General features: G+C 39.8%; 2 protein-coding genes across 2 annotated transcripts; both read left to right on the plus strand.

Annotated features, from left to right (window-relative positions):
* The first annotated feature begins 25,403 nt into the window (after positions 1 to 25,403).
* On the plus strand, positions 25,404 to 25,952 carry LOC108993821. Its single transcript, XM_018968855.2, has one exon. The coding sequence runs from the start codon at positions 25,404 to 25,406 to the stop codon at positions 25,950 to 25,952; it is 549 nt and encodes a 182-aa protein (XP_018824400.2).
* Positions 25,953 to 27,232: 1,280 nt separating this feature from the next.
* LOC108993820 lies at positions 27,233 to 30,508 on the plus strand. The gene is made up of 4 exons (XM_035695824.1): positions 27,233 to 28,150; positions 28,319 to 29,739; positions 29,803 to 30,092; positions 30,381 to 30,508. Exons 1-4 carry the CDS (start codon positions 27,233 to 27,235, stop codon positions 30,506 to 30,508), a joined length of 2,757 nt encoding a protein of 918 aa, XP_035551717.1.
* The last annotated feature ends 41,581 nt before the right edge of the window (positions 30,509 to 72,089 follow it).

The raw sequence follows: 72,089 nt of genomic DNA on the forward strand, positions 1-72,089 counted from the left end.
TTAAAACTTTTTACTTCCATACCTAGGGTGCTAGACTCTACGTTATAAAATAAAATGTGCTTTGAGAATAAAAGAGGTTTACAACAGAAAACATAAATCTTTAAATAAAAAGGCCTCTCATAATTTTAAAACTTTATGCCTAGACTTCCATACTCTTTCCCTTGGGCCGTGTCTGTCCTGACGCGTACTGCTCATTAAGTCCTTGTGGGGGGAGGGGCATACATAAAAACTAAAGTGAGTCGATGACTCGTAAGCATTACTTCATACAGTTAAAATATAATAACATAGGTTTTCATTCATGCGTTCATCATACCATACATACTATACGTACATGCATGCATGCGTTCGTTTGAAAGCATCACTGGACGAGGTTTTTCTTTAAAAATGGGCTTTCTATTCGTAAAACGTTTCTCCCGTTAGTGCCTTCATTTCTCAAAGAATTCGATGCATTCATGCGTTCATACATTCATTCTTATCACTTTCATTGGCCAGTATACACTATTACGCCTCGTGTGTTGAGGTTAGCGGTCTTCTTTTAGACCCAGACTCCGCCCGTGGACACGGGTTGGGAATACCTTTTCAGTCTGGGGGCAGCATTGGGTGCACTACTATCACTACTTAGCCGACATTGCAATTTGCCCATTCCATTGGTACCCTTTTCATTCATTCATATGGCCGTTACGTATTTTCATACATTAAACATTCAATCATTTCTTTCAGTTTAGTCTTTTCCTTTTTACTCCTTTTCATTTAGTAGTTCTTTCATGGAAAAACCTCATTTAAAAGCAAGAGCTTAAATATCATCTTTCATGGCATCTTTTAAAGTATCAGTTTATGGCATCCTTAAAACATCAGTTCATAGGGACCTTTTAAAACAGTTTCTTCGCTTCGTTTAAAGTAAAGCACGAGGCGTAAGCCTTAACATTTCCTTTTGTAGAAAAATACATACAATAGATACTGCATATAGTCATCCATTCACAAGCATACAATTAATACTTTGGGTTACGTAAAAAGGGGCTGCCAAGAAGGGCCATACATACGTATACCTTTAAACGCTTAGCATGCTTATGTAAAACATCTTTCATGTCATTTCGTAAGGCATCGTAAAGAGAAAGCGTTTCATTTTCACTTTTGTATATTTTAGAAAACTCTAGAAGAGTATGAACATAATACTTACCTGGACTCCATGCCATACTCATTTCATGCAGTCCATTCATGTGCGTGTCTGATGACAACCTACATGCATACACATAACCTTAACGTCATTCTCTATCTAATGCATAAGCAACTTAAGCTAGAAATAGAGCTACACTTCACTTGGAACACTCTCCTTCTATCCCGTGCTCTTACGTGCCCTTTACTATGCTAAAACCTTCGGGATCTACTTACGGTTACTATCTTTTCCAAACTCAACGTTCTACTTCAAGTGCTCATTCACTAAGGTGAACCCATGATTCACCTTAGGATTAAGATACTAATGCCTTTGTCTTACTCTTCGTACTAACCACATTCCGACGGATGATTCTGACTGACAGAGTCACGCATCCCAATCCTAGACAATACATCCGTTATTGCCTTTGTGAATCTTAGCTCACACTAATCCTCATTCCCATCCATACATGCCACACAGCTCTAAGCCAACTCTAAGGCTGGAGCACCGTGTAACCATGCTTAGGACATAGTACTCATTACATATGGTGAATCTGTCTGACACATGTGTCTCACCAGATTACACATGTACCTTACCCTTTTATCACCTAAGACCAACATATAACACATTAATCACATGCTTGTAAGGACAAGCGCCATACTCCATTACCAACCTTCTCTTAACTCGGCTAGCATGACTCTTCATGCTACCCGTCCCTTTTTTTACAGTTTATCCCAACACTTAATATGACAAGACTCCATTTATCACTATGGCTTACGTCACATCATATAGCTCGAGACTACTCCCAAGCTATACTGTGACCTTGTCACGTCACCTGACATCCTGCTACGTCATTCTATGCTAACTCCTAATTCATCACGAGTATGGTCCCCCATGTACTCTTGTCACATCGTGACATCTCGTCACATTCATGCTACGTCATTTTTACACTAACTCCTCACCCATCATAAGCACAACTGCTAGTAGTCATGTCACTTCGTGACATTCCCCAGTCACACTTCCGCTGCGCACTCTTACACTTGTTCTGCCACTTCACACATACTCCCAGCCATAAGTCAAGTATGATGACACCTGTTACCTCAGACTACAGTGTACGTCTTAATTACCTTGGGATACTGTTCCATAGTTCTCGACACTATTCATCATGCTCTACTCCCATCAACCATACAACCATCCTTATCTCTACAACATGCCAGACGGTGTGTCACTTCACCTCATGGAGTACCCTTCACATGTACTTCCTTCACACACGCTACACAGAGTACACTCCACGTGTACTCTTCTCATTCCACATTACGCCAAGAGAGTATATTTTACATATACTCTCCTTATCCCACACTACGCCGTGAGAGTACACACTCTCTGCCCAATCCACACGACTCCACGCCACCATTACGACACAGTCCACAACACTACACCGCACATTTCCAAACTACTCCTAACACTTCACTACACATCACATCACAATATAGCGAACTCCACAATACTAACAGCAAAGTCTCCAACCTAACCAATCAACTAATAACATAAATAACGAGGGATAGAGAGTTATACCATCGACGGGCTAATCCATGAGTTGCTTGTTGACTATCATGGTCGATGAAGTCGGAAGGGTCGTATGTGGCAGCTAACCTACGTACAGTGGCTGTCCACCATGTATGGTGGATGTCCACCACATAAAGTGGTGGTTTGGGCTTGGGGCTAGGCTAGGGAGGCCAAGGGAGGTTGAAGGTGGTCTCATGGCGGCTGGGGTGGCGGAGCACGGCGGAGCCATGGGTTTCCAAGGGGAATCCGTGTGCTTAAGGCATGGAAATGGAAGGGGAAGCTTGGCTGGTCACGGCTGGCCATGGGGGAGCTCAGGAGGTTGCTAGTGGAGCTACGGTGGCGAATCTAAGCCAACAGGTGGAGAGGAGCTGTGGGAGAGTGAGAGGTAGATTAGCACTATGGGTGGTTGGGGTAGGTTGATGGTGGCCAGAGGAAGCTCCGGTGGTGGTGCGGCTGCTGGGGTAGCCGCACACAGCAGCGTAAGGGTGATAAACCCGTGCGTTCAGGGGAAAACACCCATGCATGTGAGGGAGGCTATGGGCCTCGGGTCAAGTGGAGGAGGAAGGGGGAGGGAAGAGGGAGCTCATGGTGGTGCTTGGTGGCCGTGGGTGGCCGCGTATGGTGGCGCAAGGAGGAGAAATGGGTTTTATGCATCGGTTTACCGTGAGAAGAGAGAGAGGGTGAGGTGGGGGTGGTGTGAAGCTTGCCGATGTGAGAGGACACCGATAGTGGAGGAGGTGAGGTTGGGCGGCGTGCGGCATCACTAGGCTGGAGGAGGAAGAACCGATTGAGAGGTAGAGGGAGGCGTGCGACGTAAGGGAGAGGGAGGAAAGAGAGAGGGGAGGGAAAAGTGAGGGAAAAGAGGGAGGGGCTTGGGTATTTAATCCAGTCCCTTCATCTTGGGATTTACAAAACGAGCCAACGGTAGAGAATTAAAATGCTGATTTGAAAATGTGTAAACATTAACTTAATTAAAAGCACTGAAAGGAATTAAGGTAGAGTATTATTTAAACTAAACTTTAGGTTATAAAATAATATTCCTTCATCATTAATAAAATGATGAAGTCTTATTTGATATCTTTAAGGGAATAAAAACCATTTAATTAATTAGAGTTTTCAACAAAATTTAAATCACATAATATTTTAAATAACCGAAATCATTTTAATAAATGATATTAAAATGATTTCCGACAATTATAATATTTTTGGAGCTCCTCAAAGATATTATAATTGTCTTATTTAAAATCAAGTTTTATTTAATAACACTAGAAATACCCCATATAAATATTTCCAGTACATTTAAAACACTGAGCGTACTTTAGAAATCACATAGTATCTTTTAAAATACGCCATCAAGGTTTGGCATGCATAACGAGGCTCGCAATCGCTAGAGAGAAGGGTAGACTATTACATAATTTCCATCCTCAGAATTTGCTTACGTCAGAAAGAAGAGGCCTTACGTTAGAAAGAAGGAGCGGGGTGTTACAGAAAGAGTGTGGGGTTTGCCTTCTATGTCAACATCCTGATCCTGAAGTATATAATACCTTTAATCCTCATGGTTTAAAATTAGAAATCAGGCATCATCTTTGTTGTTGTTTGGAAATGGGTAGTCATAATGTTGTACCTATTCGTTTCTAAGGCATGGTAAGGAATTAAAATATGTGAGGTGGATCAGTACTCCAAGTCAAGTTATTTAAATGGATGCAATTCATGTATATATTGAGGCTTTCATCAATTATTAATGCTTATTGGACAAGACGTTTGAGAATGAATTAATTATGAGACGGGACTCTTCAATCAGGCTATACAAAAGAGATCAGCTAAGAAATTCCAGATTTAATTTAGGTAAAATTTCCCTTGGGTTAACATCGACCAACCTTGGCAGTGTTCCTTTACATTTTTTCCACAAATTTCTAATATAACAATATCGACCGTCCTCCTAAATATGTGTGTTTGTAAAAGTGTTTATAATATATTTCTAATATTACGTACAAAAGGAAAGTTTTAAAGTTTTATAAAAATCTACAATATATCATTTACAATTCATTGGAGTTTTTTTTCAACCCCTATGATCTCAATCTTTTATTTGTAAAAATGGTTTTTAGGCTCTCGAATCACACACCACCATGTCGTGATTCATTAATTACTTTACAATAAACTAAATAAATAAATCCTAAAATATGAGCCCTAAACTTTTATAAATTCTAATTTTATAATAATTCTTCTTATCATTCCATACACCACACACAATATCACTTTTATTTTATTTTTTTCTATTTTTTATAAAAAGTATGTGATGTATGAATGATGAGTAGAACAACTTAATTAGTTTAATAAAAATAAAATAAAATAAAATCTAAAATATATAAAATGTACTGTGTGAGATGACTTTTAGCGTCCCTCCTAATTTTAATTTTAAGAGGCTTTGTAGTCACTATTTGATGTGTCACTTGGAGAGATCATCCAAATCTCACAGCCATTCAAGCGTATTAAAAGAAGAGCGGTGCTCGCTACAACTTACCACTAGGCCAAAATCACATTTTCATTTTGTTTCAATTTTTATTCTTATTTATTTATTTATTTTATAAATAAACACATCCTCCTAGAGATCACCATTAGGGGTGTAATCGGTCTGGTTTGATCCGATTTTGGACAAAATTTGGGACTGAACCAAAATGCACAAGTTTTGCATTTTTGCGCTAATTCCGCACCGGTTACCCCCCTAAACCGGTACTTCCGGTTTTACCGGTTTTGGTCCAATTTTTCGGTTTTAATATATTATATGATATATTATATAATATATATAATAATATAATACTATAGTGATAATATATTGTGGTAGATTATAATATATATTATAATTGTGGTATATTATTATTATTATTATTATTATTAATACTATTATTATTATTTATTTTTTATAATAGGGGATCACAATTCATTCATAGAGGACATATAAATTTGACTTAAAACAAGTCAGTTACAAACGTTAATAGCTTCCCAGCACACTTTCGTGACTGACATGGTCTAGTCTAGACGACTAATCTCTAAAGACCTAAGTCTAAGAGATCCGTCGTGCACATCACTATCCCCGACAGAGTAACAGTAATTAGGTGACAAAACCCATACCCCGACTACGCGGAGTAAAGTGCACCAAAACTCCATACCCCGACTACGCGGGGATCATGTTGTTCGGACCAAGGTCCGAAGGGACAAAAGTTTTGGATTTTTATTTTTTTATAAAGGAAAGACAGGACACGAAATAAATTACAATGGAAAAACCACTGTGAAAGCGAAAAAAAGGGCAATGCTCCAAGAGGCTGCAGTGGCACGTGCAATACAAGCACTACTCTGAGAGGAAAACCATTGACCGATCTTGGAGGTTCTGGACTCACAGACTCCAATGGCGCTGCGTGTGGCGACGACAGAGGACCTCCTGATGGTGCAAGATAGCCACTCACCGAACGTCTCAAATAACTTTAGGCCGTGCGTGCAAGCAATTCACCGCTCCATTTGGCGTCGCCTTCAGTGGTCTTGAAGTTCGGCAGCTGGGCAACGCCATGGAGGGGCGTGTGCTGGTCTATAGTCGCCAGAAGCTCCAGATCTGCGATTCTCCTTTATTTAGCCTGCAAAAACACAACAAACACAAAAACGGAGCAATACATAGAGGGGACGGGGGTGGGGAGAGAGGGAGGGGCTCCCGTTCCCCCTCCCTCCCACCCCCTCGAGTCAGATCTGTAACAAGAGTTTAGAGAGAGACGGGTTCGAGAGAGAGACGGGAGAGATGGGCGCCAACATACTCATTATAATTGTATTATAGACTATAGTAATATATTATTTTATAGACTATATTGATATATTATATTATAGACTATAATGATATATTATAATATATAATATAGTGATATATTATAACATTTTATAATATATAGTGATATAGTATTAGTAAAGCTATTAATACGCACTATATAGTATTAGTATAACTATTAATACAATAGATTATAGTGATATAAGATTTTAAAATTTAAAATTATAATAATTAGTAATTATTATATAATATAAAACTATTTTATGTATAATTATATATAAAAATTATATACAATATAAAAAATTATAATATATATATGAACTGGTCTGGTTCGGTTCTATTTTAGAAAAAGCAAAATCGGAACTAGACCGATTTTAGGAAAAATAAAATCGGTACCGAACTGAACCAAACTCGGTACAGGACCTAACCCACCAGTTCGGTCCAGTTCGGTCTGGTTTACCAGTTCATCAATTTTTTTTACACCCCAAATCACCGTGGAGAAAGACATTCTTGACATTGAGTTGGCGAATATTCCAAAGGCGAACAAGGGCAATATTGAGAAATTCGGATGGTGCCGAGCTTGATTACAGGAGAGAATGTCTATGTACAATTGATACCATCAATTTGGTGGAAGCCCTTGACATCAAGGGGAGCTTTCAACCGATCGAGAGTACCGTCGACATTGATTTTGGTCTTGAAGACCCACTTGCAACCAATAACATCCATGTGAGGGGAACGAGGCACGAGTGTCCAAATGTTGTTGTCTTAGAGAGCTTGGATCTCATCTTGCAGTGCTTTGGTCTAGCCATCATGGTTAAGGGCGGAGCGTATTGTCTTTGATTCCTTGGGAAGGTCAACAACAGTGTGATAGTGGGCGTACTTCAGGTTGGGTTTGTGGATCCAAGCTTGAGAGTGGGTTACCATGTTATGTCAAGGAGGATCCAAAATGACTAGATCAATGGGCGGGAAGGGGGCTCGACAAAGGGGGGTAGGTCATCATGTTGGGCACTAGGAGGCTTGACTTGGGGGTGAAGCCGGAGGAGACAACTGCACGGGTGTCAAAGATGGTATAGGGGTGGTGCCAATCACAGGTAATGTGGAATCAGTAGGTGGAAGAGGTACCTGCACAAAAGAGACACTAGAGACACTTGTTCGGTTAGAAAAGTGTAGAGCTTGTTGAACGCCAGTCCATAAATGTTGATAAACTTTGGTCAGAAGCGGGAGGGAGGTGGAGATTCCCAGGCTGTTTGTAAGGGAAGGTGGATTCATAAAAAAAAATATGTTAGGAGATGAAGGTCCGACAAGAGGTGGGTTGGTAGCATTTATACTCTTGGTGTTTGTCACTATAGGCCATAAAAATACATGGGAGAGTTTTTGGGTCAAATTTGTTGTGCATAATGTCCCAAGTATCTGGGTAGCATTTAGACCCCAAAGACCTGAAGAGATGTGTAGTCGGGATAATGACCATGAAGAATGGAAAATGGTGAGTTAAGATCTAATGTAGTGGATGGAAGAAAATTTATTAAGAAAACATCAGTTGAAAAAATTTTGACCCAAAAACGTTTTGGAACACCACTTTGAAAAAGTAAGGTCATACCTAATTCACGAATTGTTCAATGCCGTTGTTCCACTGAGCCATTCTGTTCGGGGGTATGAGGGCATGAGTATTGATGGAGAGATCAATACCTTGTTGTTGAAGGTGAATATTGAGTTGGGAGGTGGTGAACTCACCACCACCATCGGCTTGAAAGATTTTGATATTTTTGTTGAATTGACGTTCAACAAATTTCTCAAATAAAATAAAGACATTAAAAATCAGATTTTGTTTATAAAGGAATAAACCACATATATTTAGAAAAAGCATCAACAGGACATGCATAATACTGAAACTTTCCAACAGATAAAACTAGGGCGGGTCCCCATAAATCACAATATATTTTATCAAATACATTTAAACCAATAGTAGAAGAGGGTGAAAACAACAGTTTGCTAATTTTTCCTAGCTAACAACTCTCACAAAGAGAATTGTTTTAATTTTTGTTCAAAACATAAATAAAGTCTTGAGAATGAAGAACACTAAGTGTAGATGCTTGGGGATGTCTCAATCGTTGATGCCACACTTCTTCAGAAACAGTTCAAAATCGAGTGGAGAAGTGTTCTTTAAGTGGTAGGGACAGTGCATATAAGTTACCCTTCCGTCGTCTGTTCAACAATGTGCGATTAGTCGCCCTTTCCTTAATAGAGAAACCAACACCGTAAAATTCACAATTGTAAGGATGATCAGTTGTTAATTGGCTAATTGATAAAGAAAAAAAAATTCCAAATCAAGAACAAGTAAAATGTCTTTTAATTTAGAGCATCCACATCTGATTTCCCTATAAAATTCTCTAAATTTTAACTAAAATACACAATTCCTTAAATATTATCCTAAATTTCACCTATCTTTAAAAACCCACCTACATCTCATCCCCTATTATTTTTCCTATTCTATTAAAATAAGTTTTTCCTATTATTTCTTTATTACTTTTTTCTCTCACTTCCATTTCCATTCTTAACTACTAACTCTTTTGTTTTTTTTCTCTTGTTTTAAAAAATCACATTATACTGTATTTAGTAAACAGTTTATACGGTTTTTACTCGGATACAACAATACTTTTTAATTAATATAGTATTACAAACAATAATTTTTTCTTAAATATGTGCGATTTCCAATGCAATGATATTTTTTAATATATTTTTGTCCGCATATATAACTGTAAGATTTTATTTGTATTGTGCAATGGTAACAATTTTTGTGCTTCATCCAACATTTCATTCTTTTCAGCCTTCCGCCAACGGTAATATTTGTTGTACTTTCTCCAACGGCAACATTTGTTATCCTTTCTCTGACGATAACATTTTGTTGGTCATTTCCCCAACGGGAACATTTTGTCTTCTCTCTAGTGGTAACTAAAGTAAGGCATGAATTTAATATTCTTGTTAAATTGCATGAATTTAAGTAAGGCATAACTAAAGTAAGTCATATCCATTCACATTCGGTGCTGCAATCGTCCTTTTGTCTTATAATTTGGGAAAAAGTTTAGGGTTTTCACCACAAACCATCAATTGTAATTTACAGCACAGAGCAATGAAAAAATATAGAATATTGGAACAATACAAAACAATGGAACAACACAAAGCAATGAAACTGCACAGAGTAATGAAACAACATGGTCCCAGTGGAACATCACAGAGCAACAAAAGAGCATAGAGCATTGAAACAACACAAAGCAATGGAACAACACAGACCAATGAAATTGCACAAAACAATGAAACAATATGGTCTCAATGGAACAACACAGACCAATGAAACAACACTGAGCAATTAAACATCACAGCACAATGAAACTACACAGACCAATGAAACTACACAGAGTAATGAAACAACACATAGCAATGAAGCAACATAGAGCAATAAAAAAGCATAGAGCAATGAAACTGCACAGAGCAATAAAACTACATAGAGCAATGAAACAACGTGGTCGCAATCTAACAACACAGAGCAATGAAACAATACATACCAATCCGACATCACAGAGAAATTGAACAACACAGATCAATCCAACAACAGGCAAAAATATCTAGGTTTTTTTTTTCATAATTTGCAATACATAGTAGTGGAAAATAGCCCCAAATCTAAGCATAGAAAATGGAAATCTCAGCACATGGAGGAACAAATTGCTCAGAAAAATCTAGTTTTTTTTTTGCTAAATTACAATTCACAACACAGAGCTAAATTACAATTGCTAAATTAAAATTTCTCTCCCTCTTCCTGCGAATACCATCCTTATCCCGACCTAACAACCTACATTGCCTTACACGCACTCTGGCAAAACGAGACTTACCAAGGTACTTGACAGACAATAAGGGGATAGACCAGACAAAGTAAGAACTCAGGGTGGGGGTTGTGAACCAACAGAACAAATGAAATGTAAGAACTAATAGCAACAATTAGATACCAGATTGGCTCTGATACCAAACTAGCGGAATAGAGAGAAGACTGAAGAAGAAGAGAAGGAGAAGCACAAGATATATAATTTTTTTTTCCAATCTATTATAACACAGGATGATACGTGAACAAAAATTGCACAAACTATGTAGATTTTTTTCCAAACTCATGCACGCACAGACAATACTCCATGGTAAGCTTTACAACAAGTACTCCATGTTCCTAATTTGGAATCAAAATTGACATTGAGCTATGATTGATTTCATATACAAAAACACATGGTAAGCTTTACAACAAGTACTCCATGTTCTTGAGTTGGAATCAAAATCTATACATCTCCATTGTTAAAGGTCTCCACAACCTAAAATACACACCCAATTGTCACATTTGTCACACTCTCATCTACATCTCTTTTTGTCCTAAATGTCTTCACACCAAAACCTGTTTGCTTGGCATATTGTTTGTAATATGCCATAAGCTCTTTCTTATTGGCAAACTCCATACCACATCTCGGTACTTCAACTCGTTCATCGTCATTTGAGACTTTCTTACTCCCCTCTGCCTCCGTCTCTTTAATTACCTCAGATGAAGGTTCTGAAAATGAAAAATTATGTTTTTTATATAATACAAACAAGATGTTAATGTTAACGATCAAAATGTCATAACGTTAGTCATTTCAAAGTCAACACTATTAGCCATAGTTGATGACTGACTTGCGCGTTGGGGGGTCTTTTCAATCGAATGCTGCAAGTAGGCATGGTGTTAGAAACACTGAAATGGAATATTTTTAAAAATAAATTATATCAACTTGGCCAGTTTCTTGAAATCTTCTCAATTCCTCCTGATTACTTGAGGGAGGGTATGGCATACTCGGTCGAACAAGTGGGATCGAGGGATGCTGGCATTAGGCACATTGTTAGAAAGCCTAAAAGTTTTTTAAAAATAAATAAAAAGGACATGTACCTGGCTACTCTCTTGAAATCTTCTCAACTCCTTTGGATTACTCAAAGGAGGGTATGGCATCGCGGGATGCTGCAATTAGACCTTATGTTAGAAAGCTTCAAATGCACATACGAAAAATTGAAAACACAAATTAAAAAGGACATCTACCTGGCTGGTCTCTTGAAATCTTCTCAACTCTTCCGGATTACTCAACAGAGGGTATGGCACAGTCGGTGCAATAGCTGGCATCGATGGATGCTGCAATGTGGCCTTGTGTTAGAAAGCATCAAATTCACTTGCAAAATTTTAAAATATAAAATAAAAGAAAGCATCTTCCTGGCTACCCCAATGGTACGTATATTGATTTGAATATGTATTTGGTGTCATAAAAAATGTTGGGTAGTATGGATTTACGGGACCATGATAGCCCTATAATACAACAATAAAAAATACGTTAATTAAATAGAAATATCGGACATTTCGAGATATTGAAATGAAGAATGTGTACCATACTTGGGTCGGTGAAATGATGTAGAAGGCTTGGATGACCTATCATCTTCCTCTTTGCCCATCAGGCTATTACATTTAAGAATGACACATACAAAAATTCAAGATCTCTTAATTGTAAGTAGCATGTGAGAAATATGGATACAAAATAAGACCAAGAGGATTTCTTACCTGAAAGATGAAAAATTTAAGATGAAAAACATTAAATTTGTCTATTTTTTTTTTCGAGTTCTAGATATATGACAAAATCATCATTGCCTGCATTTGTGTAGAATTAATTAATCCAAATGTGGCACTATTTATATAAATAATGCAAAAACACAGTTTTGTTAAACAAATTGTTATTCAAACTTTATTTCTTAAAATTTATTATCCAAGTTTTACATATTTATTTTCTCTCCCTCTTGCTAAAAAATAGATATCCTTTCACGACTTAATAAAAAACAAATATTCATTCATTAAAGTCTAAAGATATCATTTTAATGTAATAGAAGAAAATTAAGGGAAGGAACAAGAGAGTCTATATTTTCATTTAACACCTCCAATTCATTTACACAAAAATTCAGGAAAGTAATAGATGGGCAATAGAGACACAGACAACAGAGAGGATAGAAATTGGAGGTGGCAACATCTCAAGCTCCAGCTAGAAACTTTTGAGGAAAGTCCACTTTCAATTGGTTCCAACTAGTTATTGTAGATGAAAATTGTGTACTTGCTATAGTAAAAAATAACTTCTAGATTTGTGCAAAAAAAGAAACTCTGTAGCTTATCAATACAGTTTCCATTTCACAAACAACTTCAATTCATTACAAAAATCATATTACACTCAACACAATTCATTCCAATCCTTCCATTTAATTCACTATTTTATTAGTAACGCCCCGGTCCCGGATGGGTCAGAGAGTTACCTCTTAACACTTAAAATCATATCTCATTGTACAAATGTAAACTCCAATTCCTCATTTACTCATATACCTCATTGTTTTAAACCATCTACTCCAAAATAAATAACTAAGATTACGAAGAAATCTCAAAATAAAAAGTCAACTTTCCAAAGTACTGAGTCAACAGAACGAAACTATTCCATAAAATTCTCCAATATCAAATACCCTCTTTGTATATATAATAGACTATGCCCACAAAGCCTTACCCATGCTTCCTATTCTTGAACCTCCGCTGAAGTATCCAAAATATCTGAAAAATATTATGGATATAAGGGGTGAGTTATCAACAACTCAGTAAGCATAAATCATATGCTAGCGTGCAAACATGAACATTTACAAAGTAGAGCATGCAGAACAAAATATTTCCCAGAGTTAACATGCAGAACAGAACATATTTTCAAAAGTAACAGAGCGATGGTTTTAAGACAAGTAAAACCCTTAGTGCTTTGGCATAACATAAACTGAGTATCATCATCAGATCAAAACAGAGCATCAAACAGAGCAGAGACCATGTTTCACCCCCGTGGTAGGGTTGTGCTAACCCCGGTGGCCAAACCAGGCAGAGAAAGAGGTGAAATCTTTCCTTTATTCTTCTCGGAGCCCCGAGTGTGCACACAGGAAAGACCACAATAAAACCACTTTGTTTCCAAAGTGGGTGCACTCAGAGACAGAGAAGTTGGTACCAACCCAAACAGAGCAGAGCATAACAGAGCGGAGCAGAGACAGAATCAGATACGAAAACCAGTACACCATGCCAAAGGTTTTCAGATGTTATATCAAAATAATACAGAATACCGAAACAGAAACAGACAGTTTACACCCGCTGTACACAAAAGCCAGAACATCTTTTTAAATAAATGCACAACTTTTCATATTCTCAATATCGCTATTTTTCCAGATTTCAGAAACCACATGACAGAATTTAGCTCATGTCTACAATGCATGTCAGAACATATTTTTCTCTTTTTTCGTACAGATTTCATGAGTATGCAAATAAACGACCGATGTTGGTTTTGTTTTTCCCAAGTTCTCATTTCACCACAAAAATATGCAAAGTTTTCAGAAATCAACCTCAGTCTCAAATAATTCGTGTAAGGCCTAGCATAGGAACCCCGCTTACCTGGACTTCTTAGCCCTTTCAGAATTTTCCTCAAATATGTCGAACAATTAACAATCGTCACCTATAAAATAATCAAGTAATTCCTGTAAATTTCCAATCAACCACTTATTTCGATATTTAAACCTAAAAATACTAAAAGAACCTATTTTAAATCCACAAAACCTAAAATTCCCATAATTCCTAAAATATCATCCTTTCTAAAACCATCAATATTTACTTAATCCCCCTCACTATTATACTCTAAGTCATTTCTAAATTGCATAATAATATTTTGCACATATTATGTACTTCTTAAAAATTTATACAATATCACAAATAAAATCTCAAATCTTTCTCTATTACTTTATAAAAATAATGTATTTTAAAACAAAACCTACTAATATATATAAACCGAATCATGCTAAACTATAACTAGTCTGATATAAGGGTATTATAGGGATTAAACAAAACACAAAAGGGACCCCTTTCGGAAACAGAAAGGTTCATAAATCACAGATTAATTTCGTATGGAGCCATACTCACCGAGCGATGGAGGGCACAAAGGCGGCGAGCTGGGCGGTTGCTTACGGTGGTGGGGGTGGCGGCAGCACACTGGTTAGAGAGAGAGAGACCAGCTAGAGAGAGAGAGAGAGAAACCTTACGTAGAAAAGAGAGAGAGAGGCGGAGAGAGAGCTCGGCGCAAGAGAGAGAATGAAGCTCACCGTGAGCCTGAGGTGGCGCGCGGCAGACCAAAAGGGCTAGGCGGAGGTTGACAGAGGTGAGCTCGATGGCTGGGCAGTGGGCATGGTGGTTTTCGACGTGAAAGATGGCAGTTCGCAGTGGCTCACGGTAAAATAACACCGAGAGAGAGAGAGAGAGTTGTACGCATCATGCGGCGTGCATGAGGCTTCGGACGGTGGCGCTGGACATCACTGGGCGGTGGAGGCTTAATCTCTGGCGTTATCTGTTGCCGTTGACTGAGGCTAGACATGGCTCTCGGTTTGGACGAGGATGCTCTGTCTCCATGGCTTCAAAACAGAGCAACAGCAGTTTCCGCTTCCCACGGAAGTCGGTGATGGTGGCAACTGTTTGGGATATTTCCGAGGGTGGAGAGGAAGGCTACGGTTACTTCAGGTGCTGCGTCAAGGGTCTTCGTGGGGCTGGGTTGCGTAGGTAGTTTGGGGTGGCCGAGGTTCTGTTTCAGGGAGCAAAAACAGGGGAATATCGTGGTTTGCAACAGAGGCTATGGGAGGCGTTGGGCGGCGGCTTCGTGTGGCTGGGCACGGTGGCTTATGGTTTCACAAGGGGCTGGGCCAAGGCCAGAGGCTTCCGTCGTGCAGGGGAAACTCACACGGGGGTGGTTTCCGTTCGGTTGAGCGCATACGGGCGTGGGCTTTTGTGATGGTGAGGTCGTGTAACTGGGCAGCAAACGAGGTCTAACGCCGTGGGTGTGGAGGTGTAGCGACAGAGACGGTACTGCATGGAGGTTGTGGAGGGTGGCGGCTTGTGGTGGATGATGCTTTGTGGATGGAGCTGCTTCTGTGCGTGCGTGGGGTGGAGATTGCCGTGGGAGTTTTAGCGGTAGTTATAGGCTTGGTAGACTAACATGCAGGTACGTATAAATATATATTGGCGATGGAAAAACCCTAGAGAAAAGAGGGAGACGTGTGTGGGAGTGAAAGCTGAAAAATAGAGTCGTGAGTATGTGCAAGTCGTGGACGAAAGGAACACTACGGTGAAAAAAAGAAATATAGACGGAAAGAAAGAAAGAAAAAAAATAAACATGCGGGGAGAAAAATAAAATAAACAAAAATAAATAAATAACAAAATAAATAAATAATAATAAAAAAAGAGTTTGGTTGGATCCGGGTGTTACATTCTCCCCCCCTTAAAAAATTTCGTCCTCGAAATTTGCTAATACCACAAGCAAGGCCTAAATATTTATCCGCTACAACAATTCCATGCGTATCCCAAACGTCAATCATATTGTCGAACTTAATTAATATTCCAGAATTGTTGAACCTAATATTCCAAATTCTACCCCTCCAATATTGTCGATCGTATTCTCCCATATTTTCCTAGCCATACACGTTCGCGCACACTACCATTTCAAGTCTAAAATATAAACCCCAATCATGCTATTGACGACCAAATAATAAATTCGAAAATCTCCACCTAATGGAAAACCTTAATAAATAACGAAATAACTCTCAAAAATATCACTCACCAAAACCACGCTTCCGCTGCTCACTCAAACAACTTATTGTCCTAAAAACATTGAATCTCATACATCGGAAAAGAACTAACCCCCACATTTAACCAATCTATATATTTTTTTAACTCACCAGTCAAATTCATAAATTATACCAATATGATTGTAGCCTCTAAAACATCAATATCACAAGTCTAAAACTCAAGTTCCTAGCCAAAACTATTTCCATGAAGTCAACCTAAAATGTAAACCTTAAAACCTGTCAGAATTATTTCCTACAGTCTACAGAATATACCTACCGAAATTAAAGTCTCAAATGTCATAAGAATTGTTTCCTTCATTTTTGCAAAATCTAAAACCTCAAATTATGTGGAACTCATTCCATAGGTCCGTAAGTGTTAAAAGCTTACATATCATCAAAAATCATATTCTGAAACCCGCAGAATTCTACGACCTTAAATCTCCTAAAATCATTTTTTAAAGTATGTACAATCTCTAAACCTCAAAGTGCTCAAACCTCCCAATATTCAGTCCATAAAATCTGAAGAATCTCAAATCTCCAAAGTTTCGAACTCGACGACGAGTAGACATCCTGAGATCTTAAACTCAATTAAACGTTCTAGGGAAGAAAACAAAATATGTATAAACAAAATATAAATATCAGCTAAAATATTTAAAAAAAAACAAGAAAGTAAATAAATAAATGTATCCCTGAAACCTTGAACTTGTTTTACCCATTCTTAGCCATTTCTTTAACCAACACATATAGTCATTCCTACCATCTATAATTGTAAATCCAACATCACTCTAAACTCCCGTACATCTTTAGAATCTAAACCACAAAACTCTAAACCTTAAATCTTATAAATATTATCTCCTATAGTCCCCCAAAATAGCTTGTCGGATCCGAAATCCCTAAACCTCAAAATCCCAAAACTTAATCATAAACGCTGCAAAATCTAAAATTTTAAATATCCACATAATCATATCTTATTCTTTAAAATTCTACACCTCAAATCTGAAGTTTCTTCCTAAACCCACAGATATCTAAACCTTAAATATTGATAGTCTGCAAAACCTCAAACCTGAAATATCCCTATGATCATGTCTTAGTTCTCAAATTTCTATATATCAAAATATGAAATTACTTCCTAAACCGATAGATATCTAAAACCTAATATGTTATAGTCTGTAGAACCTCAAACTTGTCTTACAATTTAACTTATGTGCACCTTCAAAAATCTAAACCTTACATCTTATAAAATATCCTTACCTATATTCAACAAAGTACGCCTACATGAACTAAAACCCCAAGTGTAAAGAAAGCCATTTCTTAAAATCTGAAAAATCCAAAGCCTTAGATCTCTTCAAAATCTTCTTTTTAAAACCCACACAATCTAAGACCTCAAACGTCCTAGAATATATTCTAAAAGGTTGCCGGATTCTAAAAGTTTAAATACAAATAAAATCATCTCTTATAGTCTACAAATTTTCATACCTTCAATCTGAATCAACTTCCTAGCCCACAGATATTCAAAACCTCAGACTTCGTAGGCCACCCACCATGAGTATGCAAAAGCTCAAACCAAATATCTTTAAAATCATATCCTAGTGCTTTCAAAATTCTAAAACCTTAAATGTCATCAAACACCTTATTATAGTATGCAAAACCTCAAACCTGGCTTTCGCTCAAACTTATGTAAACATCGAAATCTAGACCTCCAAGCCATGCCCTACAACCTTCAAAATAAGCCAATCAAATCTAAAACCTTAAATTCCCAAAACTCAACAAATAAAGTATGCAGAATCTCAAACCTCAAAGTTACGAATTCAATAACATCTGCCAAATCAAAAACTTCATATCCCATCAAAATCAATCATAAGGTTTTTAGAAGCTCAAACTTAAATATGCACATGACCATCCTTATAGTCCTCAAGTTCCTATACCGAAATTTTTTTCTTTTTTTTTTACATCATATGAACCCACAGATTTCTAAACCTCCAAGGTCTATAGTATGCAGAATTCAAACCTGGCTCTGATACCAACTGTAACGCCCCGGTCCCGGATGGGTCAGAGAGTTACCTCTTAACACTTAAAATCATATCTCATTGTACAAATGTAAACTCCAATTCCTCATTTACTCATATACCTCATTGTTTTAAACCATCTACTCCAAAATAAATAACTAAAATTACGAAGAAATCTCAAAATAAAAAGTCAACTTCCCAAAGTACTGAGTCAACAGAACGAAACTATTCCATAAAATTCTCCAATATCAAATACCCTCTTTGTATATATAATAGACTATGCCCACAAAGCCTTACCCATGCTTCCTATTCTTGAACCTCCGCTGAAATATCCAAAATATCTGAAAAATATTATGGATATAAGGGGTGAGTTATCAACAACTCAGTAAGCAGAAATCATATGCTAGCGTGCAAACATGAGCATTTACAAAGTAGAGCATGCAGAACAAAATATTTCCCAGAGTTAACATGCAGAACAGAACATATTTTCAAAAGTAACAGAGCGATGGTTTTAAGACAAGTAAAACCCTTAGTGCTTTGGCATAACATAAACTGAGTATCAGCATCAGATCAAAACAGAGCATCAAACAGAGCAGAGACCATGTTTCACCCCCGTGGTAGGGTTGTGCTAACCCCGGTGGCCAAACCAGGCAGAGACAGAGGTGAAATCTTTCCTTTATCCTTCTCGGAGCCCCGAGTGTGCACACAGGAAAGACTACAATAAAACCACTTTGTTTCCAAAGTGGGTGCACTCAGAGACAGAGAAGTTGGTACCAACCCAAACAGAGCAGAGCATAACAGAGCAGAGCAGAGACAGAATCAGATACGAAAACCAGTACACCATGCCAAAGGTTTTCAGATGTTATATCAAAATAATACAGAATACCAAAACAGAAACAGACAGTTTACACCCGCTGAACACAAAAGCCAGAACATCTTTTTAAATAAATGCACAACTTTTCATATTCTCAATATCGCTATTTTTCCATATTTCAGAAACCACATGACAGAATTTAGCTCATGTCTACACAATGCATGTCAGAACATATTTTTCTCTTTTTCGTACAGATTTCATGAGTATGCAAATAAACGACTGAGGTTGGTTTTGTTTTTCCCAAGTTCTCATTTCACCACAAAAATATGCAAAGTTTTCAAAAATCAACCTCAGTCTCAAATAATTCGTGTAAGGCCTAGCATAGGAACCCCGCTTACCTGGACTTCTTAGCCCTTTTAGAATTTTTCTCAAATATGTCGAACAATTAACAATCGTCACCTATAAAATAATCAAGTAATTCCTGTAAATTTCCAATCAACCACTTATTTCGATATTTAAACCTAAAAATACTAAAAGAACCTATTTTAAATCCACAAAACCTAAAATTCCCATAATTCCTAAAATATCATCCTTTCTAAAACCATCAATATTTACTTAATCCCCCTCACTATTATACTCTAAGTCATTTCTAAATTGCATAATAATATTTTGCTCATATTATGTACTTCTTAAAAATTTATACAATATCACTAATAAAATCTCAAATCTTTCTCTATTCCTTTATAAAAATAATGTATTTTAAAACAAAACCTACTAATATATATAAACCGAATCATGCTAAACTATAACTAGTCTGATATAAGGGTATTATAGGGATTAAACAAAACACAAAAGGGACCCCTTTCGGAAACAGAAAGGTTCATAAATCACAGATTAATTTCGTATGGAGCCATACTCACCGAGCGATGGAGGGCACAAAGGCGGCGAGCTGGGCGGTTGCTTACGGTGGTGGGGGCGGCGGCAGCACACTGGTTAGAGAGAGAGAGACCAGCTAGAGAGAGAGAGAGAGAAACCTTACGTAGAAAAGAGAGAGAGAGGCGGAGAGAGAGCTCGGCGCGAGAGAGAGAATGAAGCTCACCGTGAGCCTGAGGTGGCGCGCGGCAGACCAAAAGGGCTAGGCGGAGGTCGACAGAGGTGAGCTCGATGGCTGGGCAGTGGGCACGGTGGTTTCCGACGTGAAAGATGGCAGTTCGCAGTGGCTCACGGTAAAATAACACCGAGAGAGAGAGAGAGTTGTACGCATCATGCGGCGTGCATGGGGCTTCGGACGGTGGCGCTGGACATCACTGGGCAGTGGAGGCTTAATCTCCGGCGTTATCTGTTGCCGTTGACTGTGACGTCGCTGCCCAACTGAGGCTAGACATGGCTCTCGGTTTGGACGAGGATGCTCTGTCTCCATGGCTTCAAAACAGAGCAACAGCAGTTTCCGCTTCCCACGGAAGTCGGTGATGGTGGCAACTGTTTGGGATATTTCTGAGGGTGGAGAGGAAGGCTACGGCTACTTCAGGTGCTGCGTCAAGGGTCTTCGTGGGGCTGGGTTGCGTAGGTAGTTTGGGGTGGCCGAGGTTCTGTTTCAGGGAGCAAAAATAGGGGAATATCGTGGTTTGCAACAGAGGCTACGGGAGGCGTTGGGCGGCGGCTTCGTGTGGCTGGGCACGGTGGCTTATGGTTTCACAAGGGGCTGGGCCAAGGCCAGAGGCTTCCGTCGTGCAGGGGAAACTCACACGGGGGTGGTTTCCGTTCGGTTGAGCGCATACGGGCGTGGGCTTTTGTGATGGTGAGGTTGTGTAACTGGGCTGCAAACGAGGTCTAACGCCGTGGGTGTGGAGGTGTAGCGACAGCGACGGTACTACATGGAGGTTGTGGAGGGTGGTGGCTTGTGGTGGATGATGCTTTGTGGATGGAGCTGCTTCTGTGCGTGCGTGGGGTGGAGATTGCCGTGGGAGTTTTAGCGGCAGTTATAGGCTTGGTAAACTAACATGTAGGTACGTATAAATATATATTGGCGATGGAAAAACCCTAGAGAAAAGAGGGAGACGTGTGTGGGAGTGAAAGCTGAAAAATAGAGTCGTGAGTATGTGCAAGTCGTGGACGAAAGGAACACTACGGTGAAAAAAAGAAATATAGACGGAAAGAAAGAAAGAAAAAAATAAACATGCGGGGAGAAAAATAAAATAAACAAAAATAAATAAATAACAAAATAAATAAATAATAAAAAAAAAAGAGTTTGGTTGGATCTGGGTGTTACATTATTACATTGCGATCATCTAAATAACATACTCATGTATGGGAAATTTTACAATGAAAAGCCACAACAATGGTTCTAGCTTTAAAAAAATCTAGAACCTTTCCCCCACCCTAAAAGAACAACAACCAATCCTAATGTTCCAAAATAACACCTCGTGACACAAAAAAACCTCATAAGCTTCAACTGTGGAGAAATATTTCAAGCTTCGATATTCAAAAAAACTACATCAACACTCATAACTACCCTAATCTTGGTCGTGTCCCATACTGTATGCAACAACACACACAACAAAGACATGCGATCAACTGGAAGGGTATCATGATGGAGCAAAGGACATAATCGGTTGGTTGATGGTCCTTTCCTTTAGAGGTGAGGTTTTTCTCTCTAGTTCCTTAGTGAACTTAGAGTTTAGTGTCTTGGACACCATGTCTATAGAGGGAAGAGGTAGAGATGATGAGATTTCCAAGCTGTGTGAAGGTCTAATTCTCACTGAGGAGGAAAGGCAAGAAGTGTGTGTAGCTGAGGAAGACATGTTTCTATCGACGGAGAGAGTTAAGAGATGCTTAGTGGCTCTAGTGGTTTCTGATAGAGAGATTAACAAAGCAGCTTTGCGTGCCACCATGTTGAAACTGTGGCATGCAGTGGGACGTATACTACTCAGAGAGATTGGCTGGAACATATTTTTAGTTGAGTTTCAGTCGAAGGAAGACAAGGATTCTGTTTTGTAGGGTAGACCTTGGCTCTTGGCTGAGGGTGAACGAACCCTCCATCCAAAAATACCTCATTCAAACGTGCCATGGAAGGGTTTGGTCCATCTCCAAGCTCTAAGGGGGGGAAGCAGGGTGGTGCAAGAACAGACTAGCAGGACATTACCATAAGAGGAAAACAACCAATAGTTGGAGTAGACATGAATATAGGCAGGCAATCCGCTAATCCAAGGTTTTAAAGAACCACGTGAATACTAATCTCCCTTTAAAATGTGCTGGGAAACGAGTTATTGGTGACATAGAGGATCACTTGGAATCAAATATGATAACCAAAATACAAAAAATTGCTGGTAAAGCTAGTAAGAAACGATTGGTAGAGGCTGCTGTGTAGCCCTACCATACTCAATGACTATTCTGTGCTGGAACTGTTGAGGGCTTGTGAACTCTCGAACAATTCGTGAACTTTATCTTTTGGTGAAAGATAAGTTACCCACTGCAGTTGTTCTTATTGAAACTAAATGTAGAAGAAAAAAAAAATTGAAGCTATTTGCAATAAATTAAGTTTTACTCACAGTTTTGTAATTGACAGTTTGGGGAGAAGTGGTGGTCTAGATATTATGTGGGCATATGTCATTACAGCACAACTAGTCAATTATTCCCAATGCCATATATCTTTGGAGTTGCAAATGCAGGATTGAGATCATAGGTGGCTCTTGACTAGCTTTTATGGAAATCCATTGGTTGCTAAGAGGGTGGAAAGCTGGAATTTATTATGGTAGATTACTCCAGATGAACAAGTGCCCTAGCTTTGCATGGGAGACTTTAATGAGATCATTTCTCAGGATGAAAAAGTAGGTGTTGCTCACAAACCTTATAGACAGATGGAACTCTTCAAGGAAACTCTTGAGGACTGTGAATTGAGTGACATAGGCTATGAGGGCTCTAAATTCACTTGGTGTAAAATGGTATAGAAGGCAATGCATTCACTAAGGAAAGGTTAGATAGAGTGGTTGGGAATTGAGCTTGGATTTCTCATCATGATAGCACTAAGGTCTCTATCCTCCTAGTTCAATGCTCTGACCACAAACCCTTGCTCACCCACTACTCCATCCCTTGTAGTCTCTTTAGGCACAAGAAAAGAATCTTCAGATACGAGGCCTGATGGTCTAGGAAGGAAGAGTGTTTAGGAATTATTAAACATACATGGTTTGGCACTCCTAGCCTCCCTTACAGTTCTGCCTTCATAAAGAAGGGATCGATTAGGTGGCAACAACACCTAACTAAATGGTGTAGATCCGTCATTTGGGATTCTAGAAAGGTTATTGCTGAGAAGAGGGAGAAGATCAAAGCGTTGCAAGACCTGAACCAAGGAGACCTTTCAGAGGAAATTAAAGGCCTGCAGAAGGAAGTGAATGACATTTTTGAAGATGAGGATATCAAATGGCGCCAAAGGGCTAAGCAAAGATGGAGACAGGAACACTAAATTCTACCACTCATGTGCTAACCAAAGGAAGAAGTCCAACTCTATTCAGAGTATTTCAAATGAAGAAGGTGTTTTTGCATCACATCCAAAAACAGTAAGTGATCTATTTCAGGCCTTCTACGCGTGGCTCTTCTCCACTTCCCAGCCTCAAGGTATCCAAGATAGCCTTATCCACATGAAGAAAGTTGTCAATACTGATATGAATAACCAGCTACTCTCTGAATTCACAACTGAAGAGATAAAGGAGATAGTTTTTGAGATGGATCCTCTTAGCTCTCCAGGGCCTGATGGATTCCTAGCTATTTTCTATCAAGACCATTGGGATAATGTTGGCAGTGATCTAGTCATTGCAGTGAAGGATGGTCTATCTTCCAAGTTAGGAATTGAAGTACTTAATGAACCTATATTACCCTCATTCTAAATAAACAGAACCCTACACTAGTTACTGAATACCGCCCCATTAGTCTTTGCAATGTGTCTTATAAGGTTGTTGCTAAAGTCGTAGCTAACAGGCTAAAAATAATCCTACCTGTGATAATTTCACTTACTCAAAGTGTCTTCATTCCTGGTAGACTCATCTCGAATAATATCATTGTTGCCTATGAGGCTTTACATACCATGAAAACTAGAATGCAAGGGAGGAAGGATGGTTATATGGCTCTTACACTAGACATGAGCAATGCCTATGATCGAGTTGAGTGGGACTTTGTGGAAGCTTTCCTGCAGTAGATGGGTCTCTCTGATAAGGTAGTGTATTTCCTCAGTGAGCTATGCAATACTCATAAATGGTGTCTCTCAAAATAAGTTCCAACCCTCTAGAGGATAACAAAAATATCAGAGCGACAATTCAGAAATATTCATATTCAAAAATACTTTAGCATAACATAATTGAACATTATTATAACAAAACGAAGGCATCATATCATAATAGAGACTATGTTTAACCCCCGTGGTAGAGTTGTCCTATCCTTAGTGGCCAAACCCGATGGAAACAAAAGTGAATCTTCCCTTTATCATTCTTGGAGCCCCAAGTGTACACACAGGAAAAACCACACAGAAAAATCATTTTATTTCCAAAATGGGTGCACTTAGAAACAGAAATGTTTGTACCAACACAATAACATAATTAGAAATCTCGGATTAGAACCAAAAACAAAATCAAAATATCATGCCAGAAGTTTTTCATATGTGACAATTCATATGACAGTCAGAGTGCTGAACAAATATAGATCACAAAATCATATACAAAACTTCACAAATTTCATATTTGCTCTTTTTGCACAGTTGAGAAATAAAATGTCAAAAATTTGCTCATGTCTACACCAATCATGATAAAAATATATTTTATTTTTCTTATTCAGAAACAATGAATAATGCAGAACAAAATGACCAAGGTTGTTTCCAATGTTCCATAACAAAAACATGCACGTTTGTCATAAAATCAACATCGGTCTATTCTTTGTATGCAAAGTCTAGTATAGGAACACTGCTTACCTAGATATTTTTTTTTTACTATTCTGAATTTCCTCATAACTGTGCCAAGGAAATATCAATCATCTCTTATAAAGAAGCATGTAACTTACATCAATTTCCAAACATACATAAATTACTACTTAAGCAGCTCTTGCAATTCAAACCTGAAATACTAATGAACTAGTTTTTCTTAATTTTAAAATTGTCATACACATAAGTTCACATTAACACTAAAATTTCATCGTTCCCCAAACTATTAACATCCACATAGTTTTTCCTAAAATTACAGAGTGCCTTCCCTTTCTCTGGGAAGTGTGAGGCTCTAGTGCCTTTGTTGCTTCAACAAAGATTTAAGTCTTACTTCGGTGAATTGTTTTTGTTTGGTTGATAGTATTGTTTAGTTGAAAGAAGCGATGGAGGCGGAGGACCTGGTATCACGTTGGGAAAGATTACACCTTTCCAAAGAAGAAAGTGCATGCTTCCATGTCCAGCAGAAGGGTTACAATGGTGAAAAAAAAGGAAAGTATTGTATTGTTGGGAAGGCTATGACAGAGAAGGGAGTGAATAGTGAAGGATTCAGAACCACAATGTCTCAAATATGGAGGTTGGATGGGTGGGTGACCTTTAAGGAGCTTGGTGATCAGTGCTTCTTGATCGAATTTCAAAAAATGGAAGACAAAGAAAAGGTGTTGAGTGGACGTCCATGGTTTTTTGAAAGACACCTCCTCACCATGATGGAGGTGGATGAGAAAGAGTCCATTGATGGGCTGAAGTTCTGTTTTGAGCCATTTTGGATACAACTACACAATCTTCCACTAACAGTCATGACAGAAGGCTTCGATGAGCAGTTTGCAGAGGCTATAGGCCCGGTCATTAGAGTAGAAGCAGAAGCAGATGGACGTGCATGGGGAAGATGCCTTAGAGTAAGGGTGGCTGTGGACCTCAACAAACCGTTACTATGAGGGAGATGGTTAAGGCTGGATGACAAACCACACTGGATCTCATTCAAATACGAGAGGCTGCAAAACTTTTGTTTTCAGTGTGGAATTCTCAATCACAAAGGCAAAGGCTGCTCAACAGCTCGTAATACTCAGCAAGGAGAAACATTGCCCCCACCCCAGTATGGTCCTTGGCTTTGAGGACAGTCCAGGAATACAAACATCTTCGATAGCTGTAGATACGGTGGATCAAAGGGAGGAAACAACCAACAGACGAGTCAGAAAGGGGGAGAGGGTACTATGGTCCAAGACGTGTTGGTGCAATGTACTTCAGACGTCCATTCAAAAGAGGCAGTAGAGAAAATGGAGAAGATGTCAGCGGGAAAGAAGGAAAGAGGGTCACCTACAGAAGAGAACGCAGGAGGAGGAGCTACTAAGGATGAATGCATCGGGAATATGGCTAGGAGTCAGGGTGTAAGTCAATCCTCTGTCCAGAAAAAGGCTATGTTTGGACAGGAGGATGCTAGGTGTTTAGATCCTGGTGGCCCTCAGGAGATCCAGGGTTTCCACGTGGGAAAGGATTTGGCAGCTAATCTTTTGTCGGGGTCACATAACCCCCATGACCCTATGAGGAGTACATGGCTTCAAAGGGGTACGAAGGAAAGTTCCAATAATGACAGCATGGGTGCAACCACTATTGGTGTAGCTTTTTCTCTCCAACAGGATGAGAGAAGGATGGACCTGGATATATCACCTGGTGAAGATTTTATAATGCCAATGGCAAAGGGTGAGGGTCTGAAGACGTTGAGGAAATGGAAAAGGAAGGCCCGGGAGAGTGGAACTAATACAAAAGGCAGTAGTAAATCAAAAATAGATGACAGCCCAAAATTCAATGCAAGAAACATGTATGCAAGGGGGTGTAAAAGGAGTTCAACATTGCAGGAGGCTGTTCCAAAAAAGAATAAGAGAAGGCATATTACCACAGACATTCCAATGGTTAAGGCAGAGGCTGGTTCCCAGCCCTGCCATGACAAATGAGTATTCTAGTGTGGAACTGCCGAGGGCTTGGGAACCCTTAGACAGTTAAGGTCCTTAGGAATTTATCTAAGGAAAAGTATCCCAATTTAGTGTTCCTAGTAGAAACTAAATGTAGAAGGAATAAAATGGAGGCAGTTAGGAGGTTATTGCAAATGGATGGGTGCTTTACAGTAGATTGTATGGGGCTTAGTGGGGGCATTGCCCTCCTCTAGAGAGATGAATGGTGTGTTAACATCATAAATTATACTAAATGGCATGTTAGTGCTATGATCCAGGAGAAAGGAAATGGACCAACATGGCAATTCATGGGCTTCTATGGACATCCTGACACAGGGAAGAGAGGCAGTAGTTGGCAACTACTTAAGATGCTAAAACCCACCACTCCCATAGCATGGTTATGTGCTGGAGACTTCAACGAGATTCTTCATCAGAGTGATAAGATGGGTGGTGCCAACAGACCATATAAACAGATTGAGGACTTTAGACAAGCAGTGGAATACTGTGGTCTCCCTGCCATTCATTCATATGGGCAAAGGTTTACTTGGTCAAATAATAGAAGTGGTAATGACTTTACAAAGGAAAAAATTGATAGAGTTTTTGGCAATAAAGAATTGAATGATTTATATAGTCATGGTGTCTGTAATGTTCTTCCTGCCATTAGATCTGATCACTCCCCCTTGTCAGTTAGTTTACACAATACTTCTAATGGGAGGAAGAAAAGAAGATGGTGCTTTAGATATGAGATGGCCTGGGAAGTAAAGGAAGAATGTCTGAAGGTGGTGGGTGAGGCTTGGCAAAATGCTGGTATAACAAATTGTCAGGCTAAATCCTTAAGAACACAGCTTGAACTATGCCAAAAGGGTCTCATGACATGGAGGCAAACTCTTAAGCAACAAGAGGATCAAATTATAAAAAATGCGACTCTAAATATTGGGCATCTTCAGAATTATGGTACAGGCGAGCACGTGGCAGCTATGAAACAAATTCAAGAGGAGGTGGTTACTGCCATTACAGCTAATGATATGAAATGGAAGCAAAGGGCAAAGCAACACTGGCTGAAACATGGGGACAGAAACACTCAGTACTTCCACATGCAAGCAAGCCAGAGAAAGAAGATCAATGCAGTCAAAAGCATAGTGGATTCACAAGGCAGGGTTGTCACTGACCAGTCTGAAATTGGTGAGGTATTCACATGTTTTTTCTCCTCTCTATTCACTACTTCCCAACCTCTATCTATTGACCAATGTCTGCAAGAAATGGACACCAAATTAGACATGGACATGAAGGCCTGGCTTTTAAAGCCCTTTACTAGGGAGGAAATCACTGCAGCTGTTTTTAAAATGAATCCCTAGGGGTCGCTAGGCCCTGATGGTTTTCCTGCCCAATTCTACCAAAAAAACTGGGAGGTAGTGGGGGACCAAGTCTGTAATTTTGCTCTTGAATTCCTCAATCATGGTGGATCTCTCAGTGAGGTTAATGACACGTTTATTACTCTTATTCCCAAAGTTCAAAGCCCCACGAGAGTAGTGGATTACAGACCCATAAGCCTTTGTAATGTTTTATACAAGGTTGTGTCAAAAAGTATGGCTAATAGACTGAAACACATACTGCCTCAAATCATTGCCCCTAATCAGAGTGCCTTTGTGCCTGGAAGGCTCATCTCTGATAACACCTTGGTAGCCTATGAGGTCCTCCACTCTATGAACTCTAGAATGAAAGGGAAGAAAGGATTCATGGCTTTAAAATTGGACATGAGTAAAGCTTATGACAAGGTTGAGTGGAATTTCATTGAAGCAATCATGATCAAAATGGACTTTCCTGGTCACTGGATCCATATCACAAAAGCTTGCCTCTCTTCTGTTTCCTATTCAATACTTGTCAATGGAGAACCTCAGAAAAATTTTGTACCTTCGAGAGGCCTTAGACAAGGAGACCCCTTGTCCCCCTACTTGTTTATCCTTTGTGCTGAAGCCCTCTTTTCTCTCCTTAGACATGCTGAGGCCTGTGGCAGTTTAACCCCTGTGGCTATTGGCAGAGGTCCTGTTAAAGTAAACCACCTCTTCTTTGCTGATGATAGCCTTTTATTCTGCCAAGCCAAGTATGAGGAAATTAATTGTGTCCTCAAGATCCTTGAGCTATATGAGAAAGGATCAGGACAGGTTATAAACAAGGACAAGTCTGCTATCTATTTTAGCAAGAACACTGCACTGATGACCCAACAGCAGATCATGCATCTAGCAGGGGTCCAATCCACCTCCAATTTTGAGAAATACTTGGGTTTACCTTCTTTGGTGGGTAGGAAGAAGATTGCCTCTTTCCACTCTTTAATTGATGGAACCTGGTCTTGGGTCTCTAATTGGAGGACCAAATTTCTCTCTGCAGCAGGAAAGGAAATTTTGCTCAAAGCTGTGCTTCAAGCCATTCCCACCTATGCAATGGGGATGTTCCTTCTACCAGCTTCTATAACAAGGAAACTAAACCAGATACTAAGGAGGTTTTGGTGGGGTTTCAATGAAGACTCTTCAAAAATTCAAAGGGTCAAGTGGGAGCAACTTAGTGGCAGGAAGGATATGGGAGGGCTTGGATTTCGAGATCTAAGATGTTTTAACATTGCCTTACTCTCCAAACAGGGATGGAGGATCCTCCAAAATCCTACATCCCTAGTGGCACAAATTCTAAAGCAAAAATACTTCAAACAAGGAAATTTGCTTGATGCAAGGCTTGGAACTGGGCCTTCCTTTGCATGGAGAGGAATACATGCTGGATTATCTCTGTTAAAAAAAGGCCTCAGTTGGAGGGTTGGAAATGGACAGTAGATTAACATCTGGCATGACAGATGGATACCCTCTTTACCTGAACAAAAAATTGTGACTCCTCGAGATGCTGACTGCTGGTGTAACAAAGTCAGTGACATTATTGATCCTCAATTGAAGATATGGCAGGAGTCTCTCATATCTGAACTATTTTCTATTCAGGAAATAGAGGGCATAAAAGCTATACCCATTAGCTTAGGAGGAAGAGAAGACAAACTTATTTGGCAATTCACTCCTAATGGCAACTACACTGTTAAAAGTGGATACTATCTTGGCAAAGAATTGGAAAGAGAGCAAATAGGAGAGTCTTCAGGCAAAACAATGGACTGCCTAGTATGGAGGTCCATTTGGAAGCTCAAGGTACCCCCTGCCACCAGAATGTTTGTTTGGAGGGAATGTAGTGAAGTATTACCCACTATGGCAAACCTGAAAAGAAGAAAGGTGGTAAAGGACAGCATCTGTTTAATCTGAAAGAAAGAACATGAGACTTCTGGGCATGCATTATGGGGATGTAGTGGTGCTCAAGATGTTTGGTGTCAAGGTCCAATAAAAGTGCAGAAATCCTCTTCTCATAGTGATTTGTTCTTTAATATCTGGGCAGAATTGATTGGCAAGCTTGATTCAGAGGAGTTAAATGAGGTAGCTGTTACAATGAGGCTAATATGGGCGAGAAGAAATGATGTATTACATGGGAAAGCCTTCAAACACCCTCAAGAAATCACTGCATAGGCTAGGACAGAACTGTCTCTTCATAATGAGGCTATGCAGAAGAATGTTGGTGCAAACTCTGAGAATAAGACAAGGAGATTGGGATGGACTAAGCCTGCAGCAGGATGTCTGAAAGTGAATTGGGATGCAGCTGTACAAACGAGAATGGGAAGGATTGGCATCGGGGTAATTATCAGAGATCATCAAGGTCTAGTGATAGGTGCCCTTCGTCCTAACAGACCTTTGAAGGGCAGTGTTTTTGATGCTGAAGCATATGGGTTACTTTTGGCTTGTGTTTTTTGTAAGGAGATTGGAGTAAGACACATCTGTTTGGAGGGGGACTCAAAGCAGGTAGTGGACCAAATGAACCAATACAGTCCTAACTGGAGCTTAGGTGGCTGTCTCATATCAGATGCCAAAGAGATTCTAACCTCAGCTGCTGTTTGGTCCATCTCACATGCATACCGGGAGGCTAACATGGCAGCTCACAAGCTTGCTCAAGCGGCTTTCGAGTGTACTGAAGACATGTATGACATTGAGATGTGCCCATCTTGTATTTTTCAAGTGGTTTCTAAGGAAATGAGGCATTGAGATCAGCATTTGTATCCTGGTTTCTTTGTAATACTGGTTTGAATTGTATGAGTTTGGAGTTGATTAATGAGATCAGTTTATTCAAAAAAAAAAAAAAAGATCCAAGAAATTAGGGATCACTTTGACTTATTAGTCGAGATGGAGAGCTACAAGATAAGATTACACTTTTATAAATGAGTAATGTTAGATATAATTATGAGTAGTGCAACGGTTACGTATTCTTTTTTTAAAAAAAGTGAAGGATTTACTACTAAAAAATTATTATTTTTATACGGATATCATATTTATTTAATTTTTTCAAAAGGAATATGCGGTACTTACACATTTTATGACTGTAAATATAATTTTTCATAAATTATTGTGGAAAGTCTCAAAAAGCTAGTTTTCTTTAATGCAGATAGATGAGTATGTTAACTCCTATATTAGTAATGCTAGATATAGTCTTAGGGTGTACAAACTACATGCACTCTAAAAAAAATGTGTGATCCACCATTAAAAAAAATAAAATTTTTATGTAAATTCAAAATTTGTCCACTTTTTTTTTTTTTTTTTTAAATAAGTACAAGATTTGCATGTCCTAAAATTATAAATATCATTTCTCATATTCATATAGAGGAAACATATAGGCTTGGTGAGGCAAATTGAAGAGTTTTCAATCACCTACAGGTGGACAAGAAACTATTTAGGTGGGTTTTGAATGGTGAAATGAGATGATTTTAGATGAAAATTGAAAGTTGAAATTGTTAGAATATTATTTTTTAATATTATTATTGTTTTGATATTTGAAAAAGTTGAATTGCTTATTATATTTTGTGTGAGAATTTGAAAAAATTATAATGATAAAATGAGATGAGATGAGATGAGATGAGATATAATGATTCTTGAATCCAAATTGGGTAGACATTTGAGATTACATCGCCAATAATAGGGAGAGGTAGGTGGTAATGTCATGAGATCTAAAGCCATAAAATCAATTGGCATGGAGTGCAAGGGTTTGTTTCGACACACTAAATTCTTAAAATATTTTATAATTTTATTCTCAAATATTATTCAAATATAAGATATTTTTTAATTTAAGACTTTTAATTTTTTACCTAATCATTACTTAATAATTATTCAAACACAAAAATCAATATAATTTTTACAAACTTAAAAACAAAACACAAAAATCAATACTACCTTTACAAACTTTAAAATAAAAATAATATTAAAAAACTATATTAAAATAATCTTTTAACTTTATAATATTTTTATTCTCTTTGTTCTCTTTGGTCATTTATCAAAATCCAATAAAACATTATCATTCAAATTATTATTCATAAAATTCTAAAATATGTCAAAACATGTGTAATGAGCCCATACAATGACTGCTTTGAGATGGTCAATCTCCAAGAAATGAGAAAGAGTCGAGATGATGAAGAGAAATAAGAATCAGAAAGAGAGAAGAGAATGAAATGGTTGATAAACTTCTGCATGATTCCTCCTTCATTTGAGACTATTTTTTGGACTACAACGACGTCGTTTAACACCCACCCTTTAAGTCCCTTACTTACAAGACAAAACGACACCGTCCAAGTTAAACCCACCCAACGACAACCGTATGACACTTTAACTAACTAACTGTATTAGCTTTTGTCGTTTAAAACAAACTACTCTTGCACTGCATCTTCTTCAATGCATTCTCTTCACACACGACTCCATAACAACTCATTACGCACTCCTCCCCTTCAAAGCACATTGCCCACAAGGTGGGAAAATTTTCCCTGAGTTTCTAGTAAGATTCCCACATGGCTTCCTCTGGTGTAGCACCTAGCCATTGGACCAGAACCTCTGCCAAAACTTTGTTGTTCACCTTCCTACTCCTTCTCTGTAGAATCTGCTGTGGTTTAGGTTCAATTTCTCCATCTGCATCAACTAGTGGCGAAGTTGATAATGGGAAAATATTTTGGCCTAACTTTGTCTTTAAAGAGAAGACATGAAAAGCAGGATGCAAACGAGATTGAGGTGGCAAACCCAATCTATAAGCAATCTGTCCAATTCTGCTTCTATTTGAAATGGGCCAAAAAATTTTGGTGCTAATTTCATATTTCTTCTAACTGCTGGAGAGCTTTGTCTATAAGGCTAAAGCCTTAAATATACCCAATCTCCCACCATAAACTCCCTTTCAGTGTGCCTTTTGTCAAAAAACAATTTCATCCTTTCCTAAGCCAACACCAGGTTGTTCCCCAAAACTGCCAAAACCTCCTCCCTGGTTCTGAGTAGTTCCTCCACAACTTGATTTTGAGATAATCTAGGTATATTTGTTGCAACTTGACAAGAGGGACACCATACACTGCTTCATATGGTGTCATCCTTGTGGAAGCATGACAGGTGGTATTATACCACCATTCTGCAAGTGGTAGCCAATCAAACCAACCTCTTGGTTTATCACTTGAGAAACATCTTAAAAAATATTCCAATCACTTGTTGATTGCCTCAATTTGACCATCAGTTTGAGGATGGTAAGCTAAGGAATAAGATAAGTTTACCCCTGCAATTTGAAGAATTCCTTCCAAATGGAACTTGTAAAAGTAGCCCCTCGATCAGAAACAATATTGCTGGGCATCCCATGTAGTTTGAAGATGTTATTAAAAAATAATACAGCAACTGTGGCCTTTGTGAAGGGGTGTTTTAAGGCTAAAAAATATGCATAGTTTGATAGCCTATCCACCACCACCACCACCACAAAAAATCATTTTGACACAGGCAATCGCTCAACAAAATCCATAGATACATCAGTCCATATTTGTTGAGGAATGGGCAAAGGCTGTAATAAGCCAGCTGGTAAAATATTTTCACCCTTATTTCTTTGGCACACCTCACATTCTCGAATAAATTTCTTCACTTCCACTTTTAAACCAGGCCAATAAAAATCTGTTCTGGCCCTATGCAAGGATTTATGAAATCCTGAGTGTCCAGTTAATGGACTTGCATGAACATAGTGCAAAATTTTCAGCTTCAATTCTAAACAATTGGGGATGTAAATCCTTCCCTTCTTTAAAATGTTGCCTTGCTTAAAAGTCAATTTTGAGGAAGATTGACCTTGTTGTAATTCTTCTATTTGCTGCTTAATAACTGGATCATTGTCATAAGCTTTTCGAATTTCCTCAAGCCATGTTGGATTAGGGACATTAATAGCTCTCAAGGACACAGAATCATCAAGCTCATTCCTCTTGGACAACGCATTTGCCATTTTATTGTCCACTCCCTTTTTGTACTCAATGGTAAACTCATAGCCTAAAAGCTTAGAGAGTCACCTTTGTTGAGTTGCTATACCCACTTTCTGCTCAAGCAGATACTTCAAATTGGGGTGGTCAGTCACCTTTGTTGAGCTTCTGTACCAACTTTCTGCTCAAGCAGATACTTCAAACTGGGGTGGTCTATTCTCACCACAAATGCACCACCAAGAAGGTAAGGTCTCTATATCTTTACTGCAAGCACCAAGGCCAAAAATTCCTTCTCGTATGTTGACAACAGTAGATTCTAGCCTTTCAAAGCCTGGCTTAAGAAAGCCAAAGGTCTTTGATCTTGCATCAGTACAGCTCTAATCCCATTTGCACAAGCATCACACTCGATAATGAAAGCCTTCGTGAAGTCTGGTAATGCCAAAACTAGTGGACTGGTAACAACTGTTTTCAATTCTTCAAATGCTTTTGTTGCTTCCAAGCTCCACACAAAAGCATCTTTCTTTAATAAAGCTATCAATGGTGCAGCTATAAGTCCATATCACTTAATGAACTTTCTGTAATAACCTGTTAAACCAAGAAAGCCCCTTAAACCCTTCACATTCTTTGGCACAAGCCAACTAATCATAGCCTCCAACTTCTTTGGATCTGCTTTAACTACCCATTTTGAAATCAGATGACCAAGGTACTCGATCTCCTAACAAGCAAAATGACACTTTGATCTCTTGGCATACATTATCTTCTTCTCTAAAGTCTCTAACACAGCAGCTAGATGTTGACAATGAGATTATATATCCTTACTATACACAAGGATATCATAAAAAAAAAAAAACAATAACACATTCTCTTAAGAGAAGCCTAAATTCATCATTCATGAGGCCTTGAAATGTTGAAGGTGCATTTGTGAGATCAAAAGGCATTATATGAAACTCATAATGTCTTTCATGTGTTCTAAATGCAATTTTAGGAATGTTATCATCCTTCATTCTAATTTGATGATAGCTTGATCTAGCTTAGAAAAGATTGCTGCCCCAAACAATGCATTAATTAATTCATCTACAACAGGTATAAGGTACTTATCTTTTATTGTAATTTCATTTAGCACCTTGTAATCGATGCATATCCTCTAAGAGCCATCTGCTTTCTTCACCAATAGCATAGGAGATGAAAAAGGAGACTGACTTAATCTTTTCAATTTCAGTTTTCTAGTAGTAAGGGTATCTGTATGGTCTCACATTTACAAGCACAGTTCCTTCAAATTAATTTGATGATCATGTGATCTTTGAGAAGGTAGGCCACTTGGTTCCTCAAAGACCTTGTTGAACCTACTCAGCAATTCTGTTATCCTCTTAGATTCCTTAGCAGAACCTTCTTGAGGTTGCACTGAAATCATGTGCAAGAACATACTTCGGTGCTCTAATTCATTTAAACTGGAGATTTCTCCATCTTTAATCACAGGACTACAAGGAGAAGATAATCCTTGTAAGGAAACAGATTTCCCTTCAATGTCAAACTGCATTTGCAGCATCTGGAAGTCCCAAAGAATAGGCCCTAGGGACAATAGCCATTGTACACCTAAGACAACATCACATCCCCCTACTCCAAAGTACAAAAATCTGAGACAAATATTGTACCTTGAATTTGAATTCTCACTGCACTACACACTCCTTCACTGCTAACCACATCTTCATTAGCAATTTTAACTTGCATAGGATTGGACTTTTGTAAACACAAACCAGAATTAACTGTTACCATAGTATCCACAAAATTGTGGGTATTGCCACTATCAATGATTATCAACACTCTTTTCTTCTTTAACTACCCAATAACCCTCATGGTCTTAGGACTTGGTGTTCCCATCATAGCTTGAATCAAGATTGAGGCAATGTGATTGAGCCTGATCATCTTCTAGCATTTGATCTGGTTCTAATTCTGCATAACCATTACCATCCTCCATAAAGTCCATACCCTCCATCACATACAACTTGGGTCTAGCACATTTGTGGCCTTGATGCAACTCGTCATCACAGAAATAACAGAGGTCTTTCTTTCTCCGATCTTGCATCTGGGCCTCATATATCTTCTGTTATAGCATTCTTGAAATAGGTTGTCCCTTAGGAACACCCAAGATTAAGTTGGATGGACTAGGCTTATTGGCATTCCCACCCAATATCTGTTAATTAGCCTCAAAAGAATTACTCTTCCTAGACTTTTTAGTGCTCCACACATACTTTTCTTGAATTTTTGCTAGACCAAAAGCATCATTCAAGTTGGTTGGCTTCAACATTCTTACTAGCAGCCGTATCTCGTCCCTCAATCCACTAAGAAAAAAACTCAGTTTGTTTCTCTCAGAGATGCCTCTTATTCTATTGGAAATCAATTCAAACTCAGTTTTAAGTTGTGACTAAACTTACTTGCTTCAATCTTGTTAAAGATTCCATCGGATCATCATAAGGAGATGACCCAAACGATGACCCAAACCTCACTTGCAAGGCTTGAACAAATTCATCCCAAGAATGGAAAACGCCTGCTTCACTTGCATCCTGGAACCAAATTAAAGCTTCATCATCCAAATGAAAAGAAGCTATAAAGATCCTTTGACCTGGTAGGACTTGGTGATAGAGGAAATATTGATTTACTCTATACACCCAAGCCGAAGGATTATGCCCAAAAAACCTTGGAAATTCCAATTTGATTCCTTTGGGTAATCCCTATCGCCCATCTCCCTATGATGAATCTCCCCAATTCCTTCAAGATTCGCATCACGCCCATTTGCATTTCCACCAAGATCACCATTGCCCATCGAATTACTCACTCAGATGCTTGAAATCTACTGCAACACTTCTGTAATTCTTTTGTCTTGAGTCTCCCTATCGATTCTTGCTATTTCTTGTTATTGTATCAAATTAGAAATAGTATCTTCAATTTGTTTCTGCTGTTGCCTCAAATGAACCATTGTTTCCTACAACTGAGCAAAAGAGCGAGTCCTTTTTACCATGGCTATGGATACAAACTGTAATGGGCCTTTACAATGACTACTTCGAGATGTTCAATCTCCAAGAAATGAGAAAGAGTCCAGAGGAAGAAGAGAAAGAAGAATAAAAAAGAGAGATGAGAATGAAATGGTTGATAAATTCGGCATGACTCCTCTTTCATCCGAGACTATTTTTATAGTTGAAATGGACCCACCCTTTAAGTCCCTTACTTACAAGACAAAACGACACCATCCTACTTAAACCCACCCAACGACAACTGTATGACACTTTAACTAACTAATTGTATTAGCTTCTGCCGTTTAACACAGACTGCTCGTACACTGCATCTTCTTCGTTGCATTCTCTTCACACACGACTCCATAACAGCTCATTACAATATGCCTTAAGGCTCACGGTCTTGAACACCAAGTTTCCTATCTAGACATGAGAAAAGTAAGAAAAAGATTTCTTTAAAATTATTGTTCAAACTCTTAAAAGTGAGGGGAAAAATATATATATAATGTGAATCTTACAATATTTATTATTATTTTTATAAATGTTATAGGACAAAATAAATTTTGTAGGATCAACTTGATGAATTTTGCTTTATTTCATTTAAGACTCAAATTTAAACAAGAAATCGAGGCCTTCAAATTTAGTTAAGAACTTGAGATGACTTTAATTAAAAAAATTGAGACATCCGAGAGTTAGAGAGATTTTCCATGAGAGAGAGAAATGCAACCTAGGATCCTAGAGTGGCACGACTTTTTACCTACAAACACAGACAAGAAAAGTAGGTCTATTGGAGGAGATCCTAACCAATAAATTAAATTATCATATTCCAAAAATTTTAACTTATTTTTTAAAAACAAAAGATGAACTTTTTTATTTGATGTGAAATGAACTTAATGAGTTAACTATTTATGTGGTACCCTTTCGTCGGGAAGGTGTAACAATGAAATATATCAAGTGACGCAAAACTATATCAAAATACAAGTGAATTTAATTTTTAAAAAAACCTACTTACATATGAGAAAGAGAAATGATATCTCTAGTTATTGAGAATGTAAGTTGTAAAGGATGTGTTTTCACACCATCAACCGCACGGATGACCTGCAACAATCAAGTGGCGGCACTGGTTGCCTTGGAGAGTCTCTGATACTTAAGTCAGTAACATGGTATGAGAATAAGTGTATATAAAGATGAAGTGAAGTGTTTGTTACCTCTTATAAGTTATTTACAGAAGGACGTAGATGTGGCGTGATGGTAACTGACTCTAATCATCATCCCCGTATGTATATCCTTCAAGATCCCTTACTTATCGGTAGGGGGGATAACTCCTGTTTTGTACGGGTTATCTTCCTTAGGATAATTGCATCCAACTGCGGATCAATACTTCGATCTCTTGAGAGTAATCTGCTATAGGGTTATGATTATGGGCTCTTCAGATATGGCCCTCTTGACCCTAGGCTAAAGCTTCGGGCTTGTTTCTTGGTCATGGGCTTGGCCAGCTAGGGGATCCAAATATTCCTTCCAGTTACTCTATTAATTTTTTTTGTGCTGGCACATGGGAAATTAAACGTTTGATTATTTGTATCCATTGCCTACCCCGCTGGTTCGTGGGCATTCATTAAACTTTTGATTTTTTATACCCATTGCTTACCTCGCTAGTTCGTGGGCGTACATCTTTACTTTTCCTCCATCTGGTTGAGGCCTATGTTAGTTGGTGTGCTCGAGCCCATACCCTTTCTTTTTTGAAAGGATGTGGCCTACGCCAGCTATAACTGTTTCCACTAATTAAATGGTTTTCAAAATAAATGGTAATCGTCGGTGCAGCCAACCTTTTAGATTCCAAAGAAGCCTCATGATTACTTTCCCAGATTTTGCCTAATACGTTCACTTATGTCTGCGGTTCCTCTTTTCGCCTTTCCTTCTTCTTCTTCTTCACTCATACTTCCTCTCTTTGTCTTCCTCGCATTTTTTTGTACACACTTCATTCATATTTTCTTCTCTTCTTTCATTCGTGTCATTCTAAAGAACTTCTCAATGGCTAGCCATGGTTTTGCAAAAGCCACCCCCCAGTCGAAAGGCAAGTCATCCCTCACTCAGAGCCCCGCTTTCTTTGACGGATATTCATAGTGTTCAGTTCTAAACGTGGTGGACCTCGTTGATTTAAGGGAATCTTTCCGTATCTTTGAATTGGTGGACATGACCGTCCCAGAAGCAGGATGCATCGACAGAGAGGGCTATGCCGGAAATGTGGCTCTCATGGTATGTGCCCTAACTAATGGGTTATGCCTCCCCTTCATTCGCCCAATTTGTGTGGTTTTTCGCCAGGTGCTGGAGCCTCTCAAGGAGAAGTATCCAGACTTAACAGCGAAGGAATTCCTTTCCTTTTATAGTGTGGTGTCTATGTCGAGGAACAGCTGTAGTTTTCGTGTCTACGCTTGGCGGTCTTCAAAAGGCGTTATTCCAATGCCAAACAATGGACTAGTAAGTTCTTATTTATCTTTGGTCGCGATTGAAAATTCTCCACCAATGAAATGCATGTGAAAGATTACCCTGTGAGGGCCAATTGGGAGCGTATCCCTGATGATAAAAGTCTGTTGTTGGAGCTAACTGATAGTCAGCGCTCTTGTAGTGACCTTGTCCATGAATGGGCTAAGGAACACGACCGTGATGGTCTGTGGTTAGATGACCTCCTTTCCCTCGCTAGCATAGATAGGTTTCTAATGGTGCCTAGTCGCGCCCACGTTAGGGGGCCAAACTCAAATTATTTCCACCCCGGCAAAAAGGAGTGCCCCCGGACTGGTGGGCCAAAAGTGAAGTGTCCCTGTGGTGAGAGCGTAAAGTCTGGTGGTGTTTCTGACTCTACTGTGAAGGTGGCACATGACTGCTTTCGGGGAGGCTATGCCGATTGCTTCCCCTGTTAGGACATCCCCTCTGGCGAGCCCAGGTCTTGATGACTTGGGAACCTTGATGAAGCAGGCCATTGAAGACCTTTCGATGGACTATGACTTTGAGCTGCCCTTTGGGGGTGATTCTGTGGACACCTCTTCTTTGGAATTTCTAGTATTCCTGTTGTTTCCATGCCTTGCGGCGAGAGTGACTTGAGCGACACATATGCCGCTTTTCCCTTGGGCGTGTCCAGGGGAAGGGTGCCTGACGTTTCTGCCCCTACTGCAATTGATGTTGTGGTTGAAACTGAAGGTGGTGGCATTGTCCATTGTGGGGGTAGGACTCTTCCCCACACTCTCTTCCTATGACTATCTCGGGCTGTGAGACCCCACCTACGGACCTAGACAGGGTGTCCATTCCCTCACCAAATCCTTCTTCGTTTGGTAGGGATGGGAGCACCACCCCTTGCAAGGGCGAGATTTTGTTGGACACCCGAGGCACTATTGGCAGCAGTGCCTTGGAGGAGTGTGTGGATGAGGAGGTCGGCACCCAGCAAGATGAGGCAGCAGGTGAGCAGGTTAGCGCCCATTATGATGAGCTGATGGATGAGTAGGTTGGCGCCCAATGTGATGGTGCTTCTTCTAGGGGAGCGTATGCGCCTGAGCTTGGATGCGCCATGGCCACGACCTAAGCCTAGGGTGACTAGCATGGGTTGACACTGATGTATCGAGAGATGCTAGTTGGGTGGAAGATGTGGGCCCTCGCTACTCTCCGCCTCCTTCGGCGCCAGTTGTGGAGATGGCCAAGCGCTTGAGGAAAATATTGTCTTTGGTAAGGCTTTTACCTGTGCCATTTTTCTTGTGTGGTACCTTTTGCTTATACAACTTTTCGTTAATCCTTCATGCTTGTGTGGAATGTGGATGCGTTGGCATCTTGGATAGTGGACGACAAGGCCCACTTGGAGGAAGAAGTTCGCAAGCGGCGAAAGTTCTCTTATTTCACCAAGTAAGAGAACGATTGCCTTAAAGCTGAGAGGGACTATTTGTGATGCTGGCTGGAGCAATTAGACGACTATGTTCATTCCCTGAAGGCAGATCTTGACTCTCTTCGTGAGGAGTCGTGCAGCCTGTGCTGTGAGCTCTTCCATGTCCAAAGTCTCCATGCCCGCGACAGTTTTACCTTGAATATGGCGGAGATGGAGAAAGCCACAACCAAGGCAGAAGTGCTACGCCTAAGGGGGACGTTGGATTCCTCAAAGCGATCTCGAGCTGATGTTGATAGAAAATGTAAGGAGGCAGTTGTAGCCTTGGCTTCCTCTGAAGAGAAGAGTGAGAAAATGGCCAAGGAGTTGGCCCAAAGAAAGGAGGCATTTTGGAAGGAGCGCCACAAGAAGGACGCGAAGATAGCCGAGCTGCAAGTGAACTTGTCTCACATATAGGCTAGATATGATAAATATAAAAAGGAGCATGAGGCTATAGACGCCCACCAAGACTAGACACTGGGGGAATGTGGTCAAGTTGGTCGCGCTGGTGAAGGAGCTGCAGGAGGCGCGGGGAAGGTTGGAGTGCTAGTTGGTTGCTGCGAACAATGAGATTGTTTGATTGTACCCTCAAAAGTCTGCCACCAAGGTCAATCAAGACCGGGCTTTTGGATATGGGTACAACGTGGGGTTGGCTCGTTTGTAGGCGCATCTATTGGCCAGATGCCCATGCCCACCATCCTGCCGCACACCAGCAAGGTTAGTGGCATGCCTCACGGCATGCCATCCAGCGCACGGCTCCAGCCCGTGCCTTGCAGAGCAGGCCAGTGGCATGCCCACCAGGCATGCCATCCAGCGCATGGCTCTAGCCCATGCCTTGCAGCCAGCGCCTAGGCCACCACCATGGCCTAGGCCACACAGCGCACCACCATGGGTCACCATAAGCAAGCCATGCCGCACCACTTGATCATGGACCAGCCCGAGACCACCATGCACCATCCTAGCCCATCATGGGTCATGCATGCCACGGCTAGACTTGGTCCATGACCACTATCATGTTATTTATTTTATTCATTTCAAGGGACCTATTGGGGGTTTCCAAATTGTTTTACTTATAAATAGAACCTTATGCATTTGCCTTAGGATCTTTTGGCAAAACTCTTATCGAGAGAACTTGTAACAACCCGGTCCTAAGATTAGGCCATAAGATAAGTTTTAGATATTTTTTCTTATAACTAAAATATTTTATTATTATTATTATTTTATCAGATTTTACTAGAATTTTAGTTTGAATTTAAATCTTATTTCTTCCTATCTCGTAAGCCTCATCCTTATCTACTAATTTATAAATCCAAATCCTTTTAGGAGACTAACTCATATCAGAAAACCCTACCGTATATGTTCCTTTTTCCCTTTATAAAAGCTCATGAAGCCTCTTATTAATTATAACACAAAACATGGACAAACCTTCCCCCGTGCATGCACGTTTCAGCTCTGTTTTACACCCTCAACAGAGCACTGACGACAACAACCACTGTGAAGATACTTCCACCACCGTGACCTCACTTCGCACCACAAGCCGAAGCACCACGTCGACACATCAACAGACCCCTTGCACGACAGTTCGTGAAAGCCGAAGCTAGGATAGCCACCACCCAATGCACAAAATCAACCGCCGACCACCCCAGGACGTCGGAGCACCACCCACGGTGCCAGAAACAGCCGACCAGCTCTCCCCCATGGCACCTACTCCTTTTTCGACAGCCCACGACCGTCGCCACCCTCCTCTCTCTCTCGGCAGCGTTTCAGCATGACAGAGCACCCTCTCTCCGACTCATGTTCTCTCTCTCTCTCTCGGCGTCTCACCACCATGCTCAGAGGAGCCTCCAGTCTGCCACTGTGATCCCGTTTGCAGCCCAGGGCCGCCGATTCACGCCACTTTCCTCGGTGAGTCCCCTACCATCGCACAGTTTCCCTTCAAACCGTGTTGCCGTGTGTTGCCTGAAGGGTAGTCACCCTTCATTTCATGATGAGCCGTGGGCCTTAAAGCCCATCTGGCCGAAAGCCCTGGTTCCTAGTGGACTTCTTCACGCGGGCCTCAAGCCTTCCTATTTTATGAGAAGGGGCTAATTTTATAAACTGGTATATGGTTTTAATTGGGCTTGACTCTTGTGGGATTGATTATTTTGCAGTTGGGTTATGCTTAAGAAAATGTTTTAAGGAATTTAAAACGTGTTTAAAGGTATATTATGGAGCTTATAGTTTATTTAATATTCATTTATCTATTTAGTCAGATTTTAATAAAATTTTTATGTTATATTTTAAAAAGAATTAAGGAATATGTTATGAGTTTTGAATAATATTATGATTAAGTCTACTTTTATTAATCAAATGCTTTCACCAATTATTTTAGATTTATATATATATATATATATATATATATAGTTAAATTATATTGAAAGATTAGATATCATATTTCAGCAGTAAAAGTTGTTAAATTATTTTGAACGATTTATTAAACGAGATTCTACTGTCTACTTTAATAGATGTTATTATAATTATGCTATTAAAGTTGTAGGTTGAAAATAAAGAAATATGTAAATAATATTTAAATGATATTAATATTTATTAGAATTCTTATAAGATTTAATAATTATGTTAAGAAAGGAAACTTATTTTTTTTGAAGTTTTATGACGTATTGAAAATAGCTCAAGTATTCTACTAAGTTTTATTATGTTATTTGTATTTAAGTAATTTAAAATATCAGGATTTATTGAGTATGTTATTAAACAAAATATTTATTTGATTGTCTTTTAGATTCTGAATTTAGTTAAGTAAGATATTAGTACGTGTTTGTTTCCAAACAAATTTAGTGATAGTTATTATTGTATATAGGTCTCAAGTTACGAATTGTTATTCAAGAAGAAACACAGCAAGGTAAGTAATTTGATCATAAATTAGGATAATCACAGTTAGCTTATATGTATGTATTATTCAAGCCAGTTCATTGACAGCCATTATTTATGAACCACTCATGTCATGTGCAAACATGTCATCCAGCATAGCATACGATCATGTCATTCCGCATCATGTTCAGATTCAGAAATTATAATTATGTATGTAATATGTCATGCATCTCATGTGTATAAGACACGTAAGCCATCTTAAATTCGAGTGTAAGATAAGATAAGATCAGTTAATAAGATTGTCATTCAGATGCATGGTACCAATGCAGTTTAGTTTAGGGTGGATGTGCAAGCCACGAACTTAGTCGTGGTCCACCATAGTAAATACTATCAGCGATTCCCCTTGCTGCAGCGGGATGTGCAGCCCGTGCACAACCTCGCACACAGGGTTAAGTATGTTGGCCAGTCAGATAAATCAGTTAAATCAGATAAATCAGTTAGACCAGTAAGTTAATTCAATTAAATCAGTCATACATAGCATAAGCATCAGTATGAACAGTCATGAATTTTAAGCTCAGCATGAAAGTTCTTATGAAAATCTTATATTTGTTACGTTTACGTTGTGATAGATTTCTTACTGAGTCATTGACTCATTTTAGTTTATTTTCATATTTTTAACCACTCAGGTGAAGATGATGATTATGAGTAGGCAGGCTAGGAGTAGAAGGAGCATTTATTTTTAGTTCAGACTTTCTAAAATAAAACATGTTTTTATGACATGAATTTATTCAGTTTATTCATTTAATGTTTTTGGAAGACAATTTTATTAGACCTTTTATTTCATAATAAATTTCAGTTTATTTTTCAATTATGAGATTAGAGAATCTCTTGTCGGGTTTATTTTCATGAAAAATACGTGACACTCCTAGTCTACGGGAAGGGGGTGTTATAGAACTATTGTGTGAGAGATCATTTTCGGTACCTTTGCACTTGGGTTTTTTGGGTGAAATTCGTGAACCCCAAAGAGAGGATTACGCCTTGCAATTCATTGAATAGGTGTAATCTATTTATCTTGTTTATTTACAACTTGGTGAAATTCGTGGATCCAAGTTGTGTTTATTAATACATGAGGTTTATTCAATTCTTGTGCAATTCATGAATCAAGTATTGGATTGTTATTGTTTATGCTCTTGATCATTCAAGTGCATTAGTGTTTTGAGCTTTGTTCTTGAGTGTCCATCATTGTTCTTGAGTTTCTTCACATTTTGCTCTTCCAAATCCATTTTGCCCTAGAATTCGACCAACATAGGTGTTAGTCAACTTTCCATAAGTTGATTGACATCTCTTGTTGCCCTAGCCGAACACCACAATCTTGCCAAGCCAAGTCCAATTCGGCAACCACTTGCCTTATTGGGACTTGCTTTAGCTGCCCACTCCACTTACCATAATTGGAGTTCCTACATTTGAGGAACCTTAATTGAGCCCCTCCTTTCTATAGCCGGCCACATACACTCCCATTTGAGTTTCAAGAATTTAGGAAACTTTCCTAAATTCACTCAACTACCCCATTCGGCCAACCCTAGCTGCACAACACATCAACCAAATTCCAAACCCTAGCCGTCCATCACACTTTCCCAAACCCTAAACCCAAGTTCCAAGTGGTGCCAACCATAGCTCCACACTAGTGCCGTGAGCCCCTACCACCATCCTAGCCATATACTTCCTTGACCAATTCCCATCATTCCAACATCCATTCTAGCATAGACACTTAACCTCACCATCCCATATTGGCCATTGTGACCATCATTGATCGTGGACCAAACAAGAGAGGGACAAGGTTTCGGTCATTTTAAGACTACCATTGGCGTGGCGAACCTAGTGTTTAGGGACTTGATCGAGGCCCCTAACATTAATTGGTGCTTTCTTTGAGAGGATTCTTGTTTGGTGAATTTTGAGAAGTTCTCATTTGGTGAATTTTGAGAAGTTCTCACTTATCCACGAGGTAAACGATATGTTAACTCAAAACTTTGTGAATTGGTTGGGGGAGACCCTGGTTGGATCCCATTTATTTTGTTGTTTGTGAAATTGAAGTTTGGGGGTTGAGGTAGAGGAAGGCGTAGTGTTCTTGAAGGGATAGGCCACCCTTGAAGGTGGAGGATCCAAGGTTGGACCATGTGTGTGCAAGAGGGGTTGCCCACCCATGAAGGTGGACAACTCAAGGTTGGACTTGGTGAAGCATTCTACCGTCCAAGAAGAGTGCACATTGCTGTCCAAGCTATACCAACCAGAATTTTTCAGTTTGCAAGCTAGTTTGCAAGAGGTTAGTTTGCAAGCATCATGGCCATAAGCAACCAAGAGACCGAAGTGAACAAGAGTTCCAACCAGGAACAGATTGAGAAGCTAGAAGAGCACAACACAAGAGTCTTGGACATTTTGAGTGAGGTCAACACTACCATGGCCGAACTTAGGATGGCCTTGAATATCACCACCTGTGATAGTGAGGAGCATAGAAGAACCATGGAAGCTTTGATGAGAGAAACTCACGAGAATATTGAGAGAATAGAAAGAAGAATTGTTGAAGGTCAAGCTTCACGACATGAAATGAATGGACAAAGGCATGATGCTTTTGTGGATGGAGTTGAAACAAGTGTGTCCGAATCTATGCATGATCCTATGCATGAACCACCAAGAGCGGAGATGAGAGGAGGAGGATGTGTGGAGCAAGGTAATGTGGCGGTGGAAAGATGGATTCATGGTGGGTGCCACCATGGGAGTCCAAGCTTGAGGGGAAGACCACAAGATGTGAGGTACGAGGTACCTAGATATGAAGAGGGCCATGAGGCCGAGCATGCTTATGAAGAAGAGAGGCCTTTTGGCCATGATAACCGTGTGGATAGAAGGCACAACCACTATGATAGAAATGGTGGCCATCATGGAAGAAGGTTTGATGATGAATTCCATGAGGAGAGAAGGGGAAACTTGGCTAATGACCGGGGGCCCAAGAGACCCAAAGTGGACTTCCCTAAGTTCAATGGGGGAGATCCTTATGAATGGCTTGACAAGGTTGATCATTATTTCCATACCTATGAGGTGCCGAGAAGAGAGAGGGTATCAATGGTATGTTTCTACTTGGAGGGTAAAGCTAGCAAGTGGTGGAGATGGATTAGAGATCAATATGAGAAAGATGAGAAAAGATTGGGATGGACCGCATTTGAGAAGGAATTTTTGCTACAATTTGGCCCTTCGCCCACCATTAATCATCATGGGCAATTGGCTAAATTAAAACAAGAGGGAAAGGTCCACCACTACATAGAAGAATTTCGGCAACTACAAACCCTTGTGAGAGGATGGTCCGAAGAAGCACTTGTTGGCACATTCATTGATGGTTTGAAGCCTTGGTTAGCCAAGGAAATCAAATTGAAGCAACCAACTAGAATTCAAGAAGTAATGAGGATGGCCGAAATCCTTGAAGAAACTAGTACCATGGAGAAAATATTTTCCAAGGATGTGGGGAGTAAAGCCTCAAAAACTTTACAAACCAAAGCACCTTGGAAAACTAAGGTGGAGATGGAGGTTTCTAAACCTAAGCCATATGAGGTTAAGAAACTCTCTAAAGAGGAAGTTCAAGAAAAAATCAAGAAAGGATTGTGCTTCAAATGTGGAGATAAATGGAGCAAAGAGCATTCTTGCAAATCGGGTAAGGCTTATGTGATGATTGAAGATGATGAAAATGAAGAGTCTTCAAATGGTGAATCCGAACAAGAGGAAGCCGAACCTAGTGAGGAAGAAGAAGATGCCGAGTTGTCACTCAATGCTATGTCCGGAGTCCAAAGGCCCACTTCTATGAGGGTCATGGCATGGATAGGGAAATTTGAAGTTACTTTGTTGGTGGATAGTGGCTCAACACACAACTTCATCAATTCCAACATTGTCACCAAGGTTGGATTGAAGCCGAGCACCATTGAACCATTTGAGGTTAAAGTGGCCAATGGAGACAAGTTAAGGTGTGAAGGCCTTGTGAGAGAGGTAAAAATGAATGTCCAAGGAGTAAGAATTGTGGCGGACTTGCATGTTTTGTCACTAGTGGGACTTGATGTCGTCTTGGGCAATGCTTGGCTTAAAGGCATTGGCAAAATGGTGAATGATTATGAGAAGATGACTATGGAGTTTCAGATTGGGTCTAAAAAGAAATTATGGACAACTTTGATATCCAAGGAGGTGAAGTCTTGTGAGGCTATGATGTTCGAAAAATTGTGTAAAGGTGGAGCTAGTTGCTTTGCCATTATTCTAACAAAACAAGAGGCACTATTTGAGGTTGAGAAAAGTGAAGAGGGAAGCAAGGAGGATGACTTGTCCTTGCTGCCCGTGGAGGTCCAAGAGGTCTTGAGAGACCATAAGGGAGTTCTAGAGGTGCCAACTACCTTGCCACCTTTTAGAGTTTTTTTATCATACTATTGCCTTGGGAGATGAGAGCAAACCGGTGAATGTTCCTCCATACCGGTATGCTCATTTTCAAAAAGAAGAAATAGAGAGGCAAGTTGAAGAGATGTTGAAAGAAGGCTTGATAAGGCCTATCAATAGTCCTTTTTCTTCACCGGTCTTGTTGGTGAGAAAGAAGGATGGCACTTGGAGGTTTTGCACCGATTATAGGGCTTTGAATGAAGCCACCATCAAGGATAGGTTTCCCATACCTACCGTTGATGAGATGTTGGATGAGTTGCATGGGGCTAGCATCTTTTCTAAACTTGATTTGAGGGCGGGTTATCACCAAATCCATATGAAGGAAAGAGATGTGCACAAGACGACCTTTAGAACTCATAATGGCCACTATGAGTACCTTGTGATGCCGTTTGGATTGTGTAATGCACCTTCCACATTCCAAGCCGCCATGAATACTATTTTTAAGCCTTTGTTAAGAAAATTTGTATTGGTTTTCTTTGATGATATATTGGTGTACTCTAAGAACGTGGAAGACCACAAGCTACATTTGAAGGTGGTGATGAAGATCCTTGAAGAACACTAGTTTTTCATTAAAGCATATAAATGTGCTTTCATTGAAAAAGAGCTTGAATATTTGGGGCACTTCATTTCGGATGAAGGAGTCAAGGTGGATCAAAGGAAGATTGAGGCCATGGTTGATTGGCCATTGCGAAGTGATGTTTCGGCCTTGAGAGGTTTCTTGGGGTTGACCGACTACTATAGGCGGTTTGTGAAGAACTATGGGCTTATTGCTAAGCCACTTACTTCCTTGTTGAAGAAGGACAATTTTGCATGGACCCAAGAAGCAAGGGAGGCTTTTGATGAATCGAAGAGAGCAATGACCACCACTCCTGTATTAGTATTGCCGAACTTAGAGAGGAATTTTGAAGTGTACACTGATGCAAGTGGTGAGCGAATAGGGGCTGTTTTGGTCCAAGAAAAAAGACCAATAGCTTTTATTTCCAAAGCACTAGGGCCTATGAAGAAAGCATGGAGTACTTATGCAAGGGAGATGCTTGCGGTTGTTCATGCCGTGAAGGTATGGAGACCATAGTTGTTGGGAAGGAAGTTCACTATAGTCACAGATTAACAAGCCTTGAGACACTTGTTGCAACAAAAGATAGTAACTCCGGAACAACAAAAGTTTCTTGTCAAGTTATTGGGCTTTGAGTATGACATTGTGTATCAACCGGGAAAAGAGAACAAGGTTGCGGATGCACTTATTAGAAAAGAAGGAAGCTCATTATTGTGGCAAGTACATGGAGAGAATGAAGCTAGTTTGATGGCCCTGAGTGGGGCCGAATGGAGGATATGGGACAAGATAAGGGAAGCAACAAAGCTCGATGCAAGAGCACTTGATGGGAACCAAGATGGGCATAGTCTTAAAGATCATTTGCAACTTTCAGATGGGCCAAGAAGATCAAGGAGACAATGCAAAGATTGATGCAATCCAATTGAGACAAGTTTAGCAAGAGCCCAACTTTCAAGATGGGGCTTGAAGGATGAAGATCCAGTTTTAATTCATTTGATCAGCTACGGAAGAGGGCAACGACAAGACTTAAAGGCTTTGGGCTCTTGAAGGGTTTCAACTTATTTAATTCATTTAAAGAACTTATTTTATTAGTTTAGAATAATTGAGTTTATTATGAGAAGCACTTAAGGGGGCCTATGCAAGGGCATGTTGGGAAAATTATTATTTTATTGAACTAGGGTCAGGGTTACTGTAGCCGAGTTACTGTAGCGCGGCACTGTTCATCCAGGGGCACTTTTGGAAGATGGGGGTTTATTTTGGCTAGAGTTTCATTAGGTTTTGCTTTAAATACTCTATGTAGCCTCATTCTAATTAGTTTATGAAGTTTATGAAATTTGATGAATTTATTCATTGTGAGTTGAGTTTTACTCCTCTTGTTCTTAATTGAACTTTTGAACTTATCAAAGGTAAATCACAACCTTTGTGGCGTTCCTCCTTTGTAATCTGGGTTCTTGAGACGGGTTCTTCAACGGGTCTAGATTTTAATATAATCTAGGTTCTTGAAACGAGTTCTCATCGGGTCTAGGTTCTCCATCCATTGACTTGATTTTGGCTTTCTTGGGAGTTTTCAAATTGATTGTGGGTTCAAGGGATTTCTTTCCCGCGGGTTCATATCATTTGGTATTCAGAGCAAGGTTTCCAATCAGGTCTGATTCTATCTTTTAATTCTAGCATCCTTAAATTTAATTCTAGAGTTCATTGTTCTAGGGTTGCCAAAAAAAAAAAATAGAAACAAAAAGTAGGCTGCCGAAATTCTTAGGGTTTTGGGTTTGGCTAAAATTTGCATCACCTAGGGTTTCAAAATTCTAGGGTTTCCTGCATCTCTAAGTTTGTCAATTGCTTGGAGTATCGTTCCATTGATTCTCTTCTACTTCATTGTCCATGCTTGTGTGTTTGAATTCAATTGGTTGGTTTTCACAACTGAATATTGCTGTTTGTGGATGAATTAGAGAAAAGAAAAGAAAGGAAAAGAAAAGAAAAGAAAAGAAAGGAAAAGAAAAGAAAAGAAAATTCAAAAAAAAAAAAAGAAAAAAGAAAAGAAGAAGATGAAGAAAAGAGAAGGTAGCATATTCAAAGTTGCTACATAGTTACAACAAAGAGAAAGAAAGAAATTTATTGATTAAACCTTATGATCAAAGGGGCTGCTGCATACATCACTAAAGTTGGTATCTTGTCTTATTGTTACTCTTTCATCCGTATAACTTCCTTGATTCTCGTGTCATTTTTATTCCTTCCATGTTTCTCTTGTTCTTGTTTCCTGGATCTAATTACTAGTTGGGATAAAACAAGGTTGCTTTCTATTGATTGTGTTCAATTAGTTCTTAAAGAACTTGAGTGGAAAAACTCTTGAGGTAAAAAGCAAGAGAGTGTGAGACTATTATTGAGAAAAAGCCACTAAGAGTGAAACACGAGTAGAGTGCCATTATTCGAGTGTAAACACGTAAGGGTGTGTGAGGTTTTCCACTAACATTCTTTTTGTGCAGCACATTATAATGTCTCATCGGAGTAGCTCATCACTAAGGGGGAGAGAAGATAACTCATCCATTGTGTTGCAAGCCATGCAACAACAGTTTGAGCAGTTGAACTTGGTGTTGGGTGAAGTGAGGGATAGTATGGATAATTAAGAAGCAGTGATTAGAAATCTGCAAGGTGAGAGAGATAGAAGGCGACGTGAGCCTAGAATTGAGAATAGGTATAAGAATGGAGAGTTTGGTGAGGATGAGGAAGACTTAACATCTGAAGTTGGATTGGGTGGACATAGAGGAGTTAGGCATGGAAAAGGCCTTAGGGCAAACTCTGGGGGTCGAGATGGAGTAGATAAGAACCTTGGGAGCATCAAAATGAAAATACCATCATTCCAAAGTAGAACTGACCCTGAAATTTATTTAGAGTGGGAGAAAAGAATAGAGTTGGTGTTTGATTGTTATAATTACTCTGAGGAGAAGAAGGTGAAGTTAGTTGTAATTGAGTTCACTGATTATGCGATTGTTTGGTGGGATCAATTAGTGACCAATAGGAGGAGGAATCTTGAGAGGCCTGTAGAAACATGGAGAGAGTTGAAAGCTATCATGAGGCGGAGATTTGTACCTAGCTACTACTATAGAGACCTCCACCAAAAATTACAAAATCTTATACAAGGGTGTAGGGGTGTAGGAGTGTAGAGGACTACCATAAGGAGATGGAGGTGGCTATGATTCGGGCTAATGTAGTGGAGGATCAGAAGGCTACTATGACAAGATTTTTGAAGGGGTTGAATAGGGAGATAGCCAATGTAATTGAATTGAAACATTATGAGGAGGTAGAGGACATGGTGCACATGGCAATGAAGGTGGAGAGACGGCTAAAAGGAAAGGGCACATCAAGGTATACTTCAGTTTCTAGTACTCCTTGGAAACCAAAGTGGGAAAAAAATGATCAAGTTGTAGCAAAGAGGAAGACCGAACCACCAAAGGGAAAATATTCGGGTGAGGCTGAAACCATAAGAAAAAGAGAGAATGAGTTGAAAAATAATTGTGAGGCCGAGAGTTCAAAAAAAGAGGAAACTGAAAGAAAAACAGAGAGTGAAAAGAACAAAGAGAGTGAGAGGAAAAAAGAGAATGAAGCCGAAACATCAAAAGAAAGAGAGAGAAAAAAAGAAAATAGAGAGGTGGTTGAGAGTCAAGAAAAAAGAGTGGAGCCACAAGAGGAAAAAGAAAGAGAGATTGTAGAGAGAAATAAAAAGACAAAAGTGAGTTTTTATGCTAAGGCAAACTTTTATGCTAACAAATTTAACGACTCTTTGCCTAGTGTTGTTGTCTCTGTGTTGCAGGGATATGAGATCCTGTTTCCTAGTGGTGTATTTTGTGGACTGCCACCTATTAGGGAGATAAAGCACTACATTGATTTTGTGTCAAGTGCAACAATTCCTAACAAACCTTTCTTGGTAGAACATGAGTCCTTGATACACTTAAAGGGACAAGGTAAATTGTTGACTATAATGTGTGCTAAGCGGGAGGATTGTATTGAGACTTTTCCTCATGTATTCAAATACACACAAGGTATGAAAAATTTTGTCGTTGATGTTTTAGCAAGAAGGTATGTCCTTGTCTTCATTTTAGATGCAAAATTGTTGAGACTTGAATATGATAAGGAATTGCATGCTAATGATGATGACTTTGCTAGTGTGTATGGAACATGTGAGAAAGCATCATTTGGTAAGTTCTATAAACTAGATTGGTACTTGTTTAGAAAGAATAGATTTTGTGTGCCTACTAGTTTTATGCGTAAGTTGCTTGTGTGTGATGGACATGGTGGTTTGTTGGGTAACCTTGGTGTAAGGAAGACTTTTGTTGTGTTGCATGAATGTTTGTGGGAATATCATTTGTCATTCAAAGACTTGTTGCATGAACGTTTGTGGAAGTATCATTTGTCATTCATTGATGTATTGCGCGAACATTTGTGGGAGTATCATTTGCCATACATTGACGTGTTGCATGAACGTTTGTGGAAGTATCATTTTTCATTCATTGATGTGTTGCATGAACGTTTGTGGGAGTACCATTTGCCATTCATTGACGTATCACTTGAACGTTTGTGGAAGCATCATTTGTCATTCATTAACGTGTTGCATGAACATTTGTGGAAGTATTACTTGCCATTCATTGAGTTTGCATATAATTGGAGTGGTCATTTTAATATAAAGAAAGATTTAGGTTTGTTTCATGAACATTTGTGGGAGTATCATTTGCCATTCATTGAGTTTGCATATTGGAGTGGTAATTTTGGTTCGAGGAAGACTTTAGATGTGCTTTATGAACATTTGTGGGAGTATTGTTTACCATTTATTGAGTTTACATATTATTGGAGTGTTCATGCTACTACTAAATTTTCACCATTTGAAATTGTTTATGGACATAATCCATTTACTCCTTTAGATTTAACACCTTTACCTGTTGATGACAGGAGTAGCTTGGATGGTCTTTTCCAAATTCTTGAACAAATTAATGAAAATGCATATCTAATGGATCTTCCAGGTAACTATCTTGTTTCTATTATTTTCAATGTTACTAACCATTTTCCCTTTGATCCAGGTGGAGATTTGAGGTCGAATCCTTTTGAGGAGAGGGGGAATGATGGGAACCAAGATGGGCTTAGTCTTAAAGATCATTTGCAACTTCCAGATGGGCCAAGAAGATTAAGGAGACAATGCAAGGATTGATGCAATCCAATTGAGACAAGTTTAGCAAGAGCCCAACATTCAAGATGGGGCTTGAAGGATGAAGATCCAGTTTTAATTCATTTGATCAGCTACAGAAGAGGGCAACGACAAGACTTAAAGGTTTTGGGCTCTTGAAGGGTTTCAACTTATTTAATTTATTTAAAGAACTTATTTTATTAGTTTAGAATAATTGAGTTTATTATAGGAAGCACTTAAGGGGGCCTATGCAAGTGTATGTTGGGAAAATTATTATTTTATTGAACTAGGGTCAGGGTTACTGTAGCCGAGTTACTGTAGCGCGGCACTGTAGCCGCGCACTGTTCATTCAGGGGCACTTTTGGAAGATGGGGGTTTATTTTGGCTAGGGTTTCATTAGGTTTTACTTTAAATACTCTATGTAGCCTCATTCTAATTAGTTATGAAGTTTATGAAATTTGATGAATTTATTCATTGTGAGTTGAGTTTTACTCCTCTTGTTCTTAATTGAACTTTTGAACTTATCAAAGGTAAATCACAACCTTTGTGGCGTTCCTCCTTTGTAATCTGGGTTCTTGAGACGGGTTCTTCAACGGGTCTAGATTTTAATATAATCTAGGTTCTTGAAACGAGTTCTCATCGGGTCTAGGTTCTCCATCCATTGACTTGATTTTGGCTTTCTTGGGAGTTTTCAAATTGATTGTGGGTTCAAGAGATTTCTTTCCCGCGGGTTCATATCATTCACTAGAAATTGTGGAGCTTTTAGAAGCTCAAAAGGATGGAGTCATCGGGTTCAAGATAAAAGATGGCCTTATTTACTGCAAGGAGTGTGTGTATGTTCCTAATGTGTCTAATTTGAGAAAGGAGATCCTTGATCATTTCCATCATAGCAAAGAAGGTGGACATTCGGGGTGGTTAAGAACATACATACGTGTAAAACATTTTTTTCTCTTGGGAAGGCATAAAGAAGGCCGTCAAGAAGCTTGTAACCGAGTGTGATGTGTGCCAAAAGTCCAAGTATGAGACAAGACCTCCATCCGGGTTGTTACAACCATTACCTATTCCTAATTTGATTTGGGAAGACTTGAGCATGGACTTTGTTGAAGGGCTACCTATTAGTGGCGGGTTTGAGGTGATACTTGTGGTGGTTGATAGATTGAGCAAGTATGGGCACTTCATTCCACTTACTCACCCATACACGGCCAAGAGTGTGGCCAAGGCTTTCATTGATCATGTGGTGAAGCTCCATGGTTTCCTAAAGAGCATTGTCACGGATCGAGATAGGGTATTCATGAGCTCCTTTTGGAAGGAGTTATTTGAGCTCCAAGGGAGCAAATTGAAGGCAAGTTCATCTTATCACCCACAAACCGATGGGCAAACGGAAGTGGTTAATAGAACACTTGAGCAATACTTGAGGTGTTTTTGCCATGAAGAACAAAAGAAGTGGGGGGAGTACTTGTCTTGGGCCGAATATTGGTATAACACATCATTCCATGCTTCCATACAACGAAGCCCATTTGAAGTGGTTTATGGAAGAGCACCACCAATTTTGGTGAATTATGAGAGGGGCACGGCAAAGAATGATGAAGTTGAGAGAGAATTGATCACTAGAGATGAGATCCTAGTGAAGGTAAAAAAAGGAGCTTGCTAAAGCTCAACAAAGAATGAAGAAGTACTATGATGAGGGTAGAAGGATGGTTGCATTTGAAGTGGGAAATTATGTGTATTTAAAATTGCAACCGTTTGGCCAAATGACTTTGAGAAAGAAACTTAACTTGAAGTTGGCCAAGAAATATTATGGACCTTTCAAGGTACTTGAGAGGTTGGGTGAAGTGGCATATAGGTTGGAACTTCCTCCAACCTCCAAACTACATCCGTTCTTTCATGTAACCGTACTCAAGAAGAGGATTGGTGACCCTAATCTTATTGTGGAAGAGCTACCCAAGTTTGATGATGAAGGGCGCATGCTCTTGCAACCAAAAGAGGCTCTTAATTATAGGGTTATTCCAAGAGGGAGAAAAAGGCAAAGTGTGTGGCAAGTTTTGATCAAGTAGAGTAAAGCTCCAAGAGAAGAGGCTACTTGGGAAGATTATGATGACATAAGGGTGAGATTTCCTGAATTTATCCTTGAGGGCAAGGATATACTTGAAGAGAGGGGGATTGTTAGACCCCGACGTCGCGTTGCCTCTAGAGATGCCGCACATGCCCTAGTCATGGTGGGGACATACACCTTGGCTAGCCCATAACCATGCCTTGGCTTGTGGGAGGCCATGCACGGGGTGCCTAGCATGCATGCATGCCTTGGCCTGCGCGATGGTACTCACGGGGCGCCTAGCATGCGGGCTAGTGAGGCTATTGAGGGCCTTCCCAGGCGCACAGCCAAGTGCCGCACTCTCATGCGTGCGGCAATGCTCGCGGCACAGCCCGCGCAAGCAGCCATGCGCACAGCATAGCCCATGCTCTTGGCATGGGGCGCAGCAGCGCGCCGCACGCCCACGCACATTCCAATGTGCAGGCTCGCTAATGGGCCGCGTGGCCCTGCATGCTCCCAAGTGCCGCAAGGCCATGCGCACATCCTTGTGCCGCACGGCCAGCCCAGCCAGTGCGTGCGCGCACGCCCAAGCCACCAGCCTGCAGCACGCTAGCACATGCCCATGCTCACCATCCTGCCGCACACCAGCGAGGTTAGTGGCATGCCATCCAGCGCACGGCTCCAGCCCATGCCTTGCAGAGCAGGCCAGTGGCATGCCCACCAGGCATGCCATCCAGCGCATGGCTCCAGCCCAAGCCTTGCAGCCAGCGCCTAGGCCACCAGCCTAGGCCATGCAGCGCACCACCATGGCTCACCATCAGCAAGCCATGCCGCACCACTTGATTATGGACCAGCCCGAGACCACCATGCACAATCCTAGCCCATCATAGGCCATGCATGCCATGACTAGACTTGGTCCATGACCACTATCATGTTATTTATTTTATTTTATTTATTTAATTCATTTGAAGGGACCTATTTGGGGTTTCCAAATTGTTTTGCTTATAAATAGAACCTAATGCATTTGCCTTAGGATCTTTTGGCAAAACTCTTAGTGAGAGAACTATTGTGTGAGAGATCATTTTCGGTGCCTTTGCACTTGGGCTTTTTGGGTGAAATTCGTGAACCCCAAAGAGAGGATTACACCTTGTAATTCATTGAATATGTGTAATCTATTTATCTTGTTTCTTTACAACTTGGTGAAATTCGTGGATCCAAGTTGTCTTTATCAATACATGAGATTTATTCAATTCTTGTGCAATTCATGAATCAAGTATTAGATTGTTATTGTTTATGCTCTTGATCATTCAAGTGCATTAGTGTTTTGAGCTTTGTTCTTGAGTGTTCATCATTGTTCTTGAGGTTCTTCACATTTTGCACTTCCAAATCCTTTTTGCCCTAGAATTTGACAAATATAGGTGTTAGTCAACTTTCCATAAGTTGATTGACATCTCTTGTTGCACTAGCCGAACACCACAATCTTGCCAAGCCAAGTCCAATTCGGCAACCACTTGCCTTATTGGGACTTGCTTTAGCCGCCCACTCCACTTACCATAATTAGAGTTCCTACTTTTGAGGAACCCTAATTGAGCCCCTCCTTTCTATAGCCAGCCACATACACTCCCATTTGAGTTCCAAGAATTTAGGAAACTTTTCTAAATTCACTCAACTACCTCATTCGGCCAACCCTAGCTGCCCAACACATCAACCAAATTCCAAACCCTAGCCGTCCATCACACTTTCCCAAACCCTAAACCCAAGTTCCAAGTGGCGCCAACCCTAGCTCCACACTAGTGCCGTGCGCCCCTACCACCATCCTAGCCATACACTTCCTTGACCAATTCCCATCATTCCAACATCCATTCTAGCGTAGACACTTAACCTCACCATCCCATATTGGCCATTGTGACCATCATTGATCATGGACCAAGCAAGAGAGGGACAAGGTTTCGGTCATTTCAAGACTACCATTGGCGTGGTGAACATAGTGTTTTGGGACTTGACTGAGGTCCCTAACACACTTTCCCACGTCCCCCGCCGCTGCAATGAATCTTCTCTTTGTTTGTGATGACTGTTGGGCCCCTGTGTTGGGCTTTATGTAAGTATTGCCCTCTTTTAGGGTTCCTTGTATTATTTGGGTGTTGTCTCTGAACAATTTTCTTTTTTGACCCTCGAATTGGTCTTCTATTTTTGGCGGGTATTTTGTTATTTTTGGCCCTCGAATTGGCATCTTACCTTTGTATGAGATTTGTGTCATGGATAATGTTTGTGTCCTAGATAACGTTCCACTTTGCTACTTTGTGTGCTTTTGTTCTTTTTTTCTCCTCGAGGATGTTCCCTTTGCTAGTCCGCTAATAGGGTCCTGGGGTCGCTTGACCACCACGCCCGCTTTGGTTGCACCACGAGTGTGTAACTTAAACTTTGGTGGCTAACTGCTGGGTGGGCCATCGGGTCTTCTGACCTCCAAGCCTGTTTTGGTTGTGTCGCGAGTACGTAACTCAGTGTCTAGTGGCTATCTGTTGAATGCATCTCGAGTGTGTAACTCGACCTTTGGTGGCTAACTTGATGAGAGTTCGTGGGGTCTTCTGACTTCCGCGCCCTCTTTGGTTGCACCGCGAGTGTCTAACTCGACCTTTGGTGGCTAACTGTTAAGTACACCGCTAGTGTGTAACTCCCTTTGATGGCTATCTGTTGAATGCACCGCGAGTGTGTAACTTGACTTTTGGCGGCTAACTGTTGAGAGGGTCGTGGGGTATTCTGACCTCCACGCCCACTTTGGTTGCATTGCGAGTGTGTAACTCTACTTTTGGTGGCTAACTGTTGAGTGCACTGTGAGTAGTAACTCGACCTTTGGTGGCTAACTTTCTGAGAGGGTTGTGGGGTCTTTTGACCTCCGCGCCTGCTTTGGTTGCACCGCGAGTGTGTAACTCAATCTTTGGTGGCTATCTATAGAATACAATGTGAGTTTGTAACTCGACCTTTGGTGGCTAACTGTTTAGAGGGTCGTGGGGTCTTCTGACCTCCACACCGGCTTTGGTTGCACTGCGAGTGTGCAACTCGGCCTTTGGTAGCTAACTGTTGAGAGGGTCGTGGGGTCTTCTGACCTTCACGCCTAATTTGATTGCAATGGACTGAATGTTCACCTACTTTCATTGCCTTGAGTTTCATCAAAATATATATTTTGACAACCAAAATTGTTCTTAAAATAAATGCATAAGAAAATAAAATATTTAAGGGTAAAACCTTTATAGGTGTTCAGCTTTCCATGGGTGTTATAGCTCCCTTCCTTAGCTGTCTTTGAGCCGGTATGACCCTAGAAGGTTGCTGGCGACTACTACGCAGGGCCCTTCCTACCGTGGGCCGAACTTCCCTTCATCTTGAGTCGTGAGCCCTATTTCCCTCATAACCAGGTCGCCCACCTTGAATGATTTAGGTTTAACCCGTTTTTTGAAGTATTGCTCGGCTATTCTCTTGCTGAGGATGTTTTGGACCTCTGCCTTTTCTCTTATCTCTTCAAGCAAGTCTAGTTGCTCACTGAGAGCCCGGTCGTTCTCGGCTTGGTTAAAGTGGCTGGTCCGGTATGTAGGCAGGCCAACTGACTACTTCACTTCTAAATGCCAAAGTGAAAGGCATCTCACTTGTTGGGGTCTTCACTGAAGTTCTGTAGGCCCACAAGATTCCTGGAAGATCTTCTGCCCACTCGCCTTTCTGGTCGCCCAGTTTCTTTTTCAAGATTATGAGTAGGGACTTATTTCTTGATTCTGCTTGCCTGTTTACTTGAGGGTGCACGGGAGATGAGTACCTCACCTTTATCCCGAGTTCCTGGCACCATGCCCTATAATGCTCTGAATGAACTGCCTCCCGTTGTCAGAGATTATAGTGTTGGGGATTCCAAATCTACATATGACGGTTTTCCATAAGAACCTGGTGACAACTTTGGTTGTTATGGTGGCTAGAGCTTCTGCTTCAGCCCACTTCATAAAGTAGTCTATTGCTACTATCATGTGCTTCACCCCGCCATTTCCTAGTGGGAATGGTCCAACTAGGTTGACCCCCCACTGGGCAAAGGGCCATTGGGAGGCGATGGAGGATATTTTTTCTGGTGGGCAGTGTGGGACTGGGGCGTATGCTTGGCACATGGTGCATCTTTTGGTGTCTCTGAGGACATTGGGCCAATAGTACCCCATCCTGAACGCTTTCCTCACTAAGGCTTTCTCGCTCGAATGGCTACCTTAGACGCCCTCGTGTATTTCTGCGAGGACATACTGCGCTTTTTTGAGTGAGATGCACCTTAGTAAAGGGGTTGTGAAACCCTTTTTGTAGAAGACGCAGTCGATTTTAACAAACCGCGCCACCTTTTTTCTAATCTTTCTCGTCGCCTCCTTTCCTTTAGGGAGCTTTCCTGTTTTTAAGTAGTTTGCTATTTCTTTGGCCCATTCTGGAGTCTCGGGGCCCACGTGTGTTACTGGGATCCCAACGGCTGGTACCTCGATCAGCCACCTCCGTACCTCACATGGTAGTTCTGCGTCGTCCTTTGCTGATGCCGCCCTCCCCAACCTGTCTGCCACCGAATTTTTTGCCTTTAGAATCTGTACTATGGAAAAGTACTCGAACTGGTCGTGGAGTTCAAGTACCTGCTCGAGATACTTTTTCAGCTTCTTCCCTTTGGTGACGTAGGCCCATATTATCTGGTTCACAGCTATCTGAGAATTAGCTTTTACCTCGACCTATATGGCGCCCAGCGCGTGGGCAGCAAATAGTCTCGCTATCAAGGCCTCTTACTCTGCCTCATTATTAGTGGTCCTGAAGGTGAGTGTTGCCATATAGTGATGCTCCCGACCCGCTTTTGTAATAATGTGGATCTCGATGCCGCCCTCCACTCGACAGACAGACCCATCGACAAAGACTGTCCAAGGTCGGCCGGGGGGTGGTGCTGCGATATCTACTAGGAAACCATTAAACTCGGGTACAAAGTCTGCTAGGGCTTGGCCGTTGATTGCGTTTTTGGGTGCATAACTGATTTCGAACTCACTGAGATTAATTGACCACGTGACTAGCCTTCTTGAGGAATCTGGCTTTTATAGCACTCTCCCAAGAGAATATTCTGTTAATACTTTTATTGGGTGAGCTTGGAAGTATGGTCACAGCCTCTTGGCGACTATCACTAGCGCAAATGCCAGCATCTCCATCTGTGGGTATCTGACTTTGGCGCCCCTTAGGGCGCGACTCGTGTAGTACACTAGTGCCTGGTTTCCTTCTTCTTCCTTCACTAGGGTGGTGGACATAGCTTGGGGGGATATTGCCAAGTAAACATAAAATATGTCCACTTGATTAGGCTGCCTCAATAGGGGTGGATTGGTCAGGTATCGCTTTAGTTCTTGGAAGGCTTGGTCATGCTCTTCATTCCAAGGGTGTACTTTCCTTAGAACTCAGAAAAAGGGGAGTCATTTATCCATAGACCTTGACCCAAACTTGTTCAAGGCTGCCACCTTTCTTGTTAGTAATTGGGCGTCGCTAATAGTTCATGGTGCTGCCATGTTCAAGATTGCTTCTATCTTCTCAGTGTTGGCTTCAATTCCTCTCTCCGAGACTATGGACCCCAAGAATTTGCCTGAGTTCACTTCGAACACGCATTTAGCTGGATTCAGCTTCATCTTGTATTTGAGTAATATTGCGAAGGACACTATGAGGTCTATTAAGTGTTGGGTGGTTTCCATACTCTTCACTAGTAAGTCGTTTACGTACACCTCCATGGTTTTCCCAATTTGGCGCTTGAACATTAGATTGACCAACCTTTAGTATGTCGCCTTGGCATTCTTTAACCTGAAGGGAATTACTCGGTAACAGTAGAGTCCTCTGTCGGTTATGAATTACATCTTCTCCTCATCTGCCTTATTCATCCTGATTTGATTGTACTCGGAGTAGGCATCCATAAAGCTTAAAAAGTTGTGCCCGACTGTGGCGTCCATAACAATGTCAATCCGGGGTAGTGGGAAACTATCCTTGGGACAAACTTTGTTGAGGTCAGTGAAGTCCACACACATCCTCCATTTACCATTGGCTTTTTTGACGAGCACTACATTGGAGAGCCAATAGTAGTGCACCTCCCGTATGAATCTCACCGCTGAGAGCCTATCGATCCCCTCAGCTATGGCCGTGCACTTTTCTGTACTGAACGACCTTCTCTTCTACCATACTTTCTTGGCCTCTAGATTGACGCCGAGGCTATGCTCTATGACCCTATTGTAATTCCCCGGCATGTCTTCATGGCTCCAGGCGAATACGTCTTTGTGTTTGACTAGCAACTACTTTAGGGCCTCTTGGTATTCCAGCGAGAGCTTTGTACCAACCCTTGTGGTGGCGGTTGGGCGTTCTGGATTTAGGTTTACTATCTCTAAGGGCTCGCTGGCCTCGGCTTGTAGCATATTGCTTTCATCCCTGGCTTCTATGTCTTGTTCTTCTTCTACCCAAGGCGGTGGTGACAACTGCTCCCCTGAGTTGCCTACTGAGCATACTGCCAACGCCCTTCAACTCTGGACGTGACACTCTCGTGCCAGTATCTGTTCACCTCGGACTTCCCCGACTCTTGCTTCTGTTGGGAACTTCATTTTAAGGTAGTAAGCGAAGGTTACCACCCTTAAGTTCCAATATGGCGTTATAGGATGATGAGACATTGACCACTAGAAAGTCCGTCATGCTAGTGATTGTGTGGGTGCCTTATCCTGCCGTAACTGGAAGTCTGTCATGCTGGTGACTGCGTGGGTGCCTTGTCTTGCCATAACTGGAAGTCCATCATGCTGGTGATTGCGTGGGTTGAATGACTTCTCCCAAAAACTCCTTGTGTGGAGAAGGTGATGGTCGCAGTCTGTCGGGGTAGATACCCAATCTGGTGAACACATCCCAAAACAGGATGTTGGCTGAACACATCCTCTTCCCCATCTCCTCGTACTTGTCCATCTGACTGCGCAGCTCGTCATGCATCTTTTTCTTTTCCATCTCTTCGCTATTTACCCCCTCTGCAATGTGCATTTCCTTCAGCTTGCCTGTTCTGGGCTGGGGGTTATCCTTCTGCCATTTCAATTCATCGTTCTCCTTTTGTAGTTGCTTGAAAATTGCCATCACTTGCTTCAGCCTCTCTTCTGTTTATGCTAACCTCATCTCCACTTCCGTCATGCTTGTTTCTGGGTCTCGATGCACGTGTGATTGCATAACGGTTGGCATGTAAAAATCACGTTGATGTCTGTCTCAGAAAGCCCCACAGAAGGCTCCACTGTAAAGGATATGTTTCACAGCACCAACCGCACGGATGACCTGCAACAATCAAGAGGCAGCACTGGTTGCCCTGGAGAGTCTATGATACTTAAGTCAATAATATAGTATGAGAATAAGTGTATGTAAAGATAAAGTGAAGTGTTTGTTACCTCCCATAGGTTATTTATAAAAGGACGTAGCTGTGGCGTGATGGTAACTGACTCTAATCACCATCCCCGTGTGTATATCCTTCATGATCCCTTACTAATCGGGAGGGGGGATAACTCCTGTTTTGTAGGGATTATCTTCCTTAGGATAATTGTATCCAACTACGGATTAGTACTCCGATCTGTTCAAAGTTATCTGCTATAGGGTTACAATTATGGGCCCTTCAGACGTGGTCCTCTTGACCTTAGGCTAAGGCTTCGGGCCTGCTTCTTGGTCGTGGGCCTAGCTAGCTAGGGGGATCCAAATATCCTCTCCGTAAGTCTCACACACTCCATTTGAAAAAAAAATGAATAAATATAGAATTTATATAAAAAAATATTTTTTTAATGTTTGACTCTGCCTTCTTTTAAAGAAAATACGTGAAATTTATATATTTTAAAATTGCATCTAACAATTAACATTACCAATAAGAAAAACTTATTAAAAAATTTATTCAATAAATATTGCGTCTGCTAGCACAAGCCTGGCTTTTGAGCCAAAAGAAGTGGAGCTGAAAATTAGCTTGAAATCCCTAGTCAAAGCTTGAATGAGGACAGAATGATAAACCACAAGGTGCTTCGGACTCCTGATCCCATAAAAAGTGAAAATCAAATTATTGGTGATTGCATGGAAATATATGAGCCACTGCCTGATCTAGGAGTACTCACTTTTAAACCCATCCACCCATACAAACTTGGCATATAATTAGCATAATATCATTCATATACGTTGGCTTGTACTTTAGTTGTGATTTTTTTTTTCTTTTAACAATAATTTTAAAAAAATTAACACTATCGGTACACCTTTATTGATGATAAAACCCTAGCACACATCTCGCTCTGTTTCTTTTTTCTAGAGCAGTCCCCCGTCATAAAACCCAGACTAGTTTGGCTCCTCCCTCCCTCCTCCCTCTTCTCTCTAGTTTTTTCATTTATTTTTTCTAGTTTTGTGTGCTTTTCTTTCGAAGTAGGGTGAAATGCAGATATGTTGTTCTCTGGAGCCCCGCGACCACCACGTGCCACACTGCAAGTTTCCAAGGCGCCGATCCTTCAAAAGGGCGAAGAACGTCGAACAGAGCGGCACGTGAGCCACACATGCGGTCCAAATTGCGCGGGTGACATCCATGCGCCACTGTAAGGGAAGCTTTACAGTCGCCACGCTCGACATTTCTGGGACTATGGCCATCGGTTTCTTTAGACTCGACTATTCGTTGTACTTCCAGGGCGACGCGTGTCCCTTATGCGCCACCACAGTCTCTGTGTTTGCTTTTTTGATTTCCTCTAAAGTTGAAAATATGGATCTACAACTTTTCAAGCTGTATTTTGTTATTTTTCCATTTATCATTTACGTTTTCTGTTATTTCTTTTGTTTTAGGTTAATAATAAAAAAGAAATAATCTCTTGGAAATTTTGTCCATAGAGTGAAAGTCATCTCCTCCTTTGGAGGGTGGGGTTTGAAATCTTTTCTTTAGGCAGAGTGTGGTCTCTCAGATGATTCATCTGTAGAGAGTTCTAGAAGTTAAGACCATAACAATCACAAAGGAATTCATGTACTGGTGGAGCCCTAACTGTGAGTAGTTGGCTTGTAATTTGAGTTTTTCCTTGTATGTATTAGTCATAGCTATAACTTTGCTTTCATGAATGAATGAGGTTATTTCCTATAAAAAATATATATTCTCTACCATATTTAGTTTATTGTGTAAATAAATTAATATCATTGATTTATTATATTTTCATTATTTCTCTAATCTCATTCATTTATAAATAGGGACAAATATTATGTATTAAAAAATAATTGATAATAGCAAAGATGCAACCCTCAAATTCTCTCTCCCTAATTCTTTTTCTCAATCTCATTTTCTATTTTACTTTATTTTCTACATAGTATCAGAGCCATTGGCTAATGCCATGCTCGATTCAGTGTGCTATTTTTTTTAAAAGTTCTTCTTCTAGCTTTACCTCTCACAAAATGTTCTCAGCTATGTCCATTTTTCAATATGATTTTTCTCATATTAGATCACCAATCGGCTGTAAGAGTTGTCGTCGGCATTTTGGCATTAGAGCCATCGACTTCCTAGTATCTCTCACAACGGTTTTTCCCCATTTGTGATAACTCTCATTTTCAATGTGTTATTTGGTGTTCTTTTTCATTCACCACACGTTCTTTAAAGGCTTCCTACGCACTTAAAGAATTTTTGTTCGTAATAAGTCTCATATTCAACGTGTAATTTGGTCTTCTTTTTGTAAATGCTTAATGTTTGTTTTTTAGTTTTGTATTCAGCTAATATATATAATTATTTTTTAACTCCAAAATTGTTTGTAGTATGGTATTTTTCTATTATACGCGAAGAGATATGAATAAAGTTGGGATTATGTCAAAATAAGATAAAATTTGCAACATATCGACTATGTCAAACTAACTCAAACACAACCTGTTGAAGGAATGAGTCATATTAGAGTCGAGCTATTTGATACTTCAATTAAATTGATCCATATAACTGTATTTCCACCTCTCCCATCCTAACTAGTACTTAGGTCTGTGCAGAAAAGGTTCAGACTTGGTCCGTCCGTGAGACCCGATTCCACCCGACCTAAAAAACGGGTTGAAGTAACTTGTGGGTCGAACCCATTGAAACCGACTACACCAACACAGGCTTGGTCTTGTCGATCTTGTTCTTGTTGTCTTCATTGTCTCCGTCTCTGTCTCTATTACCTTTGACTTTGTTGAACACAGTCTTAATAGCAGTAGATTGGAAACCTAGAGGTTGAGGAGGCTTGGGCTTCAGGGTTTCGGAGAGTACCTCCTTGATGGTTTCTTCCCCAGCTGAAGGAGAGGGTGCTCTACTCCTTGCTACAAAGCTCCAGCCCATTAAACAAGCTTCTGAGAGCTTAACTTCCAGCATTTTTAACGTCATTCATCAAATACACCAACATCTACTTTCCCATCTTTCATGTCCATTAAGCTAGCATGCACGTCCTTGTTGCAGAAGCCTTGAGGTGGACCCATTATCTAAAGCCCTTACCGATTTATCATTTATATCAACATCCACTAATTAGACAAACACAACCCTTGGATCCAAGAATGAATGCCCACTTCAATAAAAACACGATTATGCTTGAACAGTACCACCACCTAAGCCATTATTGGTTTGAGCTCAAGAATGGGACAGACAAATTTAACCCAGAAGTTGCAGATAGAGAGAATGACGTTGTCTACCCGATTCGTCGTCATTGAGGGCAAGAACGTTTTGTTCTAATTTGGATTTGTTTTGTTCTTCAGCTAATTTGCAGTTTTGCCCCTTGTGCTTCCAATCTCGGGTCGGGTTGGTCCATATCTATTTATTTTGTTCTAGATACGGGTCGGGTTGGACCCAAACATGAACCGGGTTGGTTGGGTTGCAGCTCTACTTTAAAAAAAAATATCTATTTATAAGATGGTGTGGATAATGCACTTAATAAAGTCACATAATTTGATTTGAAAAAAAAAATTAAAATTAAATCTTATTATTTAATTGATGTACTATATACGCTGGCTTGATTAAGTCACGCAGATTCCTCTTTCTTTGTACTTTCTAAGTTAACGAACATGAGGATTTTAATTTGGATCTAATCTCATAAGTAATGTTCTTGGGACCGAAGTCCAAGTATAGATCTCAAACTTGTAACCATGCACCCCTTTCTTGATCACGAGTTCGCCATGAAGAAGTAGGTATTAGAAAATATGTTTAAAAATGGATTTTAATTTCATATTATAAAACAAAAAAATTTATACTAAAAACTAACAAATGCCAATACCATAATGCCTATAATTCTTTAAAATCCCCATATTCAATCGCAATGTAATTAGGTACTGGAATTATTAATCACAACAAAATAAATAAATTCAAACACTAGAAATAAAAAGAGGCTAACCGCCAATGCCAGTTAGGCAGTTACTCTCAACTAGAAGGGGAAAAAATGAGAGGAAAAACCTGTGAGTTTCATATCGAATAACTAACATAAGGCCCATTATTGTTGGGGCTGGCCGCTGGACGGGCTGGAGTCCAACTCATTATGGTATTTCCCTTTGCCATTTCATTTGGGTCGTTCGTTTTTTTTTTCTGGGTAAGTGGATTGTCTTGGACTATTATTACTAGTGAGGCCCAGATCAGCTAGCCATAACAATCTAGTCATGACTTCAAGGCCCATACTAAAGCTGCATCTTTTTCTCGTAAATTGTTTTTCATTTTTTATTTTGAGGGAGAAATTATAATGGGGGCACTACAAGAAAAAAGGGTTTTACCGGCGATTTTTCTAGTGTTGCAATATAGAACGCCGCATTAGAGTGTTTATTGCTGCGATTTTTTAATCGCCGCTGAATTCCGTTGCGAAAACTGATGATTGAAGTTATTTATCGAGTTGCAGCGAAAATAGTATTTTTAACAGCGATTTATTTCGCCGGCAAATGAAAAAACCTGTTGCAACGCTCGATTTCGCCGTAATATAGTAAGTGGCGCCATTCCCCTAAAGATATTTTGTTTTTCCCCCCCGATTTCTTTCCCCCTCCACTTCTCTCTGTTCTTCCCCAATATTCCATCTCCAGCTTGCCTTTCCGAGAGATTTCATCTTCACCCACGTCCCCCGAACGATTTCATCTTCACTTTCGCCCGACCACCCAAAGCTTGCTCCTTTACCACATTTTCCTCCCGCGGAAGCTACGGTCGAGATAGTATCCTCGAAGCTGATTAGGAGCCGTGCGATTTCGTCTCTTTGAACCTGTGGGATTTGGGTCAGCTGCTTCCAACTGAGCTTGGATTCGAGATTCAATTGAGGGATAGCATGGGTCCTTCTGTCACCACAGGTATGGCTGCAACTCAGTTGGAGTTTGGTAATGAATCGATTTTGCCGCGGGTTTCTTTACAAAATTAGGAGTTCTTTGTTGCTAGACTAATTTCTATCTGTGCAGTTGTGAAATGTACCAGTAATTAGGGTTTCTTTTCACGAATTTTGCGTTCAATATCTGCATTTTGCACTGATTCATAGAACTCATGTCCGTGGCTCGAACATGAGTTGACCCAGTAAAATATTGCTATTTTGCCAATACATCTTATACTAATTAGTTTATAGTCCTACTTGTTTATAGTCCGTGGCTCGAACTCGAACATGAGTTTATAGTCCTACTTGGAGATTGAGCTATGAACCTGTGATCATAACAGAATGTACAGATATTAATCAATTAGTGTTTCGGTAATTAGTAGGAAATCTGTATTCTTCTGGGACTATTCCCTGGTGCAGTCACCAAGAGAGTGACATTAGAGTAAAATTTATTTGCATTGCATAATAATTTATTGGGACATCTCATGACAAAATAGTATTGAAGTGTGGCTGAGCCTAAAAGAAAATAGTGGTTTCAGAAACTTCATGTGATTTATGGTACGGTTACATTTATATGAAAAACATGTGCTACGTTCTTTTTATGGAATTAATCGTGGGATATGATATATGAGTCTTATATTAGTATGGAACCATTACTCTGTTATATTTGAAATGATAACGATACAAGAGGATACGTAAAATGTGTAAACCCTAAACATTTTTAGTGTTTATGGGAAGGATAATTATACCAAATAACATTGAGAAAGTGTAGATTTCAAATAGAGAAGAGTTTGTGGGAATGACAGCTATCCTTGAAGGGAAAGTTCCCTATGTAGATAAATTTTTTGAAGTGCTTCCCTACATAGTACAAGATTTTTAATTTACATTTAATACTATGATTTTAGTTTTCGTTTTTATTTTAATCTTATTTTTTTTGGAATAAACGAGGCTCATATATTACACCCAGTTTAATCAATCATACTTATCGAGTCGTGGACTTACCTTCCACCTGTAAAATTTCTTATTTTACAGATATTAAAGAGGAGCATGCAAATAAATAGGACATATAGTATTCGCTAGAATGAGAGCTAGGAAATACGTGTCATCTATAAAATTGGGGCATGACAAAAATGCCTTCCATAGAATCTAAAATCATCTTACTGGAGAAGATCATTAAGGTACTGAAAAAAAAAAATGGTTCTAAGGTCAATCAAATTGCTTTGTCAAAATTGAGAATCAATATAGGTAAGCTAAAAAATATATCAATATGTATTTCTTAGGGTATTCCGAAATTAGTTTAGGATAATTTCGAAATAATTAGCCTATATATATACATGCCATGTACCATCAACATTCTAAGTCTGTTGTTTCCGATGCATTAAAGAATTTGCAATTTGGAGTTTTTTAGAAGAAGTTATGGCAAGTTTACAATAGGCCAGGTGCCTGAGATGGCAGAATGCTATGAAGTTTTATTATAGTTCATAAGTTTTATCATTTTTAAGGATAAGTGACAAGGCTTGAGGAAATTTTTCCTGGTTTGCTATGATCCCCAAGCATGACCCTGTACGAATTTGGTTCTTTTTTGAGCAAGTTTCCAATTCTCATGAACTGATAAATGTTGTCTTGATAGACTGAACATATTCTCATTTTTCTGTGCTCTTGAAATTGGATTTGTGCTAGCTAGGGCCTTTTTTCTTTAATCCTCTTGGGCAAACTTTGCTGCCCAAATGTAGATAGGAAATGCCTCATTGACCCTAAGACAGACTTCATATACATCTTGTGTGCTAGAATGAGTTATTTTTACTGGTTTGAGTGCATGTAGTCCTCAAAAAAATACTAACGATCAAGAACAGGGATACCAAGTGCTTGTTAAGATGTTATTTAATAAATTACACTATATATATTTCTAGCATTTGAGATATATCGTTCAGTTACTTATAACAAATCAGGCATTTGAGATATATCTAATTATTTCTAAATTAATCAGACCTATCTCATTTGTCAGCCTTAATTAAGTTTTATCAGATAATGAGACACTTTAACTAGGATTTTTTATTATAACTTTGATTAGTTCTTTTGGGCCAATCTAAGAATCTTGCTCACATTATCATTGCGCTAGATTAACCCTTTTTTATACTAGTGTAAAAAAGTTTGATACTGAGTACTGAACTATATGATGATGAAGGGGCACTTTTTTGTATGGGGGGTACAAACTCCTAATTCTGTTTTCCAAAGTATAATGGCTTTGGAAGATTAATGGATTGGATATATTTGATGTTTTGGAAACATGATGCTGAAATTAATAATATATATGTTTTCCGGGAGCTTTACTGCCTATTGCTCAATAACCAAGAGCACAATTAAAAGAGATTTTTCTTGTCTGCTTCTCCCTTAGTGGCTTCAAACGTGTAATCTAAGTGTCTTTCGTCCCTTCATATCTGATCTGTAATGTTTTATTAGCGTTGACTGTACGTACTGTTAACAAAGTGAGAGAACCACAAAATCTGGAAATGAAAACGCAGCCGGGAGAAAATTATTAGAAATAATTAATTTAATTTTTTTGTCCAGCTTATTTTAGCTTTTTAATTAGCTGATCATGATGAACGAGTATACACACTGATCTTCTCTCACTTTTGTTACAAAGTCCATGCTATTGTGGTGGTTTGGAAATATTGGATTCAAACTTCAGTTTGAATCAAGTTAGAAAACATAATGAGACACTTTGACCTTGGAACTCCAATTATAACTTTGACTAGTTCTTTTGGTATAACTAAGAAGCTCGCTCTTTTTCATGACTGAAGCAATCAGATTTTTCTTAAAATTAGAAATACATTATCTTGTCGAACCTTTGATAAGTTGCTTACAATGACTTCTTTTTTGGAGAGAAATATCACCACAACAGATTTTTTCTTCCATTTGGGTATATGTATCAATTATATAGTACTCCCTAAATATTAATCAAGTCCATTCTTCAATATTAATTGAGCAATTATGTATCATTCCAATATGATCATGCTATTGGAGTATTTTTTTTTCTTATTATTACTGTTTGTTCGAAATTTTGCCCCATTGTTTATGCATGATCTCTTACATGCATGATGATTGTTAGTCCACAGCCCTCTCATTTCTTTGTGTAGAAGGCTCATAATTCAATATTTTCCCCCGAATTACTTTCATATCGTTTCTAGTTAATTTATTTTCTGTTTTTCCTTCAATTATCGCAAATTTCTTTTGAGATTCATGATATACTAAGGGATAATATTGGGGATTATCTTGCAACATATATGGTGCTGGTATATATGGATTAAATGATCGAAATGCATGAAATATAATCACTATTGAATATATGGATTCTGTTTTCACGTTAATATTCTACTCCATCTAACTTCACATGATGAGTACTTGTGTAATACACATGTACATGATTAATTAAAAAATTCAGTAATTAACCCTCTAAATGATTGGAAATCATCCTCCTAATTAATTAGTACTAATGAAAAA

Source organism: Juglans regia, chromosome 11 (genome assembly GCF_001411555.2).
Source record: "Juglans regia cultivar Chandler chromosome 11, Walnut 2.0, whole genome shotgun sequence".
NCBI lineage: Eukaryota > Viridiplantae > Streptophyta > Magnoliopsida > Fagales > Juglandaceae > Juglans > Juglans regia.

What these genes read in the sequence shown, in the direction of transcription:
- LOC108993821 (XM_018968855.2), top strand. Translation starts at nt 25,404, where the DNA reads ATGGAGGCGGAGGACCTGGTATCACGTTGGGAAAGATTACACCTTTCC.
- LOC108993820 (XM_035695824.1), top strand. Translation starts at nt 27,233, where the DNA reads ATGATCCAGGAGAAAGGAAATGGACCAACATGGCAATTCATGGGCTTC. An exon ending in ACCAGTCTGAAATTGGTGAG is followed by an intron (nt 28,151 to 28,318) that starts GTATTCACATGT and finishes ATGAATCCCTAG; the next exon opens with GGGTCGCTAGGCCCTGATGG. An exon ending in GCAAATAGGAGAGTCTTCAG is followed by an intron (nt 30,093 to 30,380) that starts GCAAAACAATGG and finishes ATATCTGGGCAG; the next exon opens with AATTGATTGGCAAGCTTGAT.